This window comes from Elephas maximus, chromosome 21 (assembly GCF_024166365.1).
Source record: "Elephas maximus indicus isolate mEleMax1 chromosome 21, mEleMax1 primary haplotype, whole genome shotgun sequence".
In the NCBI taxonomy this organism is placed as follows: Eukaryota; Metazoa; Chordata; class Mammalia; order Proboscidea; family Elephantidae; genus Elephas; species Elephas maximus.
In genome coordinates this window covers 12,736,997-12,809,085 of record NC_064839.1, presented here as the reverse complement: position 1 = coordinate 12,809,085, position 72,089 = coordinate 12,736,997, and positions in this window count along the sequence as shown.

Below are 72,089 nucleotides of genomic sequence, written 5' to 3'. Positions count from 1 at the left end.
TAGTGCTGCTATAACAGAAATACCACAAGTGGATGGCTTCAACAAAAAGAAATGTATTCTCTCACAGTCTAGGAAGCTAGAAGTCCAAATTCAGGGTGACAACTCCCAGAGAAGTCTTTCTCTCTCTGTCGGCTTTGGGGGAATGTCCTTTTTATCAATCTTCCCCTGGTCTTAGGAGCTTCTTAGCATAGGGATCCCAGGTCCAAAGTATGCACTCCCCTCCTGGTTCTTCATTTTTGATGATAGGAGATCCCTATCTCCTCTCTGCTTGATTCTCTCTTTTATATCTCAAGAGACATTGACTCAAGATACAACCTAATCCTGTGGAGTGAGTCCTGCCTCATAAACACATAGCTGCCTCTAATTCTGCCTCATTAACATCATGTTGTTGTTAAGTGCCGTTGAGTTGGTTCCAACTCATAGTGACTCTACGCACAACAGAATGAAACACTGCCCGGTCCTCACAACTGTTGCTATGCTTGAGCCCATTGTTGCAGCCACTGTGTCAATCCATCTTGTTGAGGGTCTTCCTCTTCTTTGCTGACCTTCTGTCTTACCAGGGGTGATGTCCTACTCCAGGGAATAATCCCTCCTGATAACATGCCCAAATTATACGAGATGGAGTCTCGTCATCCATGCTTCTAAGGAGCATTCTGGTTGTACTTCTTCCAAGACAGATTTGTTCGTCTTCTGGCAGTCCATGGTATATTCAAAATTCTTCACCAACACCAAAATTCAAAGGCATCAATTCTTCGGTCTTCCTTTCTATCGCCTCATAGGCTTTTGCATGCCTTTGAGGCGATAGAAATCACCATGGCTTGGGTCAGATGCACCTTAGTCCCCAAGGTGACATCTTTGCTTTTCAACGCTTATTTAAAGAGGCCTTTTGTTGCTGATTTGCCCAATGCAATGTGTCTTTTGATTTTTTGACTGCTGCTTCCATGGGCATTGATTGTGGATCCAAGTAAAATGAAACCCTTGACAACCTCAATCTTTGCTCCATTTATCATGATGGTCAATTAACATCATAGAGGTTAGGATTTACAACACATAGGATAGTCACATGTGATCACCAAATGGTAGTGGGTAGCCATACAATACTGGGAATCATGGCCTAACCAAGTTGACACACATTTTGGGGGGACATAATTCAATCCATAACAACCACCATTTGCAATTCTCAGTGCAATAACTGTTTCAGGAAAGAATCATCAATGGATTCTGAAAACCCTGGGGGAAACATAGCCGGGGATGGTGATGTGTCACATTCTCAAGGTGGGAGGTCTTTCACCAATTACACAAGGGAATGTATTTCCTGCTATAGCATACTACTAAAGGGAATTGTACCTTTGCACCGAAGAGATGAGGCAGTCACCGCCTTAACCAGGTGACTGTCTGTAGCAGGGCAACCTGATATGATGTGTCTCCTGATATATGACAATCAGAAGCATATACATCCCACATGTAATATTCTTTCCAAAAGTATTGAACCAAAATCGAATCAAGAGGAAAGAATCAGAAAAATCTGACAGCATGTGAGATATTCTACCAGAAAACTGGCCTGTTGTTCTTGTTGTTAGGTGCTGTCAAGTTGGTTCCGACTCATAGCAACGCTATGCACAACAGAACGAAACACTGCCTGGTCCTGCAACATCCTTACAATCATTGTTATGCTTGAGCTCATTGTTGCAACCACTGTGTCAATCCACATCGTTGAGGGTCTTCCTCTTTTCCCCTGAAAAGTCCCCGGTGTCCTTCTCCAGGGACTGATCCCTCCTGACAATATGTCCAAAGTATGTAAGACGCAGTCTCGCCATCTTTGCTTCTAAGGAGCATTCTGTTTGCAGTTCTTCCAAGACAGATTTGTTTGTTCTTTTGGCAGTCCATGGTATGTTCAATATTCTTCACCAACACTGCATTTCAAAGGTGTCAATTCTTCTTTGGTCTTCCTCGTTCATTGTCCAGCTTTCACGTGCATATGATGCCATTGAAAATACCATGGCTTGGGTCAGGCGCACCTTAGTCTTCAAGGTGACATCTTTGCTCTTCAACACTTTAAAGAGGTCCTTTGCAGCAGATTTACCCAATGCAATGCATTGTTTGATCTCTTGACTGCTGCTTCTATGGGTGTTGATCATGGATCCAAGTAAAATGAAACCCTTCACAACTTCAATCTTTTCTCCATTTATCATGATGTTGCTTATTGGTCCAGTTGTGAGGATTTTCGTTTTTTTTATGTTGAGGTGCAATCCATACAGAAGGCTGTGGTGTTTGATCTTCATTAGCAAGTACTTCAAGTCCTCTTCACTTTCAGCAAGCAAGGTGGTCATTCATGAAAGAACAAAAGAAATGAAAACAATTTTTAAAAGAATAGAAGGTAGTCTAGGCTGAAAAAGACTAAAAGGCTGTAACAACTAGGTGAATTATTTTTTAAAAGGATTCAGCTGTAAGAGCCATATTGGGGGCAACTGTGCAAATTCCAATATTGACTCTGATATCATTGAATCAGTGGTGATTCTCTTAAGTAGATAGTGGCATTGTGGTTGTGTAGAAGAATGCTTTTATTCTTAGGGGAGCAGGGTTTTCCATATAGCTGTCAATAAACATACTTTAATCTGAACAAAACAAAAATGAAGTGAAACAGACACTTCAGCCAAGCAAAAACTGAGGTCTTCTGTCCCCAGCGACCCGCACTAGAGGGTAAATGAGGCAGTTCTTTAAGCAGAAGGAAAAGAGTTCAGATGGAAGGTCAGAGAAGCAGGAAGGAATAAAGAGTGCTCAATAAATCTAAATGAGTACTGCCAGCATCAAACAGTAACAAGGATGTCTTGTGGGGGTTAGAATGTATCAAGAATGCCTGGCATGAAGACCATTGGATTTGGAAGTAGGCAAAGGAGATAAAATGTTCTATTGCATTTTCTGGAAAGTGTGTAATGTCACCAAACTGACATTAGATTTTGGCAAGACAAGGCTGCAAGTGGTAATCTCTGGTGCAGGGTTTCTCAGCATCAGCACTGTTGGCATTTTGGGCCATATGTTATTTGTTGTAGGGGCCTTTGCCGTATACTGTAGGATGTTTAGCAGCATTCCTGGCCTCAGTCCACTAGTTGGGGGTTCAGTGATAGAATTCTTGCCTTCCATGTGGGAGACCAGAGTTTAATTCCTGGCCAATGCACCTCAAGTGCAGCCACCACCCATCTGTCAGTGGAGGCTCGTGTGGTGCTGTGATGCTGAACAGGTTTCAGTGGAACTTCCACACTAAGCTAGACTAGAAAAAAAGGCCTGGTGATCTACTTCTGAAAATCAGGGAATGAAAACTCTATGGCTCACAATGGTCCAATGTACAACAGACCACGGGGATGGCTTGGGACTGCACAGCATTTTATTCCATTGTCCATGAGGTTGCCATGAGTTGGGCATCAACTCAACAGTGGCTAACAACAGCCCACTAGTTATCACTATCAATCCTTCTCCTCCTTCACTGTGGCAACCAAAATTGTCTCTAGATATTACCAAACTTCCCTGGGGGGAAATCACACCAGTTGAGAACCACAGTAGTAAGATAACCAGGAATAGATAGTAAATGAGTGCATGTTAAGTGCCATCGAGTTGGTTCCAACTCATAGTAACCCCATGTACAACAGAACGAAAGACTGCTCTGTCCCGTGCCACCCTCACAATTGCTGTTATGCTTGAGCCCATTGTTGTAGCCATTGTGTTGCTCCATCTCATTGAGGGTCTTCCTCTTTTTTCGATGACCCTCTACTTTACCCAGCATGATGCCCTCCAGAGACTGGCACCTCCTGATAATATGTCCACAGTATGTGAGACGAAGTCTCACCATCCTTGCTTCTGTTGAGCATTCTGGCTGTGGAAGGTGCTCTAATTGCGAAGCCAGGAGAGAGGAACACCGAACAATTCAGACTGAGTCACTGGACAAAAACAGACCATGTGAGCCTGAACCAGGCTAACAAATGAACCTTTAGCTCTTTCTAGAACTAGAGGAAGAGCAGTACTAACTCATTACCGTTGGGTATACTGAATTGTTCATTTCCAACGTATGTTATTATGGTAAAGTGTAACAAATTACTTATGGTACACAAAAGCTTATAGGATACCATTACCCTTAATTAATGGGTAAACGCATGGCTTTTGTTCAATGAAACTGAATTATTGTCTTAATTTTCAGATGTTCTGCCTCATGTTTCCACCGAAACCATTGTGTGCCCATAGTAACCAGCAGACATGGCGCATGTGTGATATCCTTTATGACCTGTGCCTAATTAGTTTTTTATTGTCATCTTCCAACCCCATGTACAAACAGGGGCAGCCTGACTCCCAATACCAAGTAATAAGCCTTCAGCCTTGGTCCTGCAATAAACAGGGTATATTTACAGTATGTGGCCAGCATCTGGTGCTTGTTTACTTTTTGCTGCTTCTCTTGGGCAGGGAAGAGGGGGTGCTGGATCTAGAGACGGTGCTAGGGAAGAGGACCCAGCAGCCTCCACCTTCCTTGCCGTGTGTGTGCCTCACCTGCCTGTCCTTCACTGCTGCTATTAGACTCAGCTAGTTAAGTGAAAGGGAGTGAATGAGCTGAAAGCTGGTGGGTGTTGGAGCTTCGAAGTCCAGAGATCCTCGGCTAATTGCTGGTCCTAACAGGCACAATTAGCTGCTACAAGCCCTTTGAGATGGCCCAGGGCTTTTCTCAGGTAGCAGCCATCACCAGATAAAGGCTGAAATGCGCTCTACTTAGAGAGACACTTGCAGACAGGAGTGTCACAGCCTGCCAATTACATTCTCCCTATACACAGTCACTTCCAGAAAGACGAAGGACCCAGAGGTATACCTAGCATTCCAGGGACATGGAGCAGGCTGCTCTCAGCCCCAGGAAGCTGGGCTGAGAGACGGTGGGCTGCAAGGTGGTGGGAGGGGGACTTTGCAAATTGAAACCTTATTGTTTAGTCACTTAGAAACTCTGCTCCACGGATATTTACTGTGTACATTTTCCTTCATCTGGCAAAACTACTACCCACCTTTTGTCTGCTGGAAGGGCAAACTCAGACAACAATTGGGCATATTCCTGAAAGGTAAAGGCAGGGCTGTGCTAGGAAAAGAGGGTTTAAGCAGGAGCCAGAGTTGGGATCCCCTCTCCCCTCAAAATTAAATAGCTACACATTGAAGTTGCATCTTTGGGTAGCTTCTGAGATACGATGTAAGATGAAAATCAAATTCCAAGGGTTAGTTTGGGTGCATATACCATAAATTGTCCATAAAGCATAATGTGCAAGAACTTGTGGAGATAACAGTATTCGGTAATTTGAATGTATAAATGCCAACACTATCGTGCGGAATATAAAAGACAGTAAACATACAAAATATAATTTTTGTTTTAAGTTTCATAAGACAGAAGAAAAGAACTAATGGTGTATAGAGTTGAGTTTCAGTAGGTTAAAGTCTGTGCTATGCAACTTTGCTGTATAATGTTGGAAACACAGCATAGTCTCTCTAGGATTCAGTTTCCCCATCTGTAAAGGAAGGTTGTAGACACCATGGTTTGTCATGTCCTATATTCCAAGTGGACCCCTGGTGGCACAGTGTTTAAGAGCTCAGCTGCTAACCAAAGGGTCAGCAGTTTGAATCCACCAGCCACAGCTCTACTCTCTCCTATAGAGTCACTATGATTTGGAATTGACTATTGTGTGCTGCCTTCACCCTGGGAGACTCCGCAAGCCCAGCCTTATGTTTGCTCTTCAGACCAAGAAGACTCTGAAGCCGGTGGGGACAGTGTCTAGCCCCCCTGCTGCTGCAATGTGTCCATACCTGCTACATACTCTAACTCTGAGGGTGACCACCTGCTGGCCCACCAGCTAGTCCAGGGCTGGCTGAAATCTGGATAATGAGAAAGCCCCAGAAGCTTGAAATATGGAACAGTTTGGGTGCATTTAGAAGGTATCTGAGCAGTTTCAGATGACCATGGTGGAAAGGGGCTGGTACCATTAACTGAAGCCTCCTGCCTTTTTGTCTTCAAACTCGGCTTGAGAACACTCCTCCTCCAGATGGATCTGAAAAGTTCCAGTACATGATGAACCACCGGTCTTCAGAGAAATCACTAGGAAGAAAGTGGTATATGGAAGACAACCAGCAGGCACCAGTGGGCAGTTGGGAAGCCTAGGATCTGGCCACATCTCTACCATTTCCTTGCTGTGTGGCATTGGAAAGTCACTCAACCTTTCTGAACCTCTCTTCCTTGATTCTACCAACACCGGGGTTTGTGCTTCATCGTATGATTGGTTCCTTCTAGTTCTGATTTTCAAAGATTCTAAGTTTTTTTACTTGGGCTCTTGTAAATTATTTCACCCTCTAACCATGACAACAAGAGCCCTCAGAAGGATGAAAGAAGAGGAAAAGAAGGAAGAAGAAAGGCAAGATGATATCAAGCTGTGGAAAGCAATATTTTTAGCAAAAGTATCTCTGACTATTTGTGACCTGAGCCCCAAGTAATGGACACTTGGCCTCCACTTCAGAAGGAAAGTCTCATTTCCCCTCTCCTGCTTCCCATTTACCTTGGGGAAGGTGGTCTTTTGTGGCTGCTTCGATTGACCACTAACTAAGATTCATCTACCAGGGTAATTCAATGGAAGAAATCGTTGTATTATTAGCTTCTGTGGAGTTGGCTCTGACTCACGGTGACCACACGTATAAGAGAACAAAACTTTGCCCAGTCCTACACCATCTTCTTGATCATTACAATGTTCGAATACATTGTTTAGGCTTTTGTGTCAATCCGTTTCATTGAGTCCTTCCCTTATTTTCACTGATGGAGAAATGATCTCGTTTTCAATAAATGGTGCTTGAGTAACTGGATAGCTAGCTATCTGGAAAAATCTGAGCCTTGACTGTTTCTTTGCACCGTATAAAAAAGTAATTGAAAATGAATTATAGACCTAAATGTAAGGGCTAAAACCATAAAACATCTACCAACAACAACAACAAAATCAGGTAAATAAACCCACGGGAGAAAATTTCTGTGACATGGGCCAGGCAAAGAATTCTTTGATAGGACACAAAAGGAACAAACTATAAAAGAAAAAAAAAAAAAGATAAATTCAACTCTTTCAAAATTAAAATATTTTCTCATTGAAAAACACCATCAGGAAAGTAAAAGGCAAAAATACATTATTTAAAAAAAAAAACTCTTACAACTCAAGAAAAGATAACTCTATTAAAAAAATAGGCAAAAGATTTGAACAATTCAACAAAGACAGGCAAATTAAGACATGAAAAAAAGGTTCAACATCACTGGTTACTCAGGAAGTTCAAATTAAAAGCAGAATAAGATACCCACTAAAATCACTAACGTTAAAAAGACTGACAATACCAAGTGATGATGAAAATATGGGAAAACTGTAGCTCTCACATATTGAGGGTGTTGTCATTGTCAGGTGCTGTTGAGTCGGTTCTGACTCAAAACCATCCCTTCCCTTGTACAACAGAATGAAACACTGCCCAGTCCTGTGCCATCCTCACAATCATTGTTATTCTTGAGCCCATCGTTGCAGTCATTGGGTCAATCCATCTAGTTGAGCATCTTCCTCTTTTTTCACTGAACTTCTACTTTACCAAGCACAACGTCATTGAGGGTAGGAATGCAAAATGGTACAGCCACTTGGAAAAAAATTGGCAGTTTCTTATAAGAGTGAACATACACTCACAGGTTATCTACCCAAGAGAAATGAAAACACGTGTCCATGCAAAGACTTGTACATAAACTTTCTTAGTAGTTTTATTCGTAATAGTCAAACACAGGAAACAACCCAAATGTCCACCAACTTGTGAATGAATAAATAAATTATGGTATATCCATACAATGGAATACTATCCAGCAATAAATTTAAAAAAACAAAAAAAAAACTACTCACCCATGCTATGACATGGCTGAACCTCAAAAGGATTATGCTGAGGGACAGAAGTCAGATAGAAAACACTACATACTGTCTAATTTTGTTTATAGGAAACTCTACAGCAACAGAAAACAGACCGTGGTTGTGTAGGGCCAAGGGTAGGGTGGGATTGACTTCAAAGTTACCCAGTGGAACTCTTTGGGGGTGCTGGAAGTTTTAAAAGTCTTGATTGTTATAGTTGCATGACTATACATATGTACTAAAACTCATGAAACTGTACACTTAAAATGGGTAAATTTTGTGGTATTTTATATCTCAATCAAGCTGCACAAAAAGTGCATCCAGATACAATGAAAATATCAATATGCTGGATGCCAGGCACTGGGCCTGCTTTGTGGGGTTTGGGGCTTTTGAATGAGGTTCTGTGCAGCAGCGTTGCAGAGCAGGACACGAGAGCTGCATAGCAGCCAGGGATGCTGGGGTGAAAACAGCCTGGCTCACCCTCTCTGTTGCAATTCCTCTTAGATTGAACCATTAGGTTCAAAGTTCTTTGATAAAACTCAGTGTGGAAGATGAGACTGTGAGGTGCTGGAGTGCTGGGAAAAAAGACAGCATGGAAGATATCTCCACCTTTGACCTTGGGTAATCAGGTACCTGGGGGAGGGAGATGGTGGGTGGTGGGGATGTACTTGATAAAATGGTCATGTCTCATTTAAGGACAAGGCTATTAACGTTGAACGTTTTGCTCTTGGTGTTGTCCTGCGCTGCCCACATATTAACTCTTCCAAATGATTTCAGCAATTCAGTGACGCAGAATGTTCTTATGTGAGTAATTTGTTGTGGAAATTAATGAAAGGGTATGAATTCAATTTAGTGTCTGGGTCAGAGCAATACAAAATGGAGTCAGGAAGTTGCAGGTGAGGTTGCAAAAGCCCAGAGGAGCTGAGTCACCGCTGGTGCCCCCTGGGCTTGTGCAAGGCACGGTATGTACCCAAGCAGCCTGGGAGACTATAGGTCAGTGGAATGAGACACCTCAAAGCAGAAGGAACCAGGACAGAGCACTCTCTGCCTCTGCAGGGGCGACAGGCTCTCCTTCTAGCTTCCATCTTTTCCCTTCGCAGATGACTTTTGTCTCCTTCAACATGCATGTGGTGAAAGAGGGTCAGGATACGCTTTTCATGGTCTCAGAGTTTTAACCAACCATCTGAAATCTGGTTCTGATTTCTAAGTCTTGGAGAAAGACTGTGGAAGGCCTGCTAGGATAAGGCATTATGTGACTAGTACAAGCCACAAGGCACTGGTTGAAGTCAGGACCCACTTTCCAGCAGAGCCTTCAGGTCATGTGCACTTTGGGTGGGCAGGGGGTTGTCAAGGGGCCCACCCAGCCTTGTCCCTAGGCCTCAGCCTGCTCACCTGTACAACCACAGAGTTGATGAGAGTGTTTGGTCCAGCATCCCCTTGAATCTCTATGACAATGAGATTCTAATACTCCCTCTGCCTTTCCTATGGTCCCTAGAGGGGTCTGGTTTTGTCTGTTAATGATTTAAGAACTTTGGAAAGCATGCTTGTTAGGAAGGAGTGAAGGAAAGGATTGGTGATCCCAGGCATCCTGACCTGAAGATACTTTAAGAATCATTTTTCTTTCCAGAGTCTGTGGGAGAGATGTTCCAACAGAGATTCCTTGCAGGAGGCTGAGTCTTCCCATTCTTTTCCAGAGCTATGCCCCATCCCCCTTGGCAGTGAGCAGACTTCTACTTAAAATCAGGAGATTTCTTCCAGAGGTGGATATGTAGCATAGTGCTCCACCTGAGAATAGCATTAAAAAGACAACCATGACAAACTGTGGATGGGGTTTCTCATTCCTTTCACTCAAACTTCAGCCAAGGAAAGTACTGGGAAATGTCAGCAGTAACTTATTTTCAAAGCCTCAGTTTTCTACTCCATAAAATGTGTATAATTATATTGTCTTGCCTGTAGAGCAAAGAACAGATTCTTGTTGAATGGTGAACAGTAATGCCCAAGCTCCTGTATGCCACAACCAAGTAGTCGGTTTCAACTAGACTTCAGGGAGGTGAGACTCGAGAAACAGCTGACTCATCCTGGTTTTTCTCCAAAAGTACTGAACAAAGCTTCCTGACCCTCTTAGAGTAGCTGAGGACACAGGAAAAACAGTCTCCTCCTGGCCAGTGTATGAACTGCATGAGCTATGCAAGAAACTCATTAACATTGGGGTGTGCACATGTGCATGTGTGTGTACATGGGACTCGGAAATCTTCCTGGGCCATTTGGGGGTGAGTGCAGTAAAATGGCATACCTCTAACAACAAGGATCTGGGAGGGGTTAAGGTTCTAGGGATGGTCAGGTGCTCTTGTTAACCCATCCTCAGAGCCAGGCGAGACATGGGGCCTTGAGCGATAGGAAGGAAGAAGAAGGGGGAACAGTACTGTTGGTTTTGGTGGGCCATGTACATTTACAGTTAAATTCAAGACCAGCTACATAATTTGCAGTGCAAAAGGAAAATGCAGAACCCATTGTTCAAGATTTATTAAAAATTTCCAGAAAAAGGCACACAAACCTGTTGCTGTTGAGTCGATTCTGACTCATAGCAACCCTACAGGACAGAGTAGAACTGCCTCATAGGGTTTCTAAGGAGCAGCTGATGGATTCGAGCTGTGAATCTTTTGGTTGGTGGCTTGAGTGCTTAACTACTGTGCCACCAGGGCTACGGACAAAAACAGCAGGGCTTTCAACCAAGTGTTAGTCCTAATGAGCCTGAGGCCTGGGACTCTGCACATGTGGGGCCCATGTAGATGGCCCTGATTAAATCTCTCCAGGATACACCCAATCCATGACGAAACTTCACCCTCAACCCTTCTGCTAGCACTACCACCATGGCGATCCCTGTTTTCTCCATCTATGCTGGCCACACCAACACTGCCTCCCCCTTATGCCTAGCTCTGTGGCTTGTACTCAGTGCATATGTTAATTGTTGGTTGAATTAGCCAACAATCACAGGCACTGGCACAGTGCTTCTAATCAAACCCTTGCCATTGTTTCATGTCTTAGTTCACAGCAGACGTGCACACTGCTGGTCAGGGGCCTGCATCACACAGTCAGTGCTCATCCACACTAACTCGTGGGGCATCGCTTGGTCCAGTGCAGCTCAGGGAGGTAGAGGATACCCGATTAAGCCACCAGGCTGAGAAGGAGCCCTTACCAGTAAACATGAGTTGTTGTTGTTAGGTGCCATCAGGTCAGTTCCGACTCATAGCGACCCTATGTACAACAGAAGAAAACATCGTCCAGTCCTGTGCCATCCTCACAATCATTGCTATGTTTGAACCCATTATTGCAGCCATTGTGTCAATCCACCTTGTTGAGGGTCTTCCTCTTTTTCACTGACCCTCTATTCTTCTCCAGGGACTGGTGCCCCTTGATAACATGTCGGAAATATGTCTGAAATATGTAAGACAGACTCTTACCATCCTTGCTTCTAATGAGCATTCCGGCTGTACTTCTTCCAAAATAGATTTGTTTGTTCTCAGAGGACCCTGCAAAATTTGGCACTGAGGTCTACTAGGCCTTGCTGTAACAAATTGCTGTCCACAGTAGTCCAGAAGGACCTGCTGCCTGAGCTGTCCCTCAGGGGAAGAGTGAAATGTGGTGAGACCATCAGTCACAGTCCCCTAGGGAACATTCAGTGAGTGAGCCTGGAAGATCCAGAGCCAAGCCCAAGACAACTCAGGACCTGTACAACAGCCACCACGAGAACAAAAACAGGATGAGCCAGCAACTGTCCCCAGAGGCTAGATAACATCAGATCAGGATACAATTTCTAATATCAAGATTTCCCAGAGAATGTGACACCCCGAGAAACAAGGAGGAAGGCACTTCTGGACTAGGAGAGCAGCTGGGTTGGGAAAGTGGTTTACCAACTCTGCCCTTACTCCATGTCCTGATCTCTATAGTGGTTACATTTACTGTTAGACCCTGCTCTACAAACACTACAGGGATGACCACATGTACCAGTCACAATGAGCCATGAGATATAGACTACTTTCCATCATTTCATAAGAGGAGAAATAGAGACACAGATCAAGGGTGGAGCTTAGATTTGAACCTGGTGTTATAGCATCAAAGCCTGCTTTATGGTACTCCCCACCCAACCCACCTCCAACCCATGGGAAGCTTTTAAAAATACATGTGTCCAGGACCCTTGACCAGGGATTCTGATAAATGTGGCCCAGTAGCCATATGAGGACTACAAAACTTCTCCAACCAATCCTGAGTGCCAGGCTGGAGGGGTAGTGTTGGGACCACAGGTCTGGAAGACTGTAACATCCTGCCAGCCCCAAAATTCTCTGATGCTCAATTTCACCTTTGGTATAAGGTATGCTTTGCTCAGCTTTGCAGGGCAGCTCAGATTCCCCTTCTCCTCCCTAGTCAAAGAGCCAGATCTAATCACAGGGCCATTTTCCCATCTTCTGTGGCTTACAAAGAATAAAATTAGCCAAATGGATAAAAGCTTGTTGTAGGCATATGTGGAGCATTTCAAAGTCTATTTATCAAAAGACTGACCACTGGTTTTATACAATGGAAACTCTGAGCACACAATGACTCTGTCATTTAATTTTGGAGACAAAAAGTTCAACAGAGAGATACAAAGTCATAGCCAGTAACTACAGAGATTTTTTGCTGGGTATGTGTTCTCTTTGCAGAGGCAGCCAAGTTCAGTGCCATCCAAGCCCACGGGTGCTCTCCTCCCACCCCCAAGTCATTAAACATGAGATAGTTCAGTTATGTTAGCTGTTGACTTGTCTCCCTGAGTTCTCAGAGCTTTGCCAGGCCTGGCCATGTGACATCACAGACCATTCCTCACTTGTCCTCCCTATGCTGTCATTACTCCCCACACCAAGAGTGTGATCAAAATGCACAGAGGTGCCAGCAGCAATGGCCACAGAGATGGTAGAGTGAAATGATCTACACTTACCTTTCAGAATACGCATTCATTTAACATCAGTCAATGATGCTTCCTAGTACCTACTTTCCAAAAGTCATCTTGTTCTCTGTGGGTTCTACCTCCCGAATTCCGTTCCATGATAATGTTTCCAATGGAGCAGTAGTGCATTGGGCTGTAGACTCCCAGTGTAACATTTCCTTTTTCACCAACACAAGCAGCCCTGTGGAAATGCTGCCTGTCTATGCATCACTTCTGGTCACCCGAAGCTTCCATTCAACTCGCATCTCTATTGGAACACCTCCTTTCTGATAAATGTTGACTAGCTCCGTATATCCTGGGGGAGGGAACTTTAGGATGGTCTTCTGTAGGATGTCACTTGTCTCCTGTGGGTGCTTTCTCAAAGCCTCAGTATGCCCAGTCCCCTCAAAACCAGCAAGACACTGAGGACACACAGAGTCAATAATCAATTTTTTTTGGGGGGGGGGACATTGTACCAGTCTTCACCACATCTTCCAGATATGAGAATTTACACACACACAGGCACAAATACACTAAACAAACAAAGGAAAAACCATTGATGTTGAGTTGATTTCGACTCATAGCAACCCAGCAAGACAGAGTAGAACTGTCCCATAGGGCTTCCAAGGAGTGGCTGGTGGATTTGAACTGCCAGCCTCTTGGTTAGCTGCTGAAGCTCTTAACCACTGTACCACCAGGGCTTCACAAATACTCTATAGTTACCTTTCCTTCCCCAAAGCCGATTCAACAAGTCCTCATGTTAAATCTGGAAGTAGGACTGAATGCTGGCTGTATGCCAAGATGTGAAGCACATACAAGGAACGTGTGAGACATGATTTCTGCCTGTGGCAGCCCATAGCTACATCATCAGACTTGAAAGACTGCCCACCATGGCAGCCAATTCCTTTGCCCCCTCTCATTCCAGGACATGGCCAGCCATAGAAAATCCTTCACCCCAATATTGAACAATCCTTCCTCTCTTGAAATGTACCTAAACTATTCGAATGCCCTCTTGCAGCCAACCAAAGACTGCCAAACATATCTGAAGACCAATTAGAAAGTCTCCCCTGGCTTCAAAAATCCCACCTTAATAAAACATTTGCTAACCCAGAGACTATCTCAGTATTTCCTCTTTTTTGCATAAAAAACATACTCTCCTTTCTAACACCCTTGAACCCATGCCCATAAAAGTGGCGGCAGATGGGTTCCCTTGCCACGCGTTTACGAATACACAGACTTTGTTAATTTTGTCTCAGATTTAGATTTGTCTTTGACAGGCTTAACTCATAAATGACAAGCACAGGGCAGTGCTGGTCAATATAATATAGAATCCAGAGAATGGAGACTGGGATGGGCTGGAGTAATGAGAAGTTTCTCAGAAGAGATCCCACTTGAGGGAAACATTGGAGTAGGATTTGGGTAGAGCAGCAGTGAAAGCAGTGAACGAAGAAGGGACTGGAAGGAACAGCAGAGGATGTTTATGTGAACGGGAACTATGCATAGAGATGAAAGAGTGCAGTACTCCATTGTTTCCTCTGAAGAACATGCCTGTGAGACATAAATCCCAAATCAGGAGAATTTATGAACAATGAATTAAAACTTTCTGGGGAAAAAGAGAGAACACCAAGTGCCTAAGTGAAAACATAAATTTTTTTAAACTCAATATTCCTGGTATTATCTAAATAGTATCATTACAAAAACATTTGCTCATATTCAATTAGTGATAATGGGTACTGGACAATTCCTTGCCATTTACATGCATTGCTTTCTGGAATCTTTTCGGAATCCCCTAACCTTGAATTATATAAGATGATTGCATATATGTTTGATATCATTTTATGTAAGTAATTTGCATTTAATCAATCAACCAATGTTTATTGAGTACTCATCGTGCACTCTTCTAGGTCTGGGGATATAGCAGTAGAGGAAAAAAATGACCCTGTTCACATAGAACTAACATTCTAGTGGGGGTGATTGATATCTGTCCATCTTTGATCCTTTTATGAGTCCTCTCTCCTATGCTCCTGCTGACCCCACACAACACCTCTCCTTCCAATGCCTCTGGAAGAATGTTTCATGCTAGCTAGTTCTAAGTCAAGTGCCTTTGTGGAACCTCATGCACACATACCAAAGATCCTGCTCCTTCAAGGACAGATTCCATGTTTGTGAGTGTGACCACAGTTGTGTGCTTATACAAAGAAGAGTGGGTAGAGAGGTCTAGGAAAAGGGACTTAAAGAAGAGTAGGACAATCAGTTCACACCAGAGTGTCAGGAGCTATGGCCTCCAAGGACTTTTTAATTTAAAGGACAATTCAGAGAACACAGCATCAGGGACTGGAATGAGGCTGCAAGGCCTTCACTTATTCAGCAAATATTTGTTGAGAACTACTATGTGATACCAACATCCATCTGTCAGTTTGTTGTATTGTGGTGACTCGCATGCTGCTATGATGCTGGAAACCATGCCACCAGTGTTTCAAATACTAGCAGGGTTAACACGATAGAAAGGTTGCAGCAGAGCTTGTAGACTAAGACAGACTAGAAAGAAAAGCCTGATGATATACTTGCAATAATTAGACAATGAAAAACCTATGGATCACAAAAGAATATTGTCTGATGCAGTGTTGGAAGATGAGCCCTCTAAGTTTGAAGGTACTACACATGGCGGCAACAATAGGCTCAAGCCCGCCAATGATTGTGGCAATAGCATGGGACCAGACAATGTTTCATTGTGTAGTACATGGGTTGCCATCAGCATCAACATCAATACTATGTGACAGATGCTGTGTGGGATACTGCGGCCCTGGGAAAACAAAAGTAAGCAATTCAGGTGAGGTTCTTGAACACCTTGACATCCAGTGGGGGTAACGACTTAGCCAACAATCACATTTAAGAGTTATGCACTCTATGATAGAGGAAAAACAGGGTATTGCAGCAATATTCCAAAGGGTCATTAACCTGGTCTAAGTGAGGAAGGTTGGGTAAAGGTCCATGGGAGAAGTTATTTTTAAATCGGAATCTGAGGAACAAGTAGGAGTAAGCTACATGAAGTGTGTACAGAGGATACCTGTCATGGATTGAAATGTGTCCCCCCAAACTTTGTGTCAACTTGATTAGGCCATGATTCCCAGTATTATGTGGAGGTCTTCCATTTCGTGATTGATACAATTTTCCTCTTTGTTGTAAATCCTAATCTCCACTTGTGGTTAATGAGGAAAGATTGGATAATGTTGAAGAGAATTGGAGTGAGATGTAACACTCTTGCTCGGGTTTCATTCCTGATCCAATGTAAGGGAAGTTTCCCTGGGGTGTGGACTGCACCACCTTTTATCTTACAAGAGATAAAAGGAGAGGAAAAAGAGCAGAGAGGGAGACCTCCTACCACTAATAAGCAGCACTGGGAGCAGAGCACATCCTTTGGACCTGGGCTTCCTACACGGAGAAGCTCCTAGTCCAGGGTAAGATTGATGAGAAACACCTTCCTCCAAGCCGAAAGAGAGAGAAAGTCTTTCCTTGGAGCTGGTGCACTGAATTTGGACTTCTAGCCTACTAGACTATGAGGGAATAAATTTCTCTTTGTTAAAGCCACCCACTTCTGGTATTTCTGTTCTAGCAGCACTAGATGACTAAGACAGAACCATACATACGTATGCTTGAGAGTCTGCAAGAAATCCCCTGTAATGACTCAGGATAACTTCATAGAGAAAGGAATTTACTGGAAAAATATTAGATACTTATCAAAGGGCAGGATGATTGAGGAACCAGGCAAGAGCCAAGGGAAGCTGGGTTGCCAAGATCCCAGTCAAGACTACACCATAAAAAAAAAAGGCTTATTAGGACACTGGCACTGGTGCCACCATCACTGGGGACCTGACTCACCAAGCCTAAGTCACATGATCTCATACTACCTGCCAGTGAGCAGGGAAAGGGATTATGAGTGTGGATTCATATTAGAGAATTTCCCCAAACCAAAACAAAGATGCTGAGCAACCAATACATGACAAATGCCCACTAAATTCTGTACGACTAGACCTTACAGTATAAAAGGAAAAGTGGAGAAATTCTTCCGGCCATTTTGGCAAGCACCAGGATATCAAGGTCTTTCAAAACCAAGTTAAGGAGTTTGGACTTTATCCTAGGGACTATGGGAAACTCTTAAAGAGATTTCAGTAGGGCAGTGAAGTAAAAGGAACACCAGGAGAGACCTTCCTGATAAATGTGTGGAGAATGGATTGGAGGAGAGAATAGATGGAGGATATAAGGCATTTGATAGGAACTTGGAGTAATCCAGAGGAGGGATAGTGGTAGTATGAGTTAGAGTGATCGCTGTGGAGCTGGAGGGATGCCAGGGATCTGAACATCATCAATGTGAGGAAGAGGAATGGCTTAAGAATAACCCCCTAGACCATTGGCTTGTACAAAGGGTGCATGGTGACACACTTCAGAGATATAGGGACTCCTGGAGCGCAGTGGTTAAAGTGCTTGGCTGCTAAAGGAAAGTTCAGTAGTTCTACTCTGTCCTATAGGGTTGCTGTGAGTCAGAATCGACTTGAGGGCAAACGGTTTGTTTTTTTTTGTTTGTTCGCTTGGAGAGGATGATCTTGTGGAGGAAAAGGGAGGGGCTGAATTGGAGATGTCTGGGAGGCACCTGAGTATGCACTCTCAGTGGGGCTCAGAAAAAAGGACTGGGCTGGAGAGTGCAAGGGGAGTTTGCAACCAGGGGCTGGATGAGATTGGGCTTCTAAAGGACATCCATATTTACATAATCAGTAAGGAAGAGGTGCTAAAGAGGATCTGCCTCAGGGTGGGGTATGAAAGCCAAGGGGGTAGTGTTGGAGGAAGGCAGAAAGGTCACCAAAGGCACAAAGAGGTCTAGTGACATGAGTAAACCTAGTCCTTTGGATTCAGTGTCAAGGAGGTATGTGGTGAGAGCAGCTCCAGTGAAGAGCACTGGGGAAGCATGACCACTCTAGGAATCAGAGGGAGAAAGAGCTGATAAAGAGAAAACATGTGTATGCGACTCTTCCAAGTGATTTGCCAGCAAAGGAGAATTTACAGAGAGGACAATAGTTGGAGGTGGGCAAGAGGTTGAGGAAGAATTCCTTCTTAGATATGAGAGACTTCAGCACATTCAAATGTTGGCAACAAGGAAGCAGGAAAAATAAGATACCCCAAATTTATTTTATGCTTATGAAGTGCTAGCCACTACTCTAGGTGTTTCATATGTATTAACTCTCTTAATCTTCAAAAGAAGCCCATTAGGTGGGAAATATTATTAAATCCATTTCAAAGAGGGGACAATAGGCACAGGGAGCAAGGTGCCACCCTAGATTACAGCACCAGGTGGTCTGGCTCTTAGGCAGTGCATGTAAAAGCCGTGCCGAAGACACCCTCACGTGGAAGTGAGCATTCTAAGAGCAGAGTAGAGATAATCAGGGTTCCAAACCAAACAAACTGTCATCCAGTTGATTTTGACTCATGGCGACTTCACGTGTGTCAGAGTAGAACTGTGCTCCACAGGATTTTCAAAGCTGGGACCTTTCAGAAGCAGATCATCAGGGCTTTCCTCCAAGACACCTCTGGGTGGATTCAAACAGCTAACCTTTCAGTTAGTAGCTAAACTCTTAATTATGTCCCCCAGGGACTTCAACCAGGGTCCCAGAGACGGCAAAAGGGATGGGACCCAGCACACAGCTGGAGGGATTAGCTTTGGACAGGTGGAGGGTCCCCTCTCTTCCTGTGACACAGGGGAGAAGGCAAAAGGATAGGTTTTGATGTGAGTGAGTGGTAGGTGTGGGGAGAGAAGTTCAGGGAGCTCTCAAATGGCAACTTTTGTTCTGTCCTTAAAGTAAGCAACACAATCTTCTTCTGTTGCTGAAAGGAAGCACGAGGTGAGAGAGATGGCTCAGGAGTTTGAGGAGAGTGGAATGCAGGATGGTCGTCAGCCAGGAAGACAGGAAACAACTTAGAAGCTCCAGTGAGGTTGCCTGAATATGCATTGAGGGACATTTTAGACTTCACCTAAATTGCCCTTCCTTTCCATTGATAGACGGCCTCATTCTTGGTCCTTTAGCAGGACTTGCTAGAACATTACAGAACAGCTTTAGTCCAGAGGAGCCATCCACTGAGGCAACTCAAAATGACCAGGATTTCACAAAGAGGAGGACTGTAGGAAGGAGAAAGGTGAGTTTTATCAGGGGAAGAAGTATTGGTTGGAATTGTGCCCAGTGGATAAACTGTTCTCCTAGGTCCAGGCCACATCCAGTGAATGACAGAGGTGAGCTTCACTTTGGCTTGTTTTTCTCTTTTCTGCTGTCTGAGACTCTTGGTCAGTGGATTAGCCTAACTCATCTGTTACAGACAAGTCTGGGCTGTCTTCACTCTGGTACCTTCTGGGTACCTCTTCCATCCACATGGCCTGCCAGTCAGTTCCCACCACCAGAGAGTCTGGTCGTAAAACATTAACAACACCCTCTAAGTTCCTTGTCCTGCGTGGTCCACTGATGGAGCCAATGCCTAACCTGGGCTGCCTTAATTTACTCCACACCCTGCTGCTCAACTTGTGATTTTTGCAAACCAGGGAAGAAGATCATGGGCTCTAGAAACCTGTGCAAAGCTGGGCAAATATAGCTGTATTTTGGATTTCTTATCTGCTTAAAAAATATTTTTCATTGTTTTGAGTTTGATGACAATGTGTGTTCCTATTAATTTTTTAAACCAACATTGAATCCATATGTTTTCTGATTCATGTCTGCTTAACTCATCTTGCTGCTTTAACAGAGCATCTGATGTCCAAGAAACCCCTTTACACTCTCCCTTTTCCCTAAATTAAGAGGACATGATGAGCAGTAGAGGAAATCCTTGTGATCACTAAATCTTGGGGTTCATTTGGAAATCATGGGTTTAAACAGCAGTCTTTGGTTTATTTAGGAAATAAGTCTTTCCAGAGTAAACGGCCTTTGGGAACTTTTCTGGTTTCAGGAGACAGTTTTAGGCCCTCCCACCCTGAGCATCCCAAGAGTCAGAGGTCAAACCCATGGGGCTTGCAGGCAGGTGCTGAGTTTTCCGAGTGAGCTGAGGTAGAGGAATGAGAGCTCCGTTTCCTTGCCAGGTTCAGCTCTGTTCAGCAGGGGAGGCAAAGGGGACTTCTCCAGTATCTGAGGGTGGGGGCAGGAGAGGCTTCTGATAGCCTGGCTCCTTTTTTTCCCACACTTCTGTTATATCTGAGTGGGAGTGTTGTTCTGGGTCTTGAAAGGAGGCTCGGAACACAACTCAAGATCAGAAGGGTAGAGCCCCTGCCCCCACCTGGATGCCTCCAGCTCCAGGGCCACCTTTGCCAGTCAATTCATGGAGACCAGTTGCCATCTCCATGGTCTGGCCAGCCAACCCACCAAGTGATTCAGTACACTGGGTGAGCCTCAACTATCTTGCGCTTCTCTCTACTTCTATGGCAGCTTCCTTGCAGGTAAAGAAACAAATGTCCTAAAACTTTACAGACTACGTAGTAGACTTCAGAAGTTGTCCTGTGTATCCTTAAACAGCTTTTTTTTTTTTTTTTTTGGTTTGGTTTGGTTTGGTTTTGAATCTTCTGAGAACCTAAATTTCTTCATTTGTAGTAGAATTTGGATAACAATGTTTAGCTCGGAATTGTTGGAAGGATTGCTTTTGTTAAACATTCTTCTTAAGCTATAAAATGCTGTTGACTCTTTTATAATAACCATCTCATGCCTCCTAGCCTGCTCCGGGGGATCTGTCACTGGAGAAATGGACTCCTCTCGCCCTAGACAGAAAAGAGAGTCCAGAAGAATACGAGCTTTTCCAGAATCCCTAAGTGACATGACAGCAAGTTTTGCAAATGGGATGAGTTAGTTCCAGGGTTTCCCCCGGCTCTCTCTCTTTCCCCTCTCCATGGGTGTCAGTCTTTCTATTTGGTTGTTTCAGTTTGGTAGCTGTCCAAGCAGAGGCACTTATTTCTCAAGACTGTTTGCAACCTCCCCACTGGTGCAATGTTAAGTGCCTTGTTGATATTCTCTCTACAGCCCACAGCATGGAAGAATTTGGTTCAACAGGGCAAAGGACCTTATGGTTTTACATAACCTGTGCAGGTTTTCAACTGTCAGCAGCCATGAAGCTAGCTAGCTCATGGATTCAAGGTGTAGAAAAGTCCTTCAGAAGAAGCAAACCGGCCTCACATATGGCTGGTCTCTCTTTCCCTCTCTCTCTCTGTCTTTGCCAGAAAGAAGTGTAGGACCAATTTATGCACAGATTGGTCACATTTTCACACATAGCTCCAATTATCTAAAAGGGGTTTAACATTATATTTATATTGATAAACTTAACAATGTTGAACTGTGACTCTCAGCTGGTCTGTTACAATTCACATCCAAAGAGACCAGAAGGAATAATTGGAAACTCTCCAGCATCTCAAGAAATAGAGGCAGCCTTGAAAAAGATGAAAACTGCTGCACAGGTCTCGATTTTGCTGAAATTACCACATAAATTCCAAACGAAGGATGGCCAAGAATATTCCAACAATTACAGGTTCTCTCCTAAAGATACAGGGAAGCTATCAGGTTGGAGAGAGTGAAAATGTGAGGCATCATCAATGTCTTCAATAGAAAAAAAAAATTAATATATTGCAACAATGATAGACTTAGCACCCAGAGAGACACTTAATAGAGAACATCTTGAGTTTGCTACAAATGCTTAGTGAAATAATAGAGTTCTAGTCTGGGAATTCAACAGCAAACAGTTCTTACATCTTGTGTTTTGGATACACCTGTCATTTCATGAGTCTTAACCACTGACAATAGGGTTAAATGCATTCAGCTCTTTTACCCCCTCACATATTACCCTTGGAGATCTGTGGGGGCTCCTGTCTTACTTCTGTTAGCCAAATGCCTCAGTCAAGTGATGGCTTGAAGCGCAAGACGGAGACAGAATTGGAAACAGTCACAGACTCTGACTGGCAGCATCTGCATCGTGAAAACAGTTGAAAAGGATTGGTGAGTTCTGGGTCATAGTAATTCCTGATACAGGCTTATATAACTAGTTAGAGGGCCAATTTGCTTAATTGCATATAGTTCGTTAAGGTGTCCCCCCAAATTGCATTATTTGTTCCCACAGTGGTTGACTTAGGAACAGTGTATGTATGGGCATGGCTGTGCCTGCCTGCAGCTGCATTTCAATATCAAAAGCTGAATAAATGTCCATAGTGGACATAGACTTCCAGCCATCCACTTCACTAACATGTGGACCATGTCCAGTTGACTGAGTTGTCAACAACACTATACCTGTCTGTCTATCTATCCATCCATCCATCTTCTATCTGTCTGTCTGTCTGTCTGTCTATCTGTCTGTCTCTCTGTCTACTGTCTGTCTGTCTAGATTTAAGGCTCCCTGGTGGCTCAGTGGTTAAACGCTAGCGGCTAACCTAAAGGTCAGTGGTTCAAACCCACTAGCTGCTCCACAGGAGAAAGATGTGGCAGTCGGCTTCCAAGATTACAGCCTTGGAAACCCTGCGGGGCAGTTCTACTCTGTCTCATAGGCACCTAAGAGTCAGAGGCAACTCGATGGCACACAACAACAACAATATCTATATCCATATCATGTATATACAAAGAGAGAAAGAGAGAAGGGCACAGAGTAGGGATTTAATAATAAAAGAGTCATCATCATCCCACATGACTATAACTGTGAAGACTAAGTCAGTACCAAGGTTTCTAATAACCAACTCTACATTCTCCACTTTTGTCAATAGGTCACCCACTTTCCTGTTCATGCCCATTTTCTCATAATTGCTGGAAGTGATCACTCAGCTGGAAAATGAAAGAAAAAAATGCCTCCCTTATCTGGTAACATGGGTGCCTGAGCGGGGGGCTCCAAGGATACTTGGACTCTGTGATGTGTGTGATGAGAGAGGTGATGGGGTACCAGGAAACCTCTTCCACCTCTCAGGGAAGGGAGAGGTTGAGGCCCTCATTGAGCCAAAAGGGCATGGTACCCCCTCTGAGTGTGCCCACTTTCCAGCCCATTGTTGGTCAACAGCCCCAAGAGCACATGCTAGGTGTGGACAGGGCCTTGGCAACCATCTAGCTGTTCCTCAGCAGAATTGCTGATGTTGCCTGGATTCCCTTTTATACTCTCTCACTTGTGTCTTCAAATCATCCATCACAATTCTTGTGAAATAACTGTGACTTTCTGTTCAGCATTTGTGTCTTCTATAAAACGGCATTCTCCAAGAAGACAGAGACTGCACCCCAGGTTCCGGATCACAGGACATGGCACAGCTTCTGAGACATAGAAGGCATGGACTGAACAATTTCATAAGGAAACATGTAATTCCAGAGAAGTAAACGAAGTAGCAGAGAAAGCTATGGGCAGGCTGGGCAGCCATTCATTCATCCAACTACCATTTATACTACATACCTACTGGTGGTGTTCTAGGAGTAGAACCATTACATTAAGTAACCAGACCAGACCCCTGAGCTCATGGACAGTCTAAATGGGCAGCAGAGGCAAACAAGAAAAGTATGAATGAATGAAAGAGTGAGTGAATGAATGAAGTTCTATAAACCATTGTGAAATGGTTGAGTCACTCAGGGTGGGATTAATATTATGAAAGGTCTCTCCGAGAAGGTGACATTTTTGTTAAGGTAAAAATGTCCTAAAGTTTTCACAATTTGGGGACCCTCCTCAAGAAAGGAAACCCTGGTGGTGTGCTGATTAAGTGCTATAGCTTCCGACCAAAAGGTCAGCAGTTCAAATCCATCAGACGCTCCTTAGAAACTCTGTGGGGCAGTTCTACTCTGTCCTATAGGGTCGCTATGAGTCGGAATCTACTCGACAGCAATGGGTTTGGTTTTTGGTTTTCTTTAAGAAAAATATTCATATGGAAAATGAATATTTGTTAAGAATGTGAAAAGAAATTACAAGCAATTACTAGGGCCTTGGAGACCAGACCGGGGCCCTTCTGAGAGCTATTTGGGTGTTCACCAGAAATGCTTATATGGAGATGCTTCCTGAAGGCAAGCTGGACTCCCTCCCACCTGCAACCTCCACCTCTCCTGGTACTCACAAGACCCTGCCAGCCAGTGAGGGTCCCAAAACTTAAGCTCCATGAGCTTCAGGTGAATTCTCCTCTGAGCCCGCCATGTGACAATTTGTTGGAAGAACATTCTGGGCAGTGGGCTCAGCATGTCCAGAGGCCCTGCCCATGTGACAAGGGAAGAGGTGAGATGCAGAGGCTATCAGGGGCCAGATCATGGGTGCCACAGGCCAAGTAGGGTCCACTGTGCACCTCAGCAATGAGGTCAGACAACATCCAAGGCAGCAGCCCCTCCTCAGAGAGCAAGTAGATATGGAACACCTGTTGTCACCTGACTCATGTAGAAGGGGAAGTGAGTCAGGCAATCCAGTCTGTGGTTCCTTGCTCAAAGCGTGATGCTGCTCGCACACTGGCCTTCAATTCTATTCCTTCTCCTAGTTTCCTCTCAAGGGTATGTTTTGTGTGGAGTTTTCCGTCACCTGGGTGCTGTCAATGAGATGTGTCATTCCTCTGTGTGTGCATTCTGATAAAATGGTCTTAATGCATATGCGAATCTGCCTTCTCAAGAAGGAAGTGTGTGGAAACACTCACATTTGGCTGGAAGTCTTCTACTGTGAAAATACTGAAGAAGCATATGCGTTAATTTTACCTTAAATTGCACACAGAAACCGCCCACCCCGTCCCTGTCACATGGAACAGAGAGTTCAGATTCGAAGCATCACGTTTTCCATGAAATCAGCATCAAGTTACATGGAAGAGAGTGAACTGATGGCTCTTCCCTGTGCACCCTAGGGTCCAGGAAAGCCATGTGAGAGGCCACCGCTTATTCTTCCTTCCTTCCTTTCTCTCTCTCCCTCCCTCTCTCTCTCTCTTGCATTTCTCCTTCTTTCTCCTTCTCCTCCACCTTCCTCTTCTTCTAGGTAACTTTTCTTAATTAAGAGTCATATTGTAAAGAACTATACCCCTTCTCCCCACTTCATATGTTTTCTCCAAGCAAAAGGAGCATGTGAGCAAGACAAAACATTTCTTAGAGCGATGCTCCAGTCACATAATAGGTTATTTGAATAAATACAATGATGGTTCATCAGTAATGAAAAAGACCAGGCCTGGAAATTACACGCACCAGTTTTGCTTTGGGCTTCTCTGCCTTTTTAAAGCCCTACAAGGACCACATCCTAGGAGACATGACCTTGTGGGAAGCTCAGGGTAGACTTCTGAAATGGGCAGGTTTTGCAGCAAGGCCCAGTCCTACCCTTCCCTCAGGTATCTCTTGCCTCTCTGTCCCTCCATCCCCAGTGTTCAAGGATTGTAACATTAGCTGTTAGGTAATTCTGTGCCTGGGGGTCTGGCCGACTTGAGCAGAGGACAGAGATGCTCTCAAGGAGGCTAGGAAATGTGAGAAGAGTCTCTGGTGGAGGGGCCATTGCTGCGCATATCCTGCAGGACAGGGGGCTGGGGTGGCAGGGGCTTTGGCAGATGGAGACCATGACAAATGTGAACACTGCAGAGCTAAAACATGTGGGGGTTGAAGACAGGTGCTTGGGGGAGAGGAGAGGTCAGTGTGGGATGGAGAACAGAAGAGGCTTCCTGGGAAAGGGGTGAATGGGTAAACCTAAGCCTTCAAGGGTCCACGTGCAGAAAAGGGAGAGGTCTCCCCAGTCTCTTGGTTGCCTCGGTAAGGGAGGCTCCGAAGACTAATCTTTAAAACTTGCACTGCAATCACCCTTTCCTAGGACCTGCCTCTGGAGAACAAAGCCCCCAGCACTTTTTATATTTTTAACTAACTAATTCTCATTTCCCACTGATGGGAAAAGTGAGGCTCAGGGAAGTTGAGTAACTTGCCCAAGGCCACACAGTTTCTGAGTGATGGACAGGGATTTGAACCTGAGGAGTCTCTATCCAGAGTTCTTGCCCTCAACAACTCAATGCCCTGCAAAGACAGGAGGGGAGAGAGGATTTTCCAGGAGCTGGAAATGGTTCCACCTGGCTGGAACATGAAGGGAAAAGGCTAAATGAGTAGAAGTGGGGCTGGAGAGATAGTCAGGGCTAGAGAATGGAGCTGTGTCAAGGAGCTCAAACTTATCCTGGGACAATGAGGAACCTACTAAGAGTTTCACACAAGATGCTGTGTGGTCATTTTCATAGTCGGAGGGTTGTTCTCTCCATGAGACGGAACACAGTTCAGAGGGTCGGCTAGAAGCCTGGGGCCAGGTCTCATCTAAGGCCAAGACAGTGGGCTGGAGAGAAGGAGACATATGGTGCTAAATAAGAAGTACATTTGGGCCATTTTTAATAATACAGTGTTTTTTATAGGTATCTCATTTTTCATGCAGTTCACTTTTTAACCCTTTTGAATGTGATTTGCATCATTCAAGTCTCCCAGTAAGGCTGGGGAGCAGCATCTTGATTCCAGCTCCACAGATCACAGATGGGAAGGCATAGCAACAGAATCCAGGTCTCTTTCCCAAACAGTCTTGGGCTGAGCAAAAAAATGGCCACAGTCTTCCAAAGGATGCCCCTGAGCCCAGAGTTACTCTGCTGCTGAGGGTCTGACCTGACCCCAAATCCCAACCCAGACAGCACTGCCTTCACGCAACAGCATCACTTAGTACGAAAGGCTATTCAGGGAAACGTTCCAGGCCCAAGCCTCCAGGAGCCTCTAAGTCACACAGCAGAATAACAATATTTAACATGTTTGGAGCATTTTCTCTGGACCGCACGCTCTTCTAAATGCTTTAGGTGTATTGACATATTTAATCCACATAATAACCTATGACATAAGTACTAGTTTCTTCCCCAGTTTGGAGAAGGAAACAGTGGCACAGTATGGTACAGAGAGGTTAGAAAACGTACCTGAGACCACACAGCGAGTGAGCAGTGGAGGTAGGACACTGCTGTGCTGAAGCTCCCCCCACCAAAAAAAAAGAAGAGGTGTAAGTCATGCCACCCCTCCAAGACTCTAGCCCTTGAAACAACTTGCAGAGGAGAACCCCAGCAGGCCAGGCTTTTAAGGAATTTTCACAGAGCAATTACTTCAACCAAATATTGGGAGATAAAGGGGTCTGTGCATGCTAGGACATCACACTGACTCGCTCATAATAGATATCATAGATGCTAAGTGCAGTTTATCCTGAGTGTAATTAGTAGATGCTTTTCACATGTGATGATAATTGCAGCCCATTGTTTCTACAGGAATTTACAGAAGAAAAAGGAACTCTCCTGCCATTCATATCCTGGATGGGCAGGGGAGAGTTGGAGCCGCTCCTGCTCAGGAATGGGCTGCTGTCTACAACCAAACAATGCGACAAACACTCGTCACTGCTGCCAACGGCCCCTCACATCTGCAAAAATGACCACTCTGGCTAACATTCTCAGGACAAAATAAAACATGCTTCTGCCTACTTCATCGTGGAGTCCCTGGGTGGCGCAAAAGTTGAAGCGCTCAACGACAAACTGAAAGGTTGGCAGTGCCAGCTCATCCAGAGGTGCCTCAGAAGGCAGGACTGATGACCTGCTTTCTGAAAGGCCACAGCCTTGAGAACCCCAGGAAGCAGCTCTATTGTGCACACATGGGGTTGCCACGAGTGACTCTACTCAGTGGTAACTAACAACAACAAGTCTACTTCGTCAGGACGCACACCCATGAAAAGAAGCCTTGCAATTCGCTGTCCTTTGGCCACGAGATGTTTATTGTTTTCAAATCTCCGTAGATAGATACCTCCGCTCTCTTTGCTAAAATTTGGCAGCGCTTTTCTCTGAGGTATTGAATTGGTGATGTTCCTAGGACAATTTGGCAACCATTGATCAAGCAGAGATTGGTCTGCAGAGGGGCAGCAGCCCCATGCTATCCTTCCTCTGTCAGCCACTATTTCCTCAGACCTTGGAGTTCACAATTAGCAAAGGTCTCTTCTGGTGGAACATGGCTTCCGGTATCGGATGTCACTCTGAGAACTGAAAGTGTCTTTGGATGTATGTTAGAAGCACTTAACTAGTTCTACACTTGGAGTCCCTGGGTAGTGCAAACAATCAACCCATTCAGTTGCTAACCAAAAAGTCGGCAGTTCCAGTTCAGTCAGAGGCACCTCAGAAGAAAGACGTACTTCCAAAAAATCAGCCACGGAAAACCGTATGGAGTCCAGTTCTACTCTGACACACAGGAGTCACCACGAGTCAGAATCGACTTCATGGCAACTGGTTACTGGTAACTCTACACATATCACCCCAAATATTTTCCTTGCTCGTGAGCTTATTGACACAGCCTTGGCATGTCCATTTCACTTCTCAATCCCAAACCTGAGGGTCAAGGTTTGCCTCACATTGATTTTTGTTTATTTAAAATAGCATGCTATTTACCTCTCGTGGGTTTTTACCTCCAATCATTCTCTTGAGTAATTGCATTTCTTAAGGCAGAATTGTCTTTTGACAGCTATCACAACAAAGAGGGAAAAGGAGGAGGCTGCCAACAGAAATCCTTTGTCAAAGTCAATCTACAGGAAAAGGGACGTTTCCACATCTGACTCCCACGTTAGGAGAAGATGGTGTTGAGGTGTCAAGAACATTCCAGCAATGGTCAAAGCCAGCTCAGCAACATCCAGGCTAAAGGGGAGATTTCAAATTGGCAGTCACCGATGCCATGTTTTAATGAGAAGACCGAGGCTTATGAAGTTAAATTAGGTGCGGCCATTTGAAGATATTTTACGCTTCAGGTAGTCACTTCATTTTAGCTGTTCTATGCTTTGAAATATCCTTAGCCCCAGAAACACTTGGGACACCACCCATGGCTGGCCCTCCCAGGCCTTTGCCAGAGCCAGGACGCTGTAGTGGAAGGCACCACTTGGCTGTGGAAAGGGTAGTGAGACTGCTCAATCCCTGTCTTACTCCGTGGGGCTCGGGAAAGGAATGTGAGTAGAGAAAAAAAAAAACCTCCATAAATTCACACATGTGTGTTGACTGCTTCCCCACCCCCACCCTGGTGACACCGGGGAAATTTCAAAAGGCACTAAATTTGCTAACTAACACTTATTACTCATTGCCGTCTCCACAATATTCTTGGCAGGGGTTGGAAACTGACATTTGCTGCTGAAAATAATGCATTGTCAGATAGGAAAACTGCAGGCTGTAATTTTTAACACTTGTAGCTATTGTTTTAAACATGAAACATTGCATCAGTTTGACATTAATTTATATAATGGGGACCGAAAAGGATAATGCAATCTTAGTGACCACCTCCATTTAATTAACTGACAGCGAGAGCCACTAACCAAAAATATGGAATTGCCGTACACAAAACCCAAGGCTGTTTGTACACCTCCTATCATGCATTATTGAAATGCACCATGTCATTAGGGAGGATAATCAGGATTCCAGTATTACAACTAGGAAAAAAAAAAAAATTTTTTTTTTAACTAGCCACTGATAAATGCAGACACAAAACTTTCATGAAAGTTTGTAAATACAGTATTGTATGGAAATTCGGGGGCATATTGGCTTTCGTGAGCACTGTAAAATGTTTTATTATGAAAAACGTGGATAAGATACTTATCTTTTAAATTGGAGTTTAATATTTTATTAGTGCCAGGCACATAATTCTCATCAAATGGCAGGAAACTCTTTTTTGTATGGATATAAATGTCTCAAGTTTAATATTTCAAAGATAAGTACCTACCACTGCATCTATCACGCAGCAGCTTAATGGAATTTACTTTTTCTTAAATATTTATACTGTATATGTGTTTGCTAGTCAAGTGATTATAGAGCTCTGAGGTGGAGGGCGAGGCTGGTCCTGTTGCTAAGAAGCCAAACCACCCAGGTATCCTGCGTTTTCAGCGCCTTTGCCATTAACCTGGATGAGGAGAGAAATAATTAACGATTCAGAACCAGAGGCTTAAAAGAGGGCAAGAAGAAAAGTCAGCTTCTCAAGAATGACCAGCCAGAAAGTTTTTCTGATTTAACCTGAGATTACAGACAACTTCTCTGAAGAAATGAAATTTAACAAATTAGAATAAGATGAGGAGAGGGGGCATGAAGGCTGTTTGGCTTTAAGAGGGAAATTGCATTGGGTTGAAAATCTCTCCCTTGGCCTGGCCGGGGTGGGCTGTCGCTCAAGGATGGAGTCGGCATAGCTTTCCAGTACTTCAGCCCTGCCAACTCTTTCATCGGGCCTGAGAAATGCTTTCTGATCCATGCTGATACAATTACCTAGCCTTTATTGGCAATTTAGACCTGCTTTTAGGGACATTTTAGAGCAAATGATGTTTTCTTGATATTTAAAAAAAAAAGAAAAAAAAGCAGTGCCATTCCCTCTACCTTTGGGATAAGGTAGAAACCAAGTTAGAGGCTCATTAGGGGGCTGATCGCTACAATGCAGTTTTTTCTGTTGTTGTTGTTGCTGGGAATTGAGACACCGAAACCGAAGGTACGGGCCAGGTGATTCTCCTCCCTCCATCAACAGGTATTTTTCTTTTGAATATTTGGGTGAAATATGAACCAGAATTGACTACTACCATACTCGGGAAGATCTTAAAATCCTCCCATTAGTCAAAGAATGTTAAAGTGTGCTCAACTGATGTTTTAATACGCACATATGCCAAGGAGAGGAGGCAGCCTGCTTTGTTCCTTCAGCGGCGTGGACGTCCAGTTTAGGAGCGGAGTCTGTTCCTTCCCTGATGGCGTTTAGGCTAGTGTTAAGCAAAGGAACAGTTATATTGACAGTAAATAAAACTGGCTGTCCTTAAGGGCTTTCTGACAGGGATTTAAATAGAGTGACACTGAAAGCAGCAGAATGGAATTAGCGAGGGCACAAAAGCCCGCAATGTCTCCTGCTCAACCCTAGCTCTCTGGACCAGAGGCACCCCGGTAGGGGGGATTTAACTGGTAGATTTAATTCAGACACTGCTTTGGCAAACCACATCCGAAAGGGTGACTGTCCCCTCCCTGCCCCACCATCTGCAGGAGGAAGCGGTGGCGGGGGGGGGGGGTTGCGGGGAAGACAGCCTGTGGCCATCTGGAAGGGAAGCCCAGGTTCAGGGCTGTGTCTCCCAAGACCCAGGCTCAGGGTAGCAGTGGACCTTGGTTTGACCTGCAGGCTTCTCCTTCCCTCTGCTGCCTCTGGCCAGGGTGGAGAACAACACAGAGGTGCCCCTGCCAGGGAAACAGTCTCGTGATAAATAAAAGCTGCTAATTTAAAATGCTCTTAAGTGGGACTGTGTGAGCAAGAGAAAACACGGCTTTGGTAAACAAAACCTGTTAATTAAAAACTTATCCTTCTGAGAAAATAATATTCCCCTGGTCCCTGCTGGCGGAGTCCCATTGGCGCAGTGGTTAAGAGCTCGGCTGCTAACCAAAAGGTCTGCAGCTTGAATCACAGGCCACTCCATGGAGACACTGTGGGGCAGTTCTACTCTGTTCTATAGGGCCGCTGTGAGTCAGAATCAACAGGATGGCAATGAGCTTTGATTTGGGTTTGGTCCCTGCTGGCACAGGCCTGGGCCAAATGTGTGTTTTCCGAGTTGTGACGGGGTTCACTCCCAGTGAAGCAGGTCATGACTACACAGCCATCCCATGGCAGTCCAGTCCCCTTGCCTTGATCTCTGATCTGGCCTCTGCCTGCCTCCGGACCCCAGCTCCGAGGCTCTTCCCCCAGCTCTCTGCACCCACCGCAGGGACCACTCCCAGTCCCACCTTCCACCTTGGTACTAGCTGCTTCCCCTGCCCATTGCTTAGTGTTACCTACTCACCCAGATGATGTCTGCACCCCCGATACCAGTTCCTATTAATCAAAAAAAACAAACAAAAAAAAATTGACATCAAGACTATTCCGATCCATAATGACCCTACGGGATTGAGTAGAACTGCCCCATAGGGTTTCCAAGGCTGTAATCTTTACAGAGGCTGACTGCCACATCCTTCTCCTGCGGAGGGGCTGGTGGGTTTGAACCACCAAAGCCAAGGACTTAACCCCTGTGTCACCAGGGTTCCTTCTAGTTCTCTCTCTTATTTCCTTCATGGACCTTTTCACTACCAATGGTGGTCTTTTTTAAAAAAATATGCCTAGTTGTCTGTCTTACAATGAGCTATAGGCCTCAAGATAGCAGGACTCTGTGACGTCCCCAACTCCCAGTCTTGTAAAGGGACACAGCGGGTTGTCGTTTGACTTTTGTTGAAAGATTAGAAAGGCTTCACAGTGAGGCAGGGCCAGCACCACACAGGATGGTCTCCCTGGAGAGGAGAGGTCTTGCATTATAGTGGAAAGTGCAGGCCTGTTAAATGAGGTCAATATTCCTCAAGGCCACATTATGTGTGCAAATGGCCCAGTAGGGGGCCACTCATAAGGGTGGACATACAAGAGAAACATGTACGGCTTTTGTTTAAGCCATATTGGGGCACAGGCTAGAAGTGGCCATGGCCCCAAATAGAGCAAGTATCTATCTTGCACGGCAATCACTTCACTGTCTTAGTACCGCAATATCTGGCATGCTGTAGGCTCTAGGCTGGGCTGTAGCGGAGAGCCTGGGTAACTTGGCCCACAGGTCCAGAGTTACAGTTGTGACCAAGGCTTCAAAAGCCAAAGCTTGCTCAGAGCCAGCTGGGTCATAACCAGGGTGGCCAGGGAGCCTCCCACCCAGAACTCAGAGCTAAGAGTGAGTCACCCCAGCTTACCCCAGAGACCGCTGGGGGGGGTCACAGATGCAGAAGCTGACCACAAATTTGGAATCTGCAGGACAAAGTGCAAGGCCTCAAAGGTCCCCAGAAGGCTTCCTGTGTGTGATCAGGATCTGCAGGCCCTCCCAGGAACCCCAGTTGGGGTCCTAAAGCTTTGGTGGTGGGCATTGCAGGGAGTCCTGGGCAGTGGAGGGTGCAGGCTGTGTGGGGGACTAGACGCCAGGGTGCCAGATGGAGGTAAACACTGAATAGGGAGATGGGGCCACAGGGCCTGCACTGCCTGGGAAGCGCCCTGCCTGGGGCTGGAACTTGTGAGAAATGTGGCATCTTTGTCCCCTGGTGTGCTCTGTGCTGCATACTCAGGAGGCTGGGTTAGGGCGAGGATGCCTAGCTCCAGGAGTGACCTTGCCTAGAGAGAGCGGGCCACCTGACCTGCTGAGCCAGAGCAGGGACAGGCACAGGCTCAGGTTGCCTGGGGGCTTCAGAGGGGCAACCCCGTCAGTGGACGGTCACCATGTCTACACAGCCCTGAGGTGCAGTGCAGCCTGATAAACTGTCAACTGGGGAGAAAATGGCCGACAAGCAGCTGTGACATGGCCTGCTGATTAAAGGATCAAATATCCCCACACAGACACTGTCACGTCCTGGGGGCATCTGGTCTGAAACAGGAACTGGCATATGTGGGTTCTAGGTCAGTTCTGACGGAACTAACAGGGAGGCCCTGGGACTTGGGTTCCATCCCACTCTGCCTGCTCCACAGGCAAAGTGGAGAATAAATGAGGCTGGCTCTCTAAGGCAGGGGTCTGGAGATGGTGTGAACATCTCCCAGGTGTGAGTGGCCAGGCAGTAGTGTCTAATTTGGTTGTCTCCCCGACAGGGCTCAGCATGCACTATACCCAGCACAGCACCTGTTCGCTGAATGCGTGAGTTTCTTTCTTTCTGCCCCTTCCCTGGACAGAAACCTGCTCAGAATCCCTTTGGCTACAAGTTTCTTCCACAGCTCCACAGGCATCCTGGGGCGCACCTGCCAGGGCTGGGTTGGGAGAGTGGTCTAAAGGCAAGGGAACTCAGGCGGTGGGTGATTTTCTGTTGCCCCCTTCGGTGTCTGCCTCCCGTGAAGTTCTGTGCTCTATGGTCAGACCAAGAAGGTATCTTAAAGCAGCAAAACACTCTGGGAAGACAGGATGCCCGGGCCGTCCCGCACAGCCCCTGGGTCTACTCCCCCAGCTGCCCTGGTCCAGGCACACATCAGCTAATGTCTAGCGGGAAACAAAGGGCAAGCCTCACCTGGGTGCAGAACGTGCCACCTCTTACGCCAAAAGGAAATTCAGTGGAGAAATCCCTCCACCAGCTTTGCGGCTCCAGGCACACCAAACAGAGGTGTAGGAAAATCTGATGGCACATCTGTTAAGAGCTATGGCTGCTAACCAAAAGGTCGGCAGTTTGAATCCACCAGGCTCTCCTTGAAAACCCTATGGGGCAGTTTTACTCTGTCCTATAGGGTCTCTATGAGTTGAAATCGACTCGATGGCAGTGGATTTTTAAACAAAGGTTGTTTTCCACCTAACAGTAGTGGTGGAGGGAGAGAATGGCCTCCCCGGTGTCCAGCCCCAGAGCAGCGTCAGGCCACGACAGGGAGGGCCAGCGGAGAGAAGGCGCTTGCCTAGGAGGAAATACTGGTGATTTTCAAAGAGGTTTTCATAATCCAGCTCCCTGAATGCATGGCCTTTCTCTCTTCCCTTTTCTCATTTCCAGGCCATGTTTAAAAATAAAAATAAAAAAGATTTTTGTTTTTTAATTTGTGTGTGTTGAGGTGGGGAGCAGGGCATAGAGCTTCCTATTTTCATGTCTAAATTCTCATATCCCTCATATGCCTTTCACCATCTGAGAATTCCCTCTCATCAGTGTGGCTCCCTGCATTTCCATAAAAACATAAATAAATACAATAAAAGAATCTAAGCGCCGTGCGATGAGACCTGTGTGTCAGGCAAAGGCTGGGGAGCTCGATCAGGGCACAGATAAAGGCAAGGGAGCCATCACCACAAGGCCAAGCCACATCCCTCTTAGCGCAAGGGAAGCATTTGGGGAGAGAGATTCAATTTCATAAAAATGATTTCCAAGAGCCGTTTTGTGAGTAGCAGAACGTTAGGTCTTTTTTTTTTGTTTGTTTCACCAAAATGAATAAAAACTTTATGCTTAGTGCGGTGCTTAGGTATTGGTTTTGTTAATTTCTTAAAACAAATCGGCTCCCTAGTAAATGGCAAACTTGGACGGCCACATTAAGCTAGCAGTGGGGAGGCAATCTGAGCGTGATTATCCTGCGAGAGCATTTCCAGAATTTCATCCAAACTGTGATTTGTTCAGTTATAAAATGCCTATAAAACCCAGTATAGAAATTCCTGCAGGAAAGGAGAGTGTTTAAATATCTGCAATTACTCTCTCATGATTAAAGAACCATATGAAGGACAGGACACAGCACACAGCAGAAAGTGCGAGGTGTGGCGGGCGTGATAAATCACCAGGCTGCTGTGACACCCGGACCTTGAAGCGCGTTCACAAATCAGCTCGTGGCTCCGAGAGGCTCTTAACCTGCAGATGGGGGTGAGGGCCTGGGAGGCCGCAGCACGCCCTACACCAGGCTTGTGGGACAGCACCGATGGGGACATCTGACCAGGGGAGTCCCTGGTGGCCCGGAGCCCCTACAATGAGGAGCTGAATATCTTGAACAATCACTTTGCTTTCTGCACAAGCAGTGTTTTATGGCTGCCGTGCACATGCATTTCACACCGAGTGCATACATCATTCACACCCGCGCGTACCACACCATGCTGGCCCACAGCTCCCCATGCCTCCATGTTTGCTAGTTTGGCCCTATTAGGTCGTCTGGGCTACCCTTCAGAGCAGCTGTGGGCATTCTCTTTTCCCTAAAGCTCCACCTTCTAAGTGGTGAGCTTCCAAACTCCTATCTATGGTACCGTCTAAGGGTAACTTCTTAGAGCTCCTCCCCTGTGTTACAGGGGAGGAAGCAGAGGCTCGGTTTGGCCAAGAGACTGGACCAAGTTTATCTAGTGAGTGAGGTGGCTATCCCGATTCCTTGCCTCCATTGCACTTGGGAAGACATCTGTCTTCTGGGGAGCCCACAGCCAGGACAACTAGGGATTTCCCTCCTAGCTGGAAATTTCTCCCCTGGTGGCGCAGTAGTTAAGAGCTCGACTGCTAAGCAAACTGTTGGTGGTTGGAATCTGCTAGCCACTCCCTGGAAACCCCATGGGGCAAAGTAGCGGCTCTACTCTGTCCTATAGGGTTGCTATGAGTTGGAATCGACTCAACAGCAATGGGCTCACCAGTCACCATCCTGCCGTCCTGACAGACCATCTGCAGGTATCCCTAAGGTCCTCGATCTACAGAGGTGACATATCTGCCAGAGTCTGCACCACCTCCCTGGCTCTAGGAGCCCCCAGGCAGCCCCTGCCTCCATGGACCCAGCTAGTAGGTGCAGCCCCAGACCTCAGACCCCTGAAGGACTGCCTTCTCCCATTGTCCCTCCAGCCTTTGGGGTGTGGGTGGCCTTCTGCAATTACCAATATCTGGGATCCCTCGCTGCCCGTATTTACTCTTTGTAATGCCTCTATCACTAGCTTCTGTATTAAACTAAAAAGTCGACTGATAGGATGAGTGACACGGAGCTCCTGAGCAGGGGTTGTTGGCTGTCTCTAGCACAGTGCCGATTGGCACACGGTGGGCACGTACAGAATGTTTGTGTATTTGTTTTGCGTGAATAAATGAATGGCTTTAAAGGACAGGCGTGCTGCTGAGTGTGGACTTTTCCTGGCAGGCCACATGTTGAATATGGTTAATTTGCTCCCTTCCTCCTCCTTGGCTTTCAGTTAACTAGACCAGGGCCCTGACAGGGCTGCATTGGAGGGTTGGTTCTCTCTGGGAACAGTACCCTGCTTACCTGGTGGCCAATGCAGGCTACCTGCTACCTGGCTCACCTCAGAGGGGGTAGGATTATATTGACACCTGGCATCTAATACCAGTCAGCCGGAACTGGCACTTGTGGAAATGCTCTCTCTCTATGCCTTCTCTCTCTCCCTCCCCATAAAACCCAGCCTCCCGGAACTTGAAACAATATTTTGAGGGGTCAATGTGGAGGGTAACCAGAGACCATGGAAACACACAGAGCCTGAGTTAGTGTGTGCCCTAGAATGCCTGTGTAGGTCAGAGATGACAAATGGCAGAGCCCTGAAGGTGTGCAATCCATTTATTGATTTCAGGCTCTCCCTCCTCTTGTTTGGTGGCCTCCAGGGAGAGAAAGTCACAGATTCTTAGGGCTGAAATTGTGCAGGAAGGAAACGGGTTTCCTATTGGCCAGACATCTGAGGCTGCTTGGCCAAAATATGGAGCCCATTACAGGGAAATGTGGTTCATGTTTCCGATGGAGACAAACAACCTTACTGGGCTGACGGCCTGGGTCTGTGGGTCACTGGCAGAGGCTGCTTGCAGAGCCATCCCTTCCCCCTAGCTTCTGGCGTTCAGGTGTGAGGGTCATGGAATAATAATAATAAGGGGAAATAATAATACTTAACAAGGATTGAGGAGTTGCTATATGCCGGGAACTTTTTTTAACTTACCTTTGCTAACTCATTTAACCCCCGCTCCTCCTGTGCTAAATGAAGTTTACACTTCTAGTCCCAGCTCTGTCATTAACTTTCTCTGTAGCCCTCAACAGATCACTTGCCTTCACTAAGCGTCAGTTTTCACATGTGTAAAATAAGGGTAATTTCACATTTTCCCCTTTAGTCAAAGCAGGGCTTTAAACAGGTTGGTTCCAGTTGGAATCCCTGCTGAGAATTTGCATCTCCACCCCTGATGTACTGAATCAGAATCTACATTTTAACAAGATCCCCAGATGATCCTTATGTACAATAAATTTTGAGAACCACAACTCTACTAGTGATTCTCAGAATTGGTCCCTAACCAGCACCATTAGCCACCCCCCCCCCCCCCCCCGACCCAGGAACTTGCTAGAAATGCAAATTCTCGGCAGGGGTTGAAACCAGAAGGAACCAGTTCAAAGCCCTGGGTCAAAGTAAAGGAAAAAAATCTTCTTTAGAATTGTAGAACTTCTCAAGCCATTCATTCTGTCCAGAAACATCTCCAGTAAAGATATGAAAAAATTAGGCCTGGGAACAAAGAAGAAAGACAATGAACATTTGCGGGTTGGCAGACATTTCCTATAAAAAGCCGGATGGGAAATACTTTAGGCTTTAAGGGCCACACACTCTCTGCGGAAACTACTCAACTCGGCTGTTGCAGAATGAAGAGCCAAGCAGACAGAGACAATACATAAATGATGGGTGTCACTGTGTTTCAATACAATGTTACTTACTGAAACAGGCCAGGTGGTGGGGGAGGGGAGGTGGAGGGAATTTGGCCTGTGGGCCATAGTTTTCAGACCCCTGCTTAAACTAACAAGCCATACTTTCCCCTCCTGTTCAAGGCGTTGCACAGAAGGAGTTATTAGAGAGTGATTCTGAAACATAGAAATCAAATATCGTCATCTTCCTTCCACTTGCTTTTCAACTCCATGGCTGTTCAGGGATGTATAAACAAAATAAGGTGACGCTAATCAAAACGTTTGAATGACACAAATAACGGTAGATCTCTAATTCACGTAAGTGGATAAGCCTGGGGTTTTAATCTTAAACATAGAGAGTTCATGAATGTAAGTTTCTGGCATGGTTTACCGAATTATAATTGACAAACGAAACAGTAAAAATAGATTAATGCTAACATGAGTGATCAATTTCCCCCTGAAGTACCAAGCAGGTTTACTCTGCTTGGTACTTCATTGCTAAGGCTTCCTTCTGACAGGCTCAAATCCTCCACGATAGGCGCTGGGATTCCTTGCACTACGTTGAGGTGATGGTACCATGTTTCAAAGTTATTCCGAACCCGATTGGCCGTGTTCCTACAACACATTTTCCTAACCTCAAGATAAAGATCCATGCAGCTCTTTACCCTTTAAACAAAAAAGCTATTGTAATGGCGTGTAGTCAGGGGCATGGCCTGAATACCAAAACCTGTACAGGCGCTGCTAAACTGTTTAAGTATGGAAGAAGTAGTGTCTAATAGCATCAGGAAATTGAAATTTAAAAATTTTTCTCACTCACTTATTTGATGAGAACTGGGTATGCTGACAGGTGAAGCAGAAAGCCATTTTTCAAGTTAAATGCCAAGTGGTTATATAGCATAATATTCAGTCAAAATTAACCACCTCACTGCTGTACTGACACCCAGCGTATTTAATGCCAACTGTTCCTGCAAAGAAAACGGCAGACCTTTGGGAGTGCTGGCAGAAGGGGAAAGAAACTGTTACTAATACTTCAATTATGGAGTAGGCTCCCCAACTCTCTGAGTGGGAAAAATGGACTGGCTGCCTTACTGACACTAGGAAGCCGCTGAGAGTGGAGTTGAAGGCTCTCTGTGCTTTCCAGGCCCCTTTGAGTCTTTTAAAGCACACCCCAGAAATCCCCGGATTTAGGTGGGCCTGGGGCAGTCTCCGGAAACCCTGGTGGCATAGTGGTTAAGTGCTACAGCTGCTAACCAAAAGGTTGGCAGTTCGAATCCACCAGGCGCTCCTTGGAAACTCTATGGGGCAGTTCTACTCTGTCCTATAGGGTCACTATGAGTTGGAATCGACTCAACAGCACTGGGTCTGGTTTTGGTTTTGGGGCAGTCTCCCTGCTAGCAAACCCTCTTGGAAAAAGCAGGTGGATGCCTGCCTACAAGCACAGGTGCCGGCCGACAGGTAGTGAGAGGTTGTTGTTCTCAGCTCTTTGCTGGCACTTATACAGTAAGACTCCCCAGCCTCCACAGCACATACAATGCATCTGCCCAGGGCAGAGGGTAGAGGTGACCCTTAGCAGCAGGCAGAAGGAAGTTCCTTGTTGGGTAGGATTTAGATGCCAAACACTGATTTGGAAACCTCCAATCTGGGGGGTAGATGGAAGGGCAATATTTCTCTCATTGGAAGTTCTAGCAGCCCTCTTCCTAGAATGATTTTATTAGTAGGTATGCTCAGATTCTCTAGCTAATGGCCCAGGAAGTATATCCCTCAAATTCTAACCACAAACAAAAACAGACTGTGGGATCTACTCACAGCTGCAAATCCTCAGTGACTAAGTAACCAGAGAAGTATTTTTCCTCCCTGCAAAAGTGGGGACATTCATCTGTAAAGTACAATGGCTGGCGGTGGCCCTTGGGTGCCTGGGACCTGCTGGGAACAGGGGGACAGCAAGGTTAGATGCTGGCCCATAAGCATTTATGGGATTCTTCCTCCCAGAAGGATGACCTTGGAATGTTACCTTTCTCAACCTTCTCATTTCCCTGTGTAGTGTTCCATTGGCTTCTCAGAACAACTCTGAAAGACAGGAAGGCAGAGGTTCTGGGGGTCCCCAGGTACCTGGAAAAGAAGCAGGTCCAGAAGGAGATAGCAGGTGCCTGAAGCCATAGCATCTACTGGTAGATGGGCCAGGCCTAGTATCCTGGTCTCTTGGTTTCTAGTCTCATATGCCTATTTTATGAAATAACTGGCATCAAAAAAATTTTGTAATGAGAACAACCTAATAAAAACTTTTTTCTGTTAATCTTTGTTTTCTAGAAGTTGGAGAACACAGAAAAAATTAAAATAAAAAAGAAAAGAGATTAATTCTAACCCTACCACCTACCAATTGATACTAACCCGTGGATCAATTTCTCGTCTTCTCTCTCTCTCTGTCTCTGTGTTTGAGGGATCATTTTTTTTTTTTTTGCACTGAATTTAAGATCACTAACATTGCATACGCCATTAAAATTACTTGCAGACTTTTGGAACCCACCATACATCACAATTTATTTAGTGTTGACTATTTAGGCTGTTTTTAATTTTGTTGTTGTTTCTGGAGCTTTGAGCATCTCTGTGCATAATTTGGTATCAATAACTCTATTTCCTTGGGAGCCGATTCTTACATGTGAAATGGCCAGGTGAAAAGGACAGGCCAATGCTCACTCCAAGATTGCAATTGCCTCTCTGGGCCAGAGGTAGGCTCCCTTTCCAAGCAACGCATTCAGAACCACCGACTCAGGACCACTTTCAGCTAGACTAGGGTTTCTTAACCTTGACACTATTGACATGCTGGGCTGGATAATTCTTTGTCGTGGGCACTGTCCTGTGCATTGTAGGATGCATAGATTTGGCCTCTACCCGCTAGATGCCAGTAGCACCACCCTCAACTCTGACAATCAAAAATGGTTTCAGAGACTGACAAATATTATCAGGAGGGCAAATGTGCTCCTGGTTGAGAGCCACTTAGCTAGACCCTAGTCTGGGCACCACAGCCAGAGGGATGAGTTAGCAACCTAGCGATGGAAGAAAAATTTAGTTCCAAGCCAAAGCCAGCCAAGTTTTCCCAAATTAAACCATACATATCACAGGTAGATATGCGTACATACCAAAACTACAAAACTAGCTCGTCCTCCTTCTTGCCCCACCTCTACACTCCTTAGTAATTGTATACATACTAGTGCTGTTTTTTTTACTTATTTTCCCCCACCGCTGTACCCCATGAGTCTCTCAGAGCAGAGTATTTCTTATTGATTACTGTCTTTGGCTTCTAGCATGGCACCTAGAACATAGTAGCCTTAACTTGATGAATGAATGGATGGATGAACGAATCTACAATGACACCAAAACTCTCTCCTATGCACACACGCACACACACATACACACGCACACACGTGCATGCACATACAAATACCAACAGTGGTCACGGAGAAAAGCAAGGGCTACAAACTACTGTTGCTTTTGACCAGACAATGATTTCTGGTGGTCAAATTTCTCTGTGTAAAAACGAAAAATTTTCTCAGTTTTCAAAGAATAACATTCGGGGGTCAGGAGCAATGTTTTTTTTCCCCTGAGTTAGAACCCCCACTTTTAAATAAGGGTGTGTAGGTTGTCAAAGGAGATTAAAACTCTGCTTTAAGAGGAAAAGTGCTACAGCATTAACACGTGTCACTTAATGGAAAGTTCTGTTATTTGGGGGAGAAGAAATGCATAGTCCACACTAAATATAATAACAACATAACCTGAAATAAATAATTGTAACAGTTTATAAATATTTAAATGGTAAATCTAAAAGTCCTGAGGGACTGGGGAAGGCAAGGAGGGAAGATCTGACTTGTAAAGCACTAAAAATAGGTTCTGACATATACATTTTTAGATTTCTTTAGCCTGCAGGAGAATGTATATCAGGGCCTTTTTCCCAAAGATAATGTTAGAGCAAAGTGATCATTATAGGGTTATTAAGTGACGGAATTGTTCTGAATGAAAACTGATCAAAGGGCTCAACGAAGGTAGAGAAACCCCCAAAACTCCCATTTTCTGACCTGCAGTCTGGCTGCAGACACCCGGAAGATTCACGCTGAGTACTGGATCCCACTGGATAAGCAGAGAAAATCCACATCAGAGCATACAGACCCAATCAAATTTCAGGACACACCAGAAAATTCATGCTACTCCTTTCTGAGAACTCCTGCCTGGTGCTAAGTGCTTCACAGACATTTCAATGATATTCACACATTTTCATTATTTGGGGACTATTATCCTTTTGATTGGGTAGGTAGATGATAGCTAGATAGACAGACAGACAGATAGATAGATACTGTCCCGTCAGTTCCAACTCATGGCAACCTATGTACAATAGAACAAAATGAAACGTTGCCTGGTCCTGCATAATCCTCGTGATCACAGGTGTGTTTGAGTCCATTGTTGCAGCTACTGTGCCCGTCCATCTCACTAAGCGTCTCCTTCACCCTCGCTTGCCCTCTAATTCATCAAACATGATGCTCTCCTTTAGCAATTGATCCCTCCTGATAATGTGTCTAAAGCTAGTGAGTTGGACAATGTTCTGTTGTGATCCATAGGGTTTCCATTGGCTAATTTTCCAAAGTAGAGCTTGAGACCTTTCTTCTTAGCCTGTGTTAGTCTGGAAGCTCCACTGATATCTGTCCACAGTGGGTGACCCTGCTAGTATTTGAAATGCCAGTGACATATCTGCTAGCATCACAGCAACATGTAAGCCACCAGAGTACAACAAACCGAGAGATGATAAAATTGAGATCCAAAGAAGCTAAGAAACTCTGCCCAAGGTCACTAGGTTGTGGAGCTGAGGTGTGGGGCTAGGATTGCCTGAATGGGAGCACTCTGATATCAGGAAATGAGCTCTTTTCCTCAGCACTGCCCGATGTAAGAGGATTTACACCTCAGTATCTTGGGCCAGGCATAAAGTTCATCCTTTTATCCAACTAAGACCAGTAGTGGTCATAATACTGCCCTCCCCACACATCCATTTCATCCACCATTTTTTTTTTTTTTTCTGTCTACTCCAATCATATATGTCTTCTAATTCAGGCTAATGAAACGTGAGGAGAAGTCTGTTGATGAGTGTCTTAGTTTACTGGTGCTGCTATACCAAAAAATATCACAGTGAGTAGTTTTAAAGAACAGTAATTTGTTTTCTTACAGTTCTGGAGACTACAAATCTAAATCAGGGTCTCAACCAACCACGTCCATTCCTTTTGTAGGCTTCTCTCCTAGTTTATGGTGATTGCCCTCAATCCTTGACATTCCTTTGCTGCTTGTAAATGCATCTGCCTCTTTTGTCGCACACTCCCCCTCCCCCCATGTGTCTTTGTCTCTTTTGCTCTTTTTAAAAGACACCTATCAGAAGAGATTAGGTTTAGGACCCACCCCACTCCACTAAGACCTCATTAACATAGCAAAAGAAAACCATATTTCCAAACAGGTGTATGGTTTAGGAGACACAATTCAATCCACACAGTTAGGGTGGTGCTTTGGGGAAAATGCTCTCTCTCCTCAAAGAGAGCCACCCATGTAGCTGGTTTCTTCCTGGTCTTCTTAATTGTCATGTCTGATACATCACCTGGAGCTGGAAAGACCACCTCACAAACACAAGGGGAAGCAGGCTTAGGGTGAAGTGGATGCTGAGGACAGGAGAGAAGAAAGGGGGAAGCAACTTGGGTCTTTGATGACTGTTGAGCTGCTCATAGGGCCATCTCCAGGACATACTCTACCTCTAAATATAAGGTAATATATTCCCTTATTATTTAACACAGCTAGGATCGATATTTTCTGTTACTTGCGGTCAGACCGGATCCTAAATTATCTAGGACTATGCACAATGGATCAGTAATGGTTTTATGTATGCAAGTGGTACTTCAGAAATGATGGTTGATTGGCCAATATTCTATGTAGGGTCAAAATCTGGCAATGGACAACTAGCTCCCAATGGCCTCCCCAGCCTCCATTTTAACCTTCTTTTACTGAAAACTCCCTATTCTTCCCTGTAGGATTCTCTCTCCTTCGCTCTGTAACAGACATTTGCTTAGAATTGACCAATTCCTCATCTCCTGAGAGGGGGTTACTGATTGGTAAGAAATCAACAAAGCCCAGCCTCCTAGCTAGAGTGATTAGTTCAGGAATGGTCTCAGGACTCATTCTGAGCCAATGACAAATGAAAGGCAGTTTTCTTGGAGCTCCTACAAAAGGAACTTATTCACTTTTTTAGGACAGTAACCCTCCTCTCTCTTTTTCTCTGGGTTTGGGAAAGAAAACACATTACCCCAAGATTTGTTGGCAACCATCTTTCTCTCAATGGGAGGAGACAGCCGTAGGATAAGGCTGAGGCCACAAGAAGCAGAATAGAGAGGAATTAAGAAAAGCATTAAGCTACTGAATCAAACTAAACCCTGAAGTCCTTCCTACATTTTTATTTTCCAGTTACGTGAACCAATATATGCCTTTTACTATTCTTACCAGTATGAGTTAGTGTTCCCATTACTTGGAAACAAAGGCATTGTAACTAATGCACCCATCACCCATCTGCCCAGGATTCCAACAGGAGCACCAAGACAGGCATTTGGAGATTCGGTCCCAGAGACCTGGGCCAGGTGTCCCCAATCATCACCACATAACCAACCACGGATAGACATTCATGAGGGACTTTAGCAGGGGAAAGTCCTTGGTGTACAGTTGGAGAAGAGAATTCTAGTATATAAATTGGGAGACTGAGTGCCTAACCTGACACACAGAGAAGAAAGAAGAAGAATCCATGTAAGAGTGTCTAAGAGAGTCTTTTCCTGATTCTGAGGGTCCTTGCTCAGGTAGCTGAATGCAGACTATGGAACAGTCTTTCCGGGCAGCCATTGACAGCAGTATGGACTTGGTTGTCTGGGACTCTGGTCAATAGAAGCATTTAGTTAAGGGAAGGGAGCAGATACTTCCATAGTGTGCTTCTCTGTCTGGTGATCCTAGGACACTTACAGGTAACAATATTCCTACTAGGACAAGTGGCCAAAAAATGTGATCTTTTAATTATTGTTTTAAAAGTTACCTTAACAGCTGTTCATTCTCACTGTTTCCTGTTCCATGGCAATGAAATAAAATCTTCTCTAGGAGTGCCCAGCTACCTCCACGGTCTTGTGTGGAACAGAGGCTATTTTGCCCTTCCTGGTTGAAGTATCTCACCTCACTCATCTTCCTGTATCCCACAGCAGAAAACATTAAGCTTAATTACGGATTATTATTACGTCGTTGTTGTTAGGTGCCATTAAGTTGGTTGCCACTCATAGAGACCCTGTGTACAACAGAACTGTCTGGTCCTGCACCATCCTCACAATCTTTGTTATACTTGACCCATAGTTACAGCCCCTGTGTCAATCGATCTCATTAAGGGCCTTCCTCTTTTTCTCTGACCCTCTACTTTACCAAGCACAACGTCTTTCTGATCCCTCCTGATAACATGTTCAAAGTATGTGAGAGGTAGTCTCACCATCCTTGCTTCTAAAGAGCATTCTTGTATTTCTTCCAAGACAGATCTGTACACTCTTTTAGCAGTTCATGATATATTCAATATTCATTGCCAACACCACAATTCAAAGGTGTCCATTCTTCTTTGATCTTCCTTATTCATCCTCCAGCTTCCCCATGCATATGAAGCAGTGGAAAACACCATGCCTCGTGTCAGGTGAACTATAGTCTTCAAGGTGACATCTTTGCTTTTCAACACTTTAAAGGGGTTTTTCGCAGCAGATTTGCCCGATGTAATGCATCTTTTGATTTCTTGACTGCTGCTTCCATGGGTGTTGATTGTGGATCCAAGTAAAATGAAATCCTTGACAACTTCAATCTTTTCTCCATTCATCATGATGTTGCTTATTGGTCCAGTTGTGAGGACTTCTGTTTTCTTTATGTTGAGGTGTAATCCATGATCTTCGTCAGTAAGTGCTTCAAGTCCTCTTCACTTTCAGAAAGCGAGGTTGTATCATCTGCATAATGTGGGTTATTAATGAGTCTTTCTCTAATCCTGGTGCCCCATTCTACATAGAGTCCAGCCTTCTCAGATTATTTGCTCAGCATACAGACTGAATAAGTATGTATGGTGAAAGGATACAACACTGACATACAATTTTCCTGACCTGAATCCGTGTAGTATCCCCTTGTTTTGTTCAAACAACTGCCTCTCGATCTATGTACAGGTTTCTCATGAGCACAATTAAGTGTCCTGGAATTTCCATTCTTTGAAATGTTATCCATAATTCATTACGATCCACACAGTGGAATGCCTTTGCATAGTCAATAAAAATAGGTAAACATCTATCTGCTATCCTCCACTTTCAGCCAGGATCCACCTGACATCAGCAATGATATCCCTGGTTCCACGTCCTCCTCTGAATCCGGCTTGAATTTCTGGCAGTTTTCTGTTGATATACTCCTGCAGCTGCTTTTGAATGCTTTTCAGCAAAATATTACTTGCGTGTGATATTAATGATATTGTTCAATAATTTCCACAGTCTGTTGGATCACCTTCTTGGGACTAGGCATAAATAAGGATCTCTTCCAGTCAGTTGGCCAGGCAGCTCTCTTCAAAATTTCTTGGCATAGATGAATGAGTACTTCCAGTGCTGCATCCATTTGCTGAAACATCTCAATTGATATTCCATCAGTTCCTGGAGCTTTGTTTTTCACCAATGCCTTCAGCGCAGCTTGGACTTCTTCCTTCAGTACCATCAGTTCCTGATCATATGCCACCTCCTGTAGTGATCTCCTAGTCACTATACCTTCGTTTTGGTATAGCAACTCTGTGTATTCCTTCCCTCTTCCTTTGATGCTTCTTTGATGTGTCATTTAATATTTTCCCCATAAAATCCTTCACTACTGCAACTTGAGGCTCGGTTTTTTTCTTCAGCTCTTTTGGCTGAGCGTGTTCTTGCCTTTTGGTTTTCTAGCTCCAGGTCTTTGCACATGTCATTATAATACTTAGTCTTCTTGAGCCACCCTTTGAAGTCTTCTGTTCAGCTCTTTTACATCATCATTGCTTCCTTTTGCCTTAGCTACTTGATATTCAAGAAAGAGCAAGTTTCAGAGTCTCTTCTGACATTCATTTTGGTCTTTCCTTTCTTTCCTGTCTTTTTAACAACCTCTTGCTTTCTTCATGTATGATGTCCTTGATATCATTCCACAACTCATCTGGTCTTTGATCATTAGTGTTCAGCGCGTCGAATCTATTCTTGAGATGGTCTCTAAATTCAGGTGGAATATACTCAAGGTTGTGCTTTGCCTTTTATGGGCTTATTCTAATTTTCTTCAGTTTCAACTTGAACTTGCCTATGAGCAATTGATGGTCTGTTCCACAGTCAGCCCCTGACCTTGTTCTCACTGATGGTATTGAGCTTTTCCATCATCTTTTTCCACAGATGTAGTCAATTTGATTCCTGTGTATTCCATCTGGCGAAGCCCATGTGTATAGTCACCATTTATGTTGTTGAAAAAAAGTATTTGTAATGAGGAAGTCATTGGTCTTGAAAAATTCTGCATGCCATCTCCGGCATCATTTCTATCACCAAAGCCATATTTTCCAACTATTGATCTTTCTTCTTTGTTTCCATCTTTCGCATTCCAATCACCAGTAATTATCAATTCATCCTGATTGCATGTTTGATCAGTTTCAGTTTCTTCATCTTTGGCCTTAATGGTTGGTGCGTAAATTTGAATAATAGTCATATTAACTGATCTTCCTTGTAGGTATATGGATATTATCCTATCACTGACAGTATTGTACTTCAGGATAGATCTTGAAATGTTCTTTTTGATGATGAATACAATACCATTCCCCTTCAAGCTGATATTCCAGGCATAGTAGATCATATGATTATTTAATTCAAAACGACCAATACCAGTCCATTTTAGCTTACTAATACCTAGGATTTTGACATTTATGCATTCCATTTCATTTCTGACAATTTCTAATTTTCCTAGATTCATACTCTGTGCATTCCATGGTCTGGTTATTAATGGATGTTTGCAGCTGTTTCTTCTCTCTTTGAGTCATGCCACATCATCAAATGAAAGTCCCAAATGCTTAACTTCATCCATGTCAGTAAGGTCAACTCTAGTTTGAAGAGGTAGCTCTTCCCAGTCATCTTTTGAGTGCCTTCCAACCTGAGGGGCTCGTGTTCATGGCACTATATCAGACAATGTTTCACTGCTATTCATAAAGTTTTCACTGGATAATTCTTTTCAGAAATAGACCACTGGGTCCTTCTTCCTAGTCTGTCTTAGTCTGGAAGCTCACCTGAAACCTGTCTGCCATAGGTGACCCTGCTGGTATTTGAATACTGGTGGCATAGCTTCCAGCATCAAGCAACATACAAGTCCCCATATTAAGACAAACTGACAGACACATGGGGAGTTCATTATTCTGGACTTTAAAAAATATACATGTCAATGCATCATTTCTGTTAGAACCCTAGGCATTGTTTAGAATTTTTGAGCAGAAAAAGCTTCCTTGTTTTAAGGTGAAATTTCCATGCTTCTTTCTCACTCTCCAAATCCTTCTGCTCCTGGGATATGATTGCCTACAATTCACTGCTTCTAAGACTAAAGGAACCAGGTTTTTTTCTTTCGCTCACTCTTATTTAAGGACTCTTGTGTCCCTGGGTCTGACTCTTGTATTCCCATGTGCCCTTTGTTGGGGAATGTTGAGCTTGAGCCAACCCATAGGCTGGGAAGCAGGAGCTAAAACTCCTCTAGCACTCGATTTCTAGGGACATGCGTGAAGATCACAGACAGTGTCTGCTGTATTATCAAGCCCCAATCACGTTCCAAGGTTCATCTTCTATAATATTATTTTCCTTAAGAAATCTCAGTGCTTTCCCACTACTTGCGTGGCAGGGGCCACACTGGCATTTAAAGGTTTTTGTTGTGTGTTTGTAGCCCCTGTTTCCATATCATTCCCCACTGTTTCTGCCTGCTTTAGCCAAAGAGAGATTCACTGACCCCAAATATGCCTCATACCATTTTGTCCCACCACCTTGCTCAGACCATCCTCATTTTCATCCAACTGTCTGAATTTTACCACTCTCCTAGGGTGGTGCAAATGCTTAACATTTTTGGCTGCAAACTGAATGGTTAGAGGTTCAAAAACACCCAGAGGCACCTTGGAAGAAATGCCTGGAGACCTACTTCCAAAAAATCAGCCATCAAAAACTCTATGGAGCACAGCTCTACTCTGACACACATTGGATGGATGGGGTTGCCATGAGTAGGAATAGACTCAAAAGCAACTGTTTTTTTTTTTTCAAGACCTTGCTTGAGCTCTCCATGCCCCATGGATTTCCCGTGATCACTGAGTACTCAACCAATGTACCTCCAGGATCTCCCTGAATACCCATCACCTGTCAATGCCCATCATTTGTTATGTGTGGCCAGTACTGCCCATGTATGGAACTGGCTTATTTCTTCAAGCCTCTAAGAAGAGAGGGGTGAAATCTCTTTCTCCCTCCCACAACACTTTCCCCAAAGATCTACATAGAAAGTAGAGTCCTGATGACTGGTTCCTTTCTCATCACTTGGTGGACCAGGTAAACAAGGGCAGCTATCTCATCTGAATGGCGTTGGGGATCATGACTCACTTGGCCTGGCCTCGATAAGTTTCCAGGGGACTCTGGTAGAACAAAATGATGAGAAAGCGGACAGCCCACTGTCAGATGAGTCTTAGAGAATCAGAAAAAGCACTGTCTATCAAACCCAGAAGAAGCTCTAGAAATTATCTAGTTTCAGCTCCTTATTTTATAGGCAAGTAAACTGAGGTCCAGCAGGATGTGATTTCCCTAAATCACTAAGCTAATTGATGGAAGAGTCTAGACCAGAATCCAGGTCTCTGGACTCCTAATAGATGGTTCATTCTATTCCCTAGGCATCCTTTAGTTAATAATCAAATTCTATCTAGTTCTGCCCAATTGGATGCTTTTGAAGTGAGTTTTTCTGCTTTCCACAGATATGACATGAAGACAGTGTGCTGTGGTAAAATAAGTTGGCAAAATGATGAACCAAAATTTAAATTGCTTTTTTTTTTTTTTTTTTTGATTCAGGAAATCTAAGAGTTTCTAACATGTTAATCCAAGAAGATGATAAGATATGTACACTTCCCAAATTTAACTGATTATGGAACTCTTCCTCAATCTCCTAACAAAATATCTTGAGTCATTAGTGTACTGGGACATGTAACTCGGGAAATGTGAGCCAATCATAATTTTCAGTGAAGGAAGGCGCAAAATTCTCCCCCAACACCCAGGATCCACATGACTTTAGGCAGTTGCATGCCGGACATAAGCTCCAGGATGCATCTGAGTTTGTCTGCTTGGAGAACTGCAAACTGTCACTCTTTGAGAGAATCTGGAGAGTGGGAATAGGGGGTAAAGGATATTTTGTGAAATTTTAAATTAAAATTTTAAAAAGTTGATATTTAAATTTTAAGAAGTGTCCATTCCTGACTATCTCTAATGTGCAGCAGCCTCAGAGCCGTTAAACACATGGGTGTGCACTTTACCAGTTCAAAGACGGGTCCTTCTGAGACTCCCAATGGGTCCCTCTACAGCCATCAGAGACAGAACAGCACAAAAGAGACCTCGATTGTGCAGCGGACGCATAAGATTAACTTCCTGGTTGGCTGTGGCACAAGTTAACTTAAAAAAAGGCATTATCATTACTGAGTCTTGCCACATATTTCCTATTGAGTTATCATGAGGGTATTACAAAAAAAAATCATAAGAGTTGGCAGTAACTCAGTAAATAAAATCACCACTTTAATTGCTCCAGTGTAACAGGTCGATCATTATCAAGAAAGGTTTTGATATATTTTTTAATTAAACAGTGACTCTGTTGATCTATTTCACTGATAATCAAGCAATTCTCTTCTCTTTCCCCACCTTCCAAAAGAGCTTTGCTTCATGTCCATTACCAGATGGCAGAAATGAGGGAACCTAATCTTTGCTCTGCTACTAATTGGCTATGTAGTCTTGGGCAAGTTACTCTCTTTTCCTGTACCTCAGTCCCCCAATTTTTAAGGGTCGATGTCTTTGTGATTTAGTGCTATTGTAACAGAAATACCACAAGTGGATGGCTTTAACAAAAAGAAATTTATTTCTTCACACTTAAGTAGGCTAAAAGTCCAAACTCAGGGCATTAACCCTCTCTGTTGGCCTTCTCATCAGTCTTCCCCTGGACTAGGAGCTTCTCCACACAAGGACCCTGGGTCCAAAAGACCCGTGTTGCTTCTGGCACTGCTTTCTTGGTGGTATGAGGTCCCCCTGTCTTTCTGCACTCTTCTTTCTTTTAAGGGATTGCCTCAAGACACAGTCCAATCTTGTAGATTGACTCCTGCCTCACTAACACTACTGCTGCCCATCCTTCCTCATTAACATTACAGAGGCAGGAATTTACAACATATAGGAAAATCACACAATACCGGGAATCATGGCCCAGCCAAATTGATATACACATTTTTGGGGGGACTTAATTCAATCCATGACAGGTGGGAAAGGAATAAATATTTTCCTAAGTACCTTCCAACTCTGGAATTCTATAATGTGAATGCATGATATTGCATTATTGGAGAATATTTTTACAGTAATAGAACCTTGCAGTTTCATCTTTTGTTCAAAATTCTCCAAGAAACTTAGGAGTGGTAGTGCTCAGTAAGAGTGAACATATATTGCTCTAAAGAGCCTCTGGGATTTGCCCTTCCCACCTTCACTAGTTCACTCAGGTGGTTATGGAACTGCTCCCTGGGTTACAAAATGGGAATGGTGGTTTCTGGTTTACTTATAAAAATCCACTTATCCTTACCTCTGAATGGAGTTAACCTGAACCCCAAGACCTCACCTGAAGGTGATCAAAAGTCCCCTTTCTGCCATTTCTCAGCCTTACCTCCACTTGATCCCTGACCTTGATGGAGGGAGTATGGCTCAGTGGTTGAGCTGGAATCTCTGACAGGAAGTGCAGCTCAGTAGTTGAGCTAGAATCTCTGACAAGAGGCTGTCATGGTGAAAATCTAAGTCCAGTGCTTGCTAGCTGAATGACCTGGATAAGTTGTTTGACGCCATTTTATAGGTGGAGAAGTTAAGGAACAAAGAAGTTAGCATCTACCTCATAGGGTTATGTTTTTGTCAGTTCCGACTCATAGTGACTGTATGTACAACAGAATGAAACACTGCCTAGTCCTGTACCATCCTCAAAATTGTTGTTATGCTTGAGCCTATTTTTGTAGTCATTGTGTTAATCCATTTCATTGAGGATCTTCTTTTCTGCTGACCCTTTACTTTACCAAGCAAGGTGTCCTTCTCCAGGGACTGATCCTTCCTGATAACATGTACAAATTATGTGCTAAGTAGTCTTGCCATACTTACTTCTAAGCAGCATTCTGGTTGTACTTCTTCCAAGACAGATTTGTTTGTTCTTCGCCAACACCACAATTTGCGAAGGCATCAATTCATCATTCAGCTTTCGAATGCATATGATGTGATTGAAAACATCATGGCTTGAGTCAGGAACACCTGAGTCTTCGAGGTGACATTTTACTTTTAAATACTTTAAAGATGTCTTTTGCTGCAGATTTGCCCAATACAAATCTTTCTCTCAAAAGATGCATTGCATAAGGTTATAATAACAATAAGCGATTATAATACACATAAAATGCTTAATACAAGGCTTGGCATGAGGTAAGCACACCATTACATTTCAGCCATCGTTATTACTATCTTTATTTTACCACAGAGTGGTTTCATAAAACCAACAAACTTACAGATTGTGACCTCACTGAAGTTTGGAGGTGGCCCCATGACCATCACTGTCTCACTTTCCGGACCCACCCCCCCCCCCGCCATCGGCAAAGCCAGCTCTCCCGCCATGTGGACTCCCCACTCCCCTCCCCCCGTGTGGTGATCCAGTCCTTCAGTCACTGTGGGGGTGCCAAGGCCTGGCCCCTTGACTCAATCTGGGGGCATTTCTGAAGGGCCTCCCCAGTTCCAGGGCTCCCTGTGGGGCCTGCTGCAGCTCCAGTTGTACTGGCATTGTGGTCAGCTCCTCCCTCTGCCCACTCCTGCCTCCCTCTCTTCTTCCTTTCCTTCCTTACATGGCTCCCCAGAGAACGCTCCCCAATAAACCTCTGCCTGCGACTCTCCACCTGAGCCTGTTCCAGGGAACCCAGCTGCTAAGATTTGCCTCTCTGGGCTCTTCCAGACATGCTGGCTGGAGCACGAAGGGCTTCCCACTGCAGAACTAACATATCAGGACTGGAAGGAAGCCCCAGAGATTTTCCTGAGCTGGTACCTGAAGCAACGGGACTTAGAGGTGGAAGCCCTTGCTAAGGGCGCAGGACAAGTGTCCCTGCTGGGTGAGCTGAACTGTGCCTGCCTCTTGGGAGGAGGCATCCACTCCCTAATGCCTCTAGAGACCCAGAACTTAGAGGAGCAAGACCTTTCCTCCACTTCTCTGGGCTCTAGCGTCCCAGAGTACCCCTGGGGTCTGCCAACCACTAGGGCTTCCCGTGTGCCTGCCCTGCTCTCCCGATACCCTTCTGTGCCTCACTTACTGCTAGGGGTGTGCTGCTGCAGGCCTCCACATCAGAGGAATGTAAGAGCACTTTGATCTTTCCTTGGGTCAGTGGGGAGAGGACTAAATTTAGATGTAGCAGAGGATGAAATGGAAGGGGAGGGAAAAAACCAGGCAGTGCTAATGCCTGATGTTGTAGGTCGCAGGCACAGAACTACTTCCTAGCTGTCTGAGGCATCTGTGGAGGGAGGCCCTGCTTAAACTCATCCATTTTCTTATTAGCCTTTTGGACACTATGAAGAGCTTTCTAGAAAACTGGAGAGTAAAGCAATCATAATTCTAGGGGGAAGTAGAACTTTCTCTAACTGCAGAAAAATGATCTCAGAAAAGCACTGCGGCCACCTGGGCGCCAGCAAATGGTTTGCAGGTCAGACGAATGCAGGAAACAAGTGGGAAGTGCCACTCAGAGAAAAGCCTGCACAGAGAAGACGTGTCTGCCTTTTTCACCCCCCACTCCTCTTCTTCCAAGGTGGCAGGTTAAATAAAAGGAAGGAGAAGGGCCAGATCCCTGAGTGGCCAGATTTCTCAACCCCAGCACTATTGGCCTTTTTGGTGGCACAGTGGTTAAGTGCTGGGCTGCTAACCAAAAGGTCAGCCATTCGAACCCACCAGCCACTTGGCAGAAAAAAGATGTGGTGGCCTACTTCCTTAAAGATTACAGCCTTGGAAACCCTATGGGGCAGTTCTACTTTGTCCTATAGGGTCTCTACGGGTCAGAACCCATTCCACAGCAAAGGGTTTTAATTTTTTGTTACGGGGGCAGTCCTTTGCGCTGTAGGATGTGTAGCAGCATCCCTGGTCTCTACCCACCAGAGGCCAGTAGCTCGCTTTCTCACTAGTTGTGGCAATCAAAAATGTCTCCAGACATTGCCAAATGTCCCCTGGGGAGCAAAGTCACTCCCCATCCCTGCCCCCATTGGGAACTACTACCCTAAAGTACAAATTGGTGCCTCCACATGGATGAGGACCTGGGACAGGCTCTCTTATGTAATAACGTCACAGTGTATAATTTACAAAGCAGTTTGCATACCTTGCTCACTTTCGTCACCTATCGCCAGAGTCTGCAAGACGGAGCTCCCACAGAGGGCGTGGCCAGAGGCATTGAGCTCTTCAAGGGGGAGGGGTGCGGGGAAGAGGGGGTCCAAGCAGGAAACATGGTGACCCAGACACCTTTCACACAGCCTTTTAATATTTGTCAACATGTGTCTAATGAAGCCAGAAAGATGTTTTCTTTTGAGAGAAATTGCATGCTTTTTCCTTTACGATCAAATTAAAGGACACAGTATCTACTTTGGATATAGCATTTTAATTTATCTGGAATTGTCTCTTATTTTGTCATTTTTGTTGCAAATCTGGATACTATTAACCACTGTTCATAGATCAAGAGGCAGTCGTTCAAACAGAACAAGGGGATACTGTGTGGTCCAAAGTCAGGAAAGGTGTTTATCAGGGTTTTATTCTTTCACCATACTTATTCAATCTGTATTCTGAGCAAATAATTCTAGAAGCTGGATTATATGAAGAAGAATGGGGCATCAAGATTGGAGGAAGACTTATTAACAACCTGCATTAAGCAGATGACACAACCTTGCCTGCTGAAAGTGAAGAGGACTTGAAACACTTACTGATGAAGATCAAAGACCACAGCCTTCAGTACGGATTACGCCTCAACATAAAGAAAACAAAAATCCTCACAACTGGACGAATAAGCAACATCATGATAAGCAGAGAAAACACTGAAGTTGTCAAAGGTTTCATTTTACTTGGATCCACAATCAAAACCCATTGAAGCAGCAGTCAAGAAATCAAAAGACACGTTGCATTGGGCAAATCTGCTAAAAAAAAAAAAAAACCTCTTTAAAGCGTTGAAAGGCAAAGATGCCACCTTGAAGGCTAAGATGCACCTGACCCAAGCCATGGTGTTTTCAATCGTCTCATATGCATGCAAAAGCTGGATGGTGAATAAGGAAGATGGAAGAAGAATTGATGCCTTTGAATTGCAGTGTTTGTGAAGAATATTGACTATACCATGGACTGCTGAAAGAACGAACAAATCTGTCTGGGAGCGGTACAACCAGAATGCTCCTTAGAAGCAAGGATAGTGAGACTACGTCTCACATACTTTGAACATGCTATCAGGAGGGATCAGTCCCTGGAGAAGGCCACTTTACTTGGTAAAGTACAGGTCAGCGAAAAAGAGGAAGGCTCTCAATGAGATGGATTGTCACAGTGATTGCAACAATGGGCTCAAGCATAACAAAAATTGTGAGGATGGCACAGGACTGGGAAGTGTTTTGTTCTGTTGTACATAGGGTCGCTATGAGTCAGAAGCGACTGGATGGCACCTAATGACAACACTGACCACTTATACTTACTAAGGATAGAGAAAATTTCCATGGATGAAATAAAAACACTTTGTTAAAAATGTTTAAACATATTTTTTCCTGAACTTTATTTTAGCAAAAAATTTCCTTTTTCTCTATTACTTTTACTTTATTTTTTATTTGTTTGTTTCAGTTTTCAGAGCTTTTGGGGGGGCGTAATTCAGGTTTGTAATTTAATCAATCACCTGTCCTTGGTTCATCGCACAAGGGTGCGTGTTATTTGCTTTAATGATTCAGTGATACCAACACCAAGCTCAGGTGAGAGGAGTACCCAGCTCGTCTTAGGATTGAGGATATGTAGCAGCCCTGTATAACTCGCATGCACTTTGATAGGAGTGGGATGAAACTCCATTTGGCCACTTGGGTTAAGGGCTGTGGCCTGCATAACTGGTACTCATTCAGAAATATCTCCACATCATTATGGGAATATGACCTGGTAACTGCCTGTCTGCCCCTCCCTTGCTTTGTTTTGCTTCTATGATCAGATGAAGTCCAGTAACTACAGATGACATCCTCAAACTCCTCGAAAGAGGCTGATGGCCTCTCTCTACTGGAGAAGTGCGTCTGCAGACGACCCCTCCTCACACCCGTATTTCATGTCATTCTTGGTAAACGGAATTCCAAAAAAATCTTACAGAAGCTAAAATCACTAAAATTTCACCAAGATATTTTTGTATATATGTTTCATGTTTTGTTGCTTAGACTTTAAAAAAAAAAATGGCCGATAGTATCAGGCACACGAACTAGCTCTACGATTTATGGTGTGTGGGAGAAAACAGAAAGTACCGTAGATTTGTATAATTTTCTTTCTTTTTCACTAGAAAAGATGTATTGTGCTGGTACTAGGAGTTAAATGAAGAAAAGCCATGAAATTCTTCAGGGGATTATGTGAAAATTGTCAAGCTGCTAGGATATCCTCATTGTCCATGAGCCAGCCTCAAACAAAATACATTTATACTCAAATTTTTCAGTTTCCTTGGACAGTAGCTTTAGCCTGTGTGGTTGTAAAGTCCCACAAAAGAGTATTTACTTTATCTTGTCAGAGAATGTAGTCATAAAAGAATCATAAACGCTGTGTGTTTATCAGATTGTCTCTGCATACTGGTTGTCACTGGAGACACAGCTTCTCTTTTGCCCTCTCTCCCTAAAGAAAAAGAAACAGCTCATCGCTCTCTTCAACAAAAATTCCAGGAATCCTAAGTTATCAGATAGAAGCCGTCTTCCCATTAGTACTATGTGGGTGATAAACAATGTTTTATGCCCCATAATTAAGGTACAGGTAATGAGCAATTATGCAGATCATGAATTAATTATATTTAAAACAGAGGCCATTACAATCAATATTCCCCACATTCCAACTGCATCCTGGAATTAGTAAATCTAATTAAAACTTTCAGTTGGCAGCAATCTGTTTATACCACCTTTGTGAAGGAGTATTCACAAAGTGATCTGTTTTTACCACCTTTTTGTGAATATCACAATTAACAGCTGAGCGTGACGTATACGTACCATGGAATTTTGAGGTGGAGGGTTGTCATCTTTGCTTTGGAAGATTAATTAAGACACACTTTATTGGAGTGATTCCTTGTTCTCACCAGCTAGCTGCTGTGGAGTCAGTGTACTGGGTTGGGCAGTTTAGACATCTTTGCAGTGGTTTCAGAGCTTTTGGGGGGGCCTAATTCAGGTTTGTAATTTAATCAATCACCTGTCCTTGGTTCATCGCACAAGGGTGCGTGTTATTTGCTTTAATGATTCAGTGATACCAACACCAAGCTCAGGTGAGAGGAGTACCCAGCTGGTCTTAGGATTGAGGATATGTAGCAGCCCTGTATAACTCGCATGCACTTTGATAGGAGTGGGATGAAACTCCATTTGGCCATTGTTTCAGAGCAATTGTTTCAAAGTGAAGCTGGAAGCAACAGCTGTTGGTGGGTACAGGTAGTCCCCAGTTTATGACAGAGTTCCGTTCTGACTACTTTACCTTAAGTCAGTTCTGCCGTAGGTCCTGTAAGTCTTTTGTTTTTTTAGTTTTCATTATTATTGCCTTTATTATAAGTATCTTTATAAATCCAATCTTTATTTGTCTGTGGGGGTTGGAAACACTACATATAAACTTACTCATACATTTTAATACATGCATACATATTAACCAAAACATATTACTAACTATAAAAAAAAATCTGTTGCCATCAAGTCAATTCCAACTCATAGCAACCCTTTAAGAAGTACAGAAAGAAAAATAACCAGATGGTCATAAGTGTGGTTCGTCGTAACTTAGATAAATTGTAAGTCAGGGACTACCTGAAGGTGATGGGTGTTTTGTCCCTATCCAGCTTCTGATTTTTTGAGAACCACTCTTCTCTCACTCCCAGTCTATACTGTCAGTGGGGAAGGCATTCCTCTCCCCACCAAGTGGGCTCATGTCTCAGTCCTGACCAATTACATCATCATGTTTCCCTGGCCACAGTAATTGGTTCAGGGATAGACTTATGACCTTATCAGAGTCTCTTAGGCTCTGATAACTTTTCTGTGACTTTTGAGAACAAAGTTTCCCTATATTCCAGTGGACTTGAACCCTAAAATATGGAAGTTGGAGCTCTTGGCAGCCATGATACCACGATGCAGAGCAGAGCTGAGAAGGAGAGAGACCAGGTCCTAGTGATACCACTTGTATTTCCAAATATAGCTGTGCGTGAAGCCATCGATTTCTGAAGTTTTCAACTATATAGTCCAATATATTCTCTTTTTTTGTCTAAGCCTCTCTGTGAGGGGTCTTTTGTCACTTGCAAAGCATCTAATACAGCAATTCTCATACTTGGTGGATCATTATTTCAAAATACCTATTTTATTAATTCATCCATTAAGAAATAAAAATTCTGGCCAGAATTAAGGGCTTAGTGTGGCGGGTGTTGGGGCAGGGGTAGGGAAGAAGACTTGTCTCACTTTTGAATGAACATCCACGGTGAATATCTGCTTTTTATTAAATATTCAAGATATCTTATCAATTTGTGGCAGGTATTTTTTTTTATACCTCTGAAAATGTTGACAGGGTATAAAACTTGGGCTATGGTTTGAGAATTTCTCCTTTCCATTCTTCCCAAACTCCTGATGACAGATGACAACATGAGTCAGCATTAGTCTTTAGATTTCCTTGAAAACAATGCACCTCTTTATAATTGATTTGGATGGTGGCAAGGATGTCTCCCCAAAATAATAATGATTGTACTAAGTCAATGGTATGAGGAGCATCTTAAGCAAACTGGGCTTTTTTCTTATTTTTGGTACCACGCCTTTCCTTTTACAAAACAATTTTATAGCCATTATCTTGTTTGATCCTCACAGCAAGGCCTATGCCACTCACCCATCCATTAGTTCATTGTGCAAGTATTTCCTGGGGGCCTACTAGGCAGTAGGCCTGAGGACTCAATTAGACATGAATTTGTGTTGAGATCCAAGAGACATGGATCGCTCTTGAATTATTTGGGACACTGTGCTTGCAGAGGCTGGGGTAAGATCAGTGACTGTTAGATGCCAAACTGCAGTTTTTAACTCTTGTCTGGGAAGAAAATAAAAAGTACACCCCATTATAATCCATTTAACAAGTCCACCCATCTGTCTGTTCTCTAATATCCAAAAACTCTTACACTGCAGGCAGAAGTGATTCTGTCCTGAAGCTGATAGTTTTGTTCATCAGGTCCCCTTGTCTGGACAGGGCCTGCCCATAGCTTTGAGAAGGACCTTGGGGATGTAATCATGGGGCCAAGCACTTTTGCAAAGTTACAAAGTTTTTTTTGTTCTTTGTTTTTTTTTTTTTTTATTAACTTTTATTAAGCTTCAAGTGAACATTTACAAATCCAATCAGTCTGTTACATATAAGTTTACATACATCTCACTCCCTACTCCCACTTGCTCTCCCCCTCTTGAGTCAGCCCTTTCAGTCTCTCCTTTAGTGACAATTTTGCCGGCTTCTCTCTCTCTCTATCCTCCCATCCCCCCTCCAGACAAGAGTTGCCAACACAATCTCAAGTGTCCACCTGATATAATTAGCTCACTCTTCATCAGCATCTCTCTCCCACCCGCTGACCAGTCCCTTTCATGTCTGATGAGTTGTCTTCGGGGATGGTTCCTGTCCTGTGCCAACAGAAGGTCTGGGGACCATGGCTGCCGGGATTCCTCTAGTCTCAGTCAGACCATTAAGTTTGGTCTTTTTATGAGAATTTGGGGTCTGCATCCCACTGATCTCCTGTTCCCTCAGGGGTCCTCTACTGTGCTCCCTGTCAGGGCAGTCATCGATTGTGGCTGGGCACCAACTAGTTCTTCTGGTCTCAGGATGATGTAGGTCTCTAGTTCATGTGGCCCTTTCTGTCTCTTGGGCTCTTAGTTGTCATGTGGCCTTGGTGTTCTTCATTTTCCTTTGCTCCAGGTGGGTTGAGACTAATTGATGCATCTTAGATGGCCGCTTGTTAGCATTTAAGACCCCAGACGCCATATTTCAAAGTGGGATGCAGAATGATTTCATAATAGAATTATTTTGCCAATTGACTTAGAAGTCCCCGCAAACCATGTTCCTCAGACCCCCGCCCTTGCTCCGCTGACCTTTGAAGCATTCATTTTATCCCGGAAACTTCTTTGCTTTTGGTCCAGTCCAATTGAGCTGACCTTCCATGTATTGAGTGTTGTCTTTCCCTTCACCTAAAGCATTTCTTATCTACTGATTAATCAATAAAAAACCCTCTCCCACCCTCCCTCCCTCCCCCCCTCATAACCACAAAAGTATGTGTTCTTCTCAGGTTTACTATTACTCAAGATCTTATAATAGTGGTCTTATACAATATTTGTCCTTTTCCCTCTGACTAATTTCGCTCAGCATAATGCCTTCCAGGTTCCTCCATGTTATGAAATGTTTCACAGATTCTTCACTGTTCTTTATTGATGCGTAGTATTCCATTGTGTGAATATACCACAATTTATTTACCCATTCATCTGTTGATGGACACCTTGGTTGCTTCCAACTTTTTGCTATTGTAAACAGAGCTGCAATAAACATGGGTGTGCATATATCTGTTTGTATGAAGGCTCTTGTATCTCTAGGGTATATTCCAAGGAGTGGGATTTCTGGGTTGTATGGTAGTTCTATTTCTAACTGTTTAAGATAACTCCAGATAGATTTCCAAAGTGGTTGTACCATTTTACATTCCCACCAGCAGTGTATGAGAGTTCCAATCTCTCCGCAGCCTCTCCAACATTTATTATTTTGTGTTTTTTGGATTAATGCCAGCCTTGCTGGTGTGAGATGGAATCTCATCGTAGTTTTAATTTGCATTTCTCTAATGGCTAATGATCAAGAGCATTTTCTCATGTATCTGTTGGCTGCCTGCATATCTTCTTTAGTGAAATGTGTGTTCATATCCTTTGCCCACTTCTTGATTGGGTTGTTTGTCTTTTTGTGGTTGAGTTTTGACAGAAACATGTAGATTTTAGAGATCAGGCGCTGGTCGGAGATGTCATAGCTGAAAATTCTTTCCCAGTCTGTAGGTGGTCTTTTTACTCTTTTGGTGAAGTCTTTAGATGAGCATAGGTGTTTGATTTTTAGGAGCTCCCAGTTATCGGGTTTCTCTTCATCATTTTTGGTAATGTTTTGTATTCTGTTTATGCCTTGTATTAGGGCTCCTAGGGTTGTCCCAATTTTTTCTTCCATGATCTTTATCGTTTTAGTCTTTATGATTAGGTCTTTGATCCACTTGGAGTTAGTTTTTGTGCATGGTGTAAGGTATGGGTCCTGTTTCATTTTTTGGCAAAGGAATATCCAGTTATGCCAGCACCATTTGTTAAAAAGGCTTTCTTTTCCCCAATTAATTGACACTGGTCCTTTGTCAAATATCAGCTGCTCATACATGGATGGATCTATGTCTGGGTTCTCAATTCTGTTCCATTGGTCTATGTGTCTGTTGTTGTACCAGTACCAGGCTGTTTTGACTACTGTGGCTGTATAATAGGTTCTGAAATCAGATAAAGTGAGGCCTCCCACTTTCTTCTTCTTTTTCAGTAGTGCTTTGCTTATCCGGGGCTTCTTTCCCTTCCATATGAAATTGGTGATTTGTTTCTCTATCCCCTTAAAATATGACATTGGAATTTGGATCGGAAGTACGTTAAATGTATAGATGGCTTTTGGTAGAATAGACATTTTTACTATGTTAAGTCTTCCTATCCATGAGCAAGGTATGTTTTTCCACTTAAGTATGTCCTTTTGAATTTCTTGTAGTAGAGCTTTGTAGTTTTCTTTGTATAGGTCTTTTACATCCTTGGTAAGATCAAAGTTACAAAGTTTTTAACCGCAATTGATTGAGAACAGTCTTTTTCCATCCCTACTTCCCCTCCATCATCAGTCTCCTTGTGTAGGGTAGAGTTGGAGTGTCCATGGGTAATTTTGGAACCTGGCTAAGGAGAAATTGTGTATACATTTATTTTGGGCTTGGAGAGATATATTTATATATTCACAATAACTTCCATGTATAGTTTTTATGCTAACAATGCTGACGGCTTAAAGGAATGAAAAAGAATATCCCTACTGTTCTATATACTTATTCATCCCATGCAGGCCATGGATGTAAGGACCAGAGCTTTTATCAGAATATGTATGTGTCCAATGGCACCTACAAAAAAAGTATGTGGGTTGCAGAAGATTAACAAAGTTTGGGGTGGATGGAGCCAGAAGCTAGTCTGTGGAGATTTTTCAGGCATCAAAAATTATTAATATAAGTTCTGTTATTATTGATGCCTAGTCAAAATGCAAGTCCTCCCCTATCAAGCATATACCTCATATAAAATATGCAATTATTAACACACCATTTTTTTTTTCTCCTTCTTGGCCAGGAATAAGAAAAACAATGTATGAGATTTTATATGTTTGTAAGTCACAAATCTGCAGGAACACTTCACTCAACGAATTCATCCAAGCATGAATTTACATGTTTTATGCATGCTACAGGCAGGCTCTTTCTATCCCCACTATAGATAAAATTGTTGAACAAAGAGAATGCAGACCAAAAAAACCATAGGGAAAAAAAATGTACAATGGCAATGTGTCAGAATGTTAATAAAAAAAATCATGTTATTTTATGAGATAATTGTGATATTTGTCAGCTTTTTCAAATGTGCATTTTTTATAATTTCTTTTCCCATTCTACAGAAATATTTACTTCCCATCCCAATTTTGTATGCATAATGCAGACTTCTTAAGGAAGGCTTTCAAAGTTGTATAAGCTTGTAAGGGGTGCAGTGGTTAAGAGCTATGCCTGCTAACCAAAAGTTGGGCAATTGAAATCCACCAGGTGCTCGTTGGCAACCCTATGGAGCAATCCTACTCTGTCCTATAGGGTCTGTATGAGTCACAAGTGACACAACGGCAGCAGGTTTTATAAACTCTGGATCCACCCCTGACTGGAATTCTGTGCCACATTTGAAATTCTGGGCTTCTAAACCTGCAGCTGATGCAAGAAGATATAAAAGACAAAGGGAAGGATAAAAGAAGACCATGGCCCTCCTGCCTGATAAAGTTTTAATACAACTGAGAAGACAAGACATACAGTAAAATAAATAAATAAATAGGTGCAGATAGATAGATGACAAATAAACAGATCGATACCCCCCCCCCAAAAAAAAAAATTACCGTTGGGTTAATTTTGACTCCTAACAACCCTATAAGTAGATGATAAATAGATAGATAGATGATAGATATGTAGGTAGATCAATAAATAAGTATAGGAGTCCTTTGGTGGTGCAAATGGTTAAGCACTCTACTACTAGCGTAAAGGTTGGTGGTTTGAACACACCCAGAGATGCCTCAGAAGACAGGCCTCACAATCGGCTTCTGAAAGGTGACAGCCTTGAAAACCCTATGGAGCAGTTCTACTCTGCACACATGGAGTCACCATGAGTCGGAACTGGCTAGACAGCAACAGACAACAAGAATATATATATATGTATAAAATATACATAAATATATGTATGGGAAAGATAGAACCAAGAAGTACCCAATAGAAAAGTGTGGCTAACTGGTAGTAGAGTAGTTAAAAGAAATATCTCTCTATGTCTACCTCCATCTGTATCTATATCTACATAACAATTTTTAATCCCTCAGCCAATGTATTAGAAGATCAATTTGGGTTGTGAGGGTTGTCTACATATATACTGGATGGCCTGAATATCCTCCCTCCCTTTTCTTAAGCTCCTCCTCCCCTCACTCTATGATTATTGAGAAGCCAGATTACCTAAGCCCTTCTCTTCCAGCCCCAGCCATAGCTGAATGGTCCAGTCGTGGGACTATTGACCCAATCTGGGTCAATTAGCTCATTTCTTGGTATTTGGAATTGGGACTAAGAGACCCCAGTCTTATTCTGATTGGTTTCTAGTGTATAGAAAATGTAAGACCAGGAGCTGTGGGAAGCCATTTTTATCCCTTTGGATTGGGTAGCAAAGCAAGCAAGATGTTCAACAAGAGAAGAAGGAAGCAGATGCCTGGAGATAAGGAGCTCCTTGGAGCATATTGTTCCTGGTCCTCATCATTTGTCTTTTTCATATGTAATTCACATACCATAACATCTACCCTTTTAAGTGTACGATTAGATTTGTTTTAGTATAGTCACAGAGTTGTCTGTTCACAGAGTGGTGATTATTATCACTACTACCTGATTTCAAAGCATTTTCATCACCCCAAAAGAAACTCCATACCTATTAGCAGTCACTTTCCATGCTTACCTGCCCCTAACACCTAGAAATGTCTCTATGCATTTTCCTATTTTAGGCATTTCATACAAATGGAATTATATACTATGCAAAATTATACAGTAAGGAAGACCAAGAAGAATTGATGCCTTTGAATTATGGTGTTGGTGAAGAATATTGAATATACCATGGACTGCCAAAAGAATGAACAAATCTGTCAAGGAAGAACTACAGCCAGAATACTCCTTAGAAGCAAAGATGATGAGACTTCATCTCATATACTTTGGGCATGTTATCAGGAAGGATCAGTCCCTGGAGAATGAAATCATGCTTGGTAAAGTAGACGGTCAGCAAAAACAAGGAAGGCCTTCAACTGGATGGATTGACACAGTGGTTGCAACAATGCGTTCAAACACAGCAACAATTGTGAGGATGAAGCAGGATTGGGCGGTGTTTTGTTCTGTTGTACATGGGTCACTATGAGTCGAAGCCAACTCGATGACACCTAACAACAATAACGTATAATATGTGCCTTTTGTAACAGGCTTCTTTCAATTAACCACATATTTTCAAGATCTCTCCATGTTGCATTTTGTATCTGTGCTTTGATGGATGAACAGTATTTCATTTTGTGGATATATGGATACACCACACAGTTTATCCATTCATCCCATCAAATTTTGAGTCCTGGGAGTATCCTTCTCCTGTGCTTCCTAGGGATAACTTAGGCATCCATCTCATTTTACATAAATTCTTTATTTTGCTTAGGTTCACGGGCATCAACTTTGGTTTCTTACCTTAGTTCCAGCTAATATAGGAGGAATAGTCTGATAAAGATTCTTGAAGGAGGTGGAGCCTTGGTCAGGGCATGGAAAGAGGGTGAGGATTTGATAGGTATAAAGGAAAGGGTAGGAGATGGAGAGAAAGCCATCAAGTGAGGAGAGACGGAACTAGCAAAGATGTCGGCATGAGCACGATATTTCCTCAACCCACCAGAGTCTTGCTGACGTATGGGAAGATGGAAAATAGGGAAAACGAGTGCAGAGAGATAGACAGGATGTCATGTGGATAAGGAGTAATTAGACAGGCTGAGTTTTAAAAAGCTAGGCTCTCTTTGTCCCTATCTAAGGTGGTGTTTCTGCAACGTTACAAAATATATTGGAAATAACTCTCTTCTAATTCCTCCTTCCTGTAGGTAGGCTGGACCATAAAACCTTGACCTAAGCCAACCAGTTGCCCCCAAACCCCAAATGATGGGAAAACAGGGGAGTATCCATCCCCACTGCTAGTTAATCCGCTCGGATGCACTGCCCTTGAGGTAGGCTCTGAGAGACATTCTTATAAGCCACTCACAGCAGGTAAGATACAGAAATCTGAATGGGGGTGTCTTAGGCTGCCTTCCCTAGAGAAGCAAAACCAGTAAAGTGTATAAATATATATAGAGAGAGATTTATATTAAAGAAATGGCTCACACAATTGTAGAGGCTAGAGCATTGATCTGTCTGGAGTCTTCTCCTGATTCATGTAGCCCCAGGGGCTGGTGAACCCAAGATCAGCAATCAGACAGCAGGCCTCTGGCTCACAGGCTGTGAAGACCAACAAATCCCAAGATCTGCAGGCAAGACAACAGGTAAGCTGTTAGCTCAAGTCCCAAGAACCAGGTCAGAAGAACAAGAGCCAGCTGCAGAAGGCAGTGTGAGCAATAGCCCACAAGCCTTGCCAGAAAGTCCACTTATATTCAATGCAGGCCACACCCCCAATGAAAATCCCTTTCAACTGACTACTCACAGCAGATTCCATCATGGACGTGAATACATTATGCCAAATCTCATCATGGAGGTGATCCCGTCATTATATGATTGTCAAACTAGATCATACCCCATGTATCTGTCAGTTTGTCATACTGTGAAGGCTTGGGTGTTGCTGTGATGCTGGAAGCTATGCCACTGGTATTCACATACCAGCTGGGTCACCTATGGAGGATAGGTTTCAGCTGAGCTTCCAGACTAAGACAGGCTAGGAAGAAGGAACCAGCAGACTACTTCTGAAAAGAATTAGCCAGTGAAAACCTTAGGAATAGCAGCAGAACATTGTCTGATATAGTGCTGGAAGATGAGCCCCCCAGGTTGGAAGGCACTCAAAAAACAACTGGGAAAGGGCTGCCTTCTCAAAGTAGAGTTGACCAAAATGATGTGAATGGAGTAAAGCTTTAGGGACCTTCATTTGCTGATGTGACACAACTCAAAATGAGACGAAACAGCTGCAAATACCCATTAATAATCAGAACCTGGAATGTACAAAGTATGAATCTAGGGAAATTGAAAATCGTCAAAAATGAAATGGAACATGTAAACATCAATATCCGAGGTATTAGTGAGCTGAAATGGACTGGTATTGGCCATTTTGAAACACACAACCATATAGTCTACTATGCTGAGAATGACAACTTGAAGAGGAATGGCATTGCATTCATCATCAAAAAGAGCATTTCAAGATCTATCCTGAAGTACAAAGCTGTCAGTGATAGGATAATAGCCATACACCTACAAGGAAGACCAGTTAATAAGACTATTATTCAAATTTACGCACCAACCACATGGGCCAAAGATGAAGAAATTGAAGATTTTTATCAGCTTCTGCAGTATGAAATTGATCGAACACGCAATCAGGATGCATTGATAATTACTTAGAATTGATTAGAATGCAAAGTTGGAAACAAAGAAGAATTGGTAGTTGGAAAATATGGCCTTGGTGATAGAAGCGATGAATTTTAGAATAGATTAGAATTTTAGATAGAATGATAGAATTTTGCAAGACCAACGACTTTTTCACTGCAAATACCTTTTTTCACCAACATAAACTATATACGTGGACCTCACCAGATGAAACACATAGGAATCAAACTGACTACATCTGTGGAAAGAGACGATGGAAAAGCTCAATATTGTCAGTCAGAACAAGGCCAGCGGCTGACTGTGGAACAGACCATCAATTGCTCATATGTTGAAGGAAATCAGAGCAAGTCCACGAGAGCCAAAATATAACCTTGAGTATTTCCCACCTGAATGGAGGGATCATCTCAAGAGTAGATTTGACCAGTTGAACACTAATGACAGAAGACTAGAAGAGCTGTGAAATGACATTAAAGACATCATACATGAAGAAAGCAAGAGGTCATTGAAAAGACAGGAAAGAAAGAAAAGACCAAGATGGATGTCAGAAGAGACTCTGAAACTCACTCTCAAATGTCGAGCAGCTAAAGCAAAAGGAAGAAATGATGAAGTAAAAGAACTGAACCGAAGATTTCAAAGGGTGGCTCGAGAAGACCAAGTCAAGTATTATAATGACATTTACGAAGATCTGGAGCTAGAAAACCAAAAGGGAAGAACACACTCAACATTTCTTAAGCTGAAAGAACTGAAGAAAAAATTCAAGCCTAGAGTTGCAATACTGAAGGATTCTATGGGGAAAATATTAAACTACCCAGGAAGCATCAAAAGAAGATGGAAAGAATGCACAGAGTCATTATGCCAAAAAGAATTAGTAGATGTTCAACCATTTCAAGAGGTAGCATATGATCAGGAACCGATGTTACTGAAGGAAGAAGTCCAAGCTGCACTGAAGGCACTGGTGAAAAACAAGGCTCCAGGAAATCGACGGAATATCAATTGAGAAGTTTCAACAAACGGATGCAGCACTAGAGGTGCTCACTCATCTCTGCCAAGAAATATGGAAGACAGCTTCCTGGCCAACCTACTGGAAGAGATCCATATTTATGCCTATTCCCAAGAATGTGGAGATCATCCGACCATATCATTAATATCACAAGCATGCAAAGTTTTGCTGAAGATCATTCAAAAGTGGCTGCAGCAGTGCCAGAAATTCAGGCTGGATTCAGAAGAGGATGTGGAACCAGGTACATCATTGCTGATGTCAGATGAATCCTGGCTGAAAGCAGAGAATACTAGGAGGATGTTTACCTGTGTTTTATTGACTGTACCAAGGCATTGGACTCTGTGGGTCATAACAAATTATGGATGACATTGCAAAGAATGGGAATTCCAGAACACTTAACTGTGCTCATGAGGAAACTGTACATAGATCAAGAGGCAGACATTGAAACAGAACAAGGGGATTCTGCATGGATTAAGGTCAGGACAGGTGTGAGTCAGGGTTATATCCTTTCACCATACCCATTCAATCTGTATGCTGAGCAAATAATCTGAGAAGCTGGACTATATGAAGAAGAACATGGCAACAGGATTGAAGGAAGACTCATTAACAACCTGCATTACGCAGATGACACAACCTTCCTTGCTGAAAGGGAAGAGGACTTGAAGCACTTACTAATGAAGATCAAAGACCACAGACTTCAGTATGTATTATGCCTCAATATAAAGAAAACAAAAATCCTCACAACTGGACCAAAAAGCAACATATGATAAATGGAGAGAAGATTGAAGTTGTCAAGGATTTCATTTTACTTGGATCCACAATCAACAGCCATGGAAGCAGAAGTCAAGAAATCAAAAGACTCATTGCATTGGGCAAATCTGCTGCAAAGGGCCACTTTAAAGTGTTGAAAAGCAAAGATGTCACCTTGACAAGTCCAAGCCATGGTATTTTCAATCACATCATATGCATGTGAAAGCTGGACAAAGAATACGGAAGACAGAAGAAGAATGGACGCCTTTGAATTGTGATGTTGGCAAAGGGTATTAAATACACCATGGACTGCCAAAAGAATGAACAAATCTGCCTTGGAAAAGGTACAACCAGAATGCTCCTTAGAAGCAAGGATAGTGAGACTGCATCTTACATACTTTGGATATGTTGTCAGGAGAGATCAGTCCCTGGAGAAGGGTGTCACGCTTGGTAAAGTACAGGGTCAGCAGAAAAGAGGAAGACCCTCAATGAGGTGGGCACGGTGGCTGCAACAATGGGCTCAAGCATAACAATGATTGTGAGGGTGCCGCTGAACAAGGCAGTGTTTCGTTCTGTTGTACATAGGGTTGCTATGAGTTGCAACTGACTTGACAGCACCTAACAACAACAACGAGAACAACAAACTACATCATAATTGCCAAACCACTGAGGATCATGGTCCAGCTAAGTTGACACACAACCTCAATCACAGGGGGTTTGAACCCTTTCTGTTAATTAATATATGCCTGACTTTCAAATTATTTAATCTCTTTGAACTGCATCCTATGTTTTCTTTTGGTTGGAATATTCCTCATTGGGTGATGGTGGAATGAAAGGGGTCATAGAGTTGTCTGGAAGTGCTCAGTCATCTCTGCCAAGAAATATGGAAGACAGCTTCCTGGCCAACCTACTGGAAGAGATCCATATTTATGCCTATTCCCAAGAATGTGGAAATTTTCCAACAATATCATTAATATCACACGCATACATTAGTTCCATGTATGATTGCACTCCTTTATTGACCAGGAGCCTAGTGGTATAGTGGTTAAAGTGTTCCACTGCTAACCAAAAAGTTGGTGGTTCAAAACCACAGGTAGCTCCGTGGGAGAAAGATGTGGCAGTCTGCCTCTATAAAGATTTACAGCCTCGGAAACCCTATGGGGACGGTGTGAGTTGCTATGAGTTGGAATTGACTCAATAGCAGTGAGTTTGGTTTTTGGTTTATTACCTACAAATGTTCAATGAATACTTATAAGCAAAGCGTTAAGTTGAGGTTCACTAACAGGAAAAAAAGAAAATTGCATTTACTGGGCAAATGGCAAATTGTTCCTATGGATCTATCCATATCATGACTAGATTCTAAAAGGAGAACAGTGATTTGCAGAAAATGTGTAGCAGGCCTTCCTTATCCTATCCATCCAACTTCACCAAGGGGGCCTTAGTGATAGCTTTGCAGATTCATGTGCCGTCTGTCCTTCCTTGGCTAGTCAGGTTGGGTGGTGTGCACTGTCTTGGTCTCTAGAAGTCTTCCTGGGAAGTGACAGGCCTGATGTTTCACCCCCAGCCTGCCACAGTGATTTTCCTCTTGCCTTATGTTTAAATCAAGAATGGGTCAGGAATAGCCCAAAGTAATTGAGAGGATTCGCACCATGGCGAGTGGTGTTGCCCACAGCTACCCTTGCGATCACCAATTCATATTTTAGGTTCTGACACCAGAGTTTGCAGTATTTTACAATTCTCTGTTCCATGTCAGCAGCTCACTGTATGGCTGAATATCAGTCCTATTTAAATCTGCAGGAAAATAGCTGCAGGTGACATAACCTTTCCTGTCGTACCACTGTGAACATACACAAATAATTGGGGCTCTTGACCCTGTCTGGGCCCATACAACTGTAAGTACAAACTTGACATTTTGATACTGCTCGTTGTTATTTTCTGTTTCAATAATCCATTGCAGGTAGAAAAATGAAAGAAGGAAGCATGAATGATTAATGCTGTCAAGCTAAAATAATGTATTTAGAAAAATCTATAAATCTGTTATTTGTGGCATTTTAAAACGGAACACGACACTCCTCGGTGCCCGCCACGCAGCCTGTTTCCTGGCAGATGGATGTTAGTGCTCTGCAGCTCAGGGTGGCCGGGAGGCCTTTGGAGTCCGGGCTGAGCTGGGCTGTGGCCATGCTGGAAGCCTGGGGTCCTTGGGGTTACCAAAAGTCAGATGTGGGGGCCCACAGAGTCTGTTTTGCATTTCACACTGGGTAGGGCTGGGAGGCTGGGCTTTGCTCTCAATGTCCCTGACTCCCTACTCCCAGAAGGCTACAGCCCAGAGGGCCCAAGCAGCCAGCTGCCTCTTGCTCCAACCCAATCACTATTGGATTTAGTTCAAGTGCAGGCTAAAAGTTGATCAAGTTAGCCTCAGAGAAGGCTTCGCACAGCTCCAGGCGATCTGCTGAATGCTGATCCCAGCACGCAGCTAAGCTGTCTCCGCAGGCCCAGAGTTGAGCTCTCAAGACTCCAGGGCAAGCAGCAACCCCAGTCCACTTACCCAAAAGTCCCAGCTGTCAGAGGCTGACCACACTACCCCTACCCATGCATAAGCTCCCAGCCTGACTCCTCCACTCTGCCCAGAATGAGCTCTGGTAAAGGAGTGTAGGACCGAAGAAGACATTAAATGGCTTGGAATCAAACTGCCAATAACGCTTTGGCAGCCCCAGTTGATATAATCAACATATTTGTTAGACTTGCTTGGAGAGCATCTCACATTCCTGCAGACAATAAAACTGGCAATTAATGTCAGTGGTGTGATTATTTGCAGATTGAAAATTTTAGCGCCTGGAAAGAGCAGTCACAAATGCCACCTTAAATGTCACAGGGGGCAGACAAACTGGGAGCATTGTTGCCCAGGTGGTGTGTTGTGGAGAGGGTCAAGTAGAAGAGGGGTTTCCTGGGGGAAAAT